Raw genomic sequence first — 72,089 nt, 5'->3', positions numbered from 1 at the left:
ACAAACTTATGGTTCACCAATGGAAAGGTGTGAGGATTGGTTTCATTACGATATCGGGGTTAACAGACATATACAAACACAGGTGACATATATAATCACCAAAGACCTACAGAATACCAAGAGAGGACTACTCAACATTCTGTCATAACGTACATGGGAAAAGAATCCCAGGAAGAACAGTCATCTGTATATGTGTAAAAGAACCACATCTTCCACACCTACAACAAGCCAAACATTGTAATCAAACTTGCTGTAATAAAAAATAAAAAATTAAATTAAAAACACGAACAAGAAGTAGTGAGACAAACGTGAGCGGCTTTCTCCTGGCACATTCCATTCTGAACTCCAATCTAGAACACCACTTCCACTGAGGCTCTCTTGCCCTAGTAACGAGATTTGGTAAGGGTGAACTGCTGCCACCTTGTGGCCGTTTCACACAACAGCAGCTTTAATCCCAACGCTAATGGTCAGTTGATATTCAAAATCATTGCATGCCTGTAAATGACACCTGCCCTGAAAACAAATCCTGGGGTCACATATCGACCAAAAAATTCAAAGGACGTCCATATTTCAAAACGACCGTTTCAAAAGGCATATTTTACGCACATTAGTGTTCTGCTTCTTTTCCTTTCTTTCCTTTTTTGTTAAAAAACACGGGAATGGAAAAAGGCATCCCTCAGAATGGGCGAAAATCATTGCAGACGAATCAATGGACAGAGGTTTAATCTCCAATATATATAAACAGCTCATGCAGCTTAATATTAAAAAAACAAACAACCCAAAAAAAATGGGCAGAAGATCTAAAGAGACGTTTCTTCAAAGGAGACACAGAGATGGCCAAGACGCACAGAAAAGCTGCTCAACAGCACTAATTATTAGAGAAATGCAAATCAAAACTACAATGAGGTATCACCTCACACCTTTTAGAATCGGCATCATCAGAAAATCTACAAACAACCAATTCTGGGGAGGGTGTGGACAAAAGGAGCCCTCTTCCACTATTGGTGGGAATGTAAATTGATACAGTCACTATGGAGAACAGTATGGAGTTTCCTTAAAAAAATTAGAAATAGAATTACCATCTGATCCAGCAATCCCACTTCTGGGCATATACCCAGAGAAAACCGTATTTCAAAAAGGCACATTCAGCACAATGTTCGTTGCAGCACTATTTACAATAGCCAGGTAATGGAAGCAACCTAAATGCCCACAGACAGATGAGTGGATAAAGATGTGGTACATATATAAAATGGAATATTACTCGGCTATAAAAAGGAATGAAACTGGGTCATTTGTAGAGACATCGATGGATCGAGAGACTGTCATACAGAATGAAGTAAGTCAGAAAGAGGAAAACAAATATTGTATATTAATGCATATATGTGGAGCCTAAAAATGGTACAGATGAACTGGTTTGCAGGGAAGAAATAGAGACACAGACGTAGAGAACAAACGTATGGACACCAAGTGTGGGAAGCCATGGGGTGGTGGTGGTGGGATGAGTTGGGAGATTGGGATTGACCTGTATACATGTATATGCATAAAATACATAACTAATAATAACCTGCTGTATAAAAACATAAATAAAATTAAATTTCAAAATTTTAAAAAATAAAATTTAAAAATAATACAGAAAAAAGTTCTTCCCGTCACACAGATGTATTTATAGGAATGAATGATTTCCATGCTTATATCTATAAATACATAAAAGAGGAATAAAATCTAACTTGAACCATAAAAGAAAAAAAAAAATCCTGAACCCACGAGTTATACAGGGGAAAACCCTATCAGGGCACTTGCTCCAGTGGTAAACAATTCTGAAATTGGTCAGAGGTGGGGAAGCATCTCCCATAGAGCCAGCAACCCACCCCCCATGCAAGGAGCGTCCTCATTGCAAAGCTGAGGGACCGTGCCGAGGCATCTGTGAGTAAACGTGAGCTGAGCCCCAGGCCAGCTGCTGCTGAACTGTTCCCACCCTTTCCAGGTAAAACACCTGAATATGTACAAGGGCTTGAAAGCCTAGAGGAAGGACCGTGGAGCCACACCAGTGACAGCACGCAGGACAACTTGGTGCCTGCAGGCCAGCCAGGTTGGTCCTGGCCCCGGGCGCTCTTCCAGAAGCTTTCCATTGCCCTGCCTGAGATACCCCTCCTGTCCCGGCACCCACTGCTTTTTTCCTTCCTCACCTCTGTCCGGAGAGAAATTCCAGCAGAATGTATGGGTGACACATCCTCTTCTTTACAGGCGGCAGCATGGCAACTCCTGCAGAAAGGCCAGCAGAACCCCACTCACACCGGGCCACCCACAAAGCTGTGGCCCCTCACTCCCTCCCACCAGCACAGCCCCGAGACTGCTGACGGGGCAGAGAATATGGAGTCAGGCACAGCTTCAGGGGCTATTGCTGCCTGGAGCTCTGTTTATATTGACCTCAACGAGGCACACCTGGGGAGGGCGGGCCGGCAGGGTAAGGCTGCCCAGGTCAGCTAATCCACAACCCTCAGGGAATCACATTGTTGAAAATGGACCCCGCTAAGGCAGAAGAGAAGCCAAGGGAAAAAAGGACACAATGCCATTTGCAGCACCGTAGATGAGTCTAGAAGTAATCACGTGACTTGTAGTAAGTCAGAAAGTGAAAGACACATATCATATCATATCACCTATAGGTGTTACCTAAAAGTGGATACCAGGGCAGATATTTCCACGGAGAAGGGCAATCACAGATTCATTAAACAAACTTATGGTTCACCAATGGAAAGGTGTGAGGATTGGTTTCATTACGATATCGGGGTTAACAGACATATACAAACACAGGTGACATACATAATCACCAAAGACCTACAGAATACCAAGAGAGGACTACTCAACATTCTGTCATAACGTACATGGGAAAAGGATCCCAGGAATAACAGTCATCTGTATATGTGTAAAAGAACCACATCTTCCACACCTACAACAAGCCAAACATTGTAATCAAACTTGCTGTAATAAAAAATAAAAAATTAAATTAAAAACACGAACAAGAAGTAGTGAGACAAACGTGAGCGGCTTTCTCCTGGTACATTCCATTCTAAATTCCAATCTAGAACACCACTTCCACTGAGGCTCTCTTGCCCTAGTACCCAGATTTGGTAAGGGTGAACTGCTGCCACCTTGTGGCCGTATCACACAACAGCAGCTTTAATCCCAACGCTAATCGTCAGTTGATATTCAAAATCATTGCAGGCCTGTAAATGACACCTGCCCTGAAAACAAATCCTGGGGTCACATATCGACCAAAAAATTCAAAGGACGTCCATATTTCAAAACGACCGTTTCAAAAGGCATATTTTACGCACATTAGTGTTCTGCTTCTTTTCCTTTCTTTCCTTTTTTGTTAAAAAACACGGGAATGGAAAAAGGCATCCCTCAGAATGGGCGAAAATCATTGCAGACGAATCAATGGACAGAGGTTTAATCTCCAATATATATAAACAGCTCATGCAGCTTAATATTAAAAAAACAAACAACCCCCAAAAAATGGGCAGAAGATCTAAAGAGACGTTTCTTCAAAGGAGACACAGAGATGGCCAAGACGCACAGAAAAGCTGCTCAACAGCACTAATTATTAGAGAAATGCAAATCAAAACTACAATGAGGTATCACCTCACACCTTTTAGAATCGGCATCATCAGAAAATATACAAACAACCAATTCTGGGGAGGGTGTGGACAAAAGGAGCCCTCTTCCACTATTGGTGGGAATGTAAATTGATACAGTCACTATGGAGAACAGTATGGAGTTTCCTTAAAAAAATTAGAAATAGAATTACCATCTGATCCAGCAATCCCACTTCTGTGCATATACCCAGAGAAAACCGTATTTCAAAAAGGCACATTCAGCACAATGTTCGTTGCAGCACTATTTACAATAGCCAGGTAATGGAAGCAACCTAAATGCCCACAGACAGATGAGTGGATAAAGATGTGGTACATATATAAAATGGAATATTACTCGGCCATAAAAAGGAATGAAACTGGGTCATTTGTAGAGACATCAATGGATCGAGAGACTGTCATACAGAATGAAGTAAGTCAGAAAGAGGAAAACAAATATTGTATATTAATGCATATATGTGGAGCCTAAAAATGGTACAGATGAACTGGTTTGCAGGGAAGAAATAGAGACACAGACGTAGAGAACAAACGTATGGACACCAAGTGTGGGAAGCCATGGGGTGGTGGTGGTGGGATGAGTTGGGAGATTGGGATTGACCTGTATACATGTATATGCATAAAATACATAACTAATAATAACCTGCTGTATAAAAACATAAATAAAATTAAATTTCAAAATTTTAAAAAATAAAATTTAAAAATAAAACAGAAAAAATTTCTTCCCGTCACACAGATGTATTTATAGGAATGAATGATTTCCACGCTTATATCTATAAATACATAAAAGAGGAATAAAATCTAACTTGAACCAAAAAAGAAAAAAAAAATCCTGAATCCACGAGTTATACAGGGGAAAACCCTATCAGGGCACTTGCTCCAGTGGTAAACAATTCTGAAATTGGTCAGAGGTGGGGAATCATCTCCCATACAGCCAGCAACCCACCCCCCACGCAAGGAGCGTCCTCATTGCAAAGCTGGGGGACCGTGCCGAGGCATCTGTGAGTAAACGTGAGCTGAGCCCCAGGCCAGCTGCTGCTGAACTGTTCCCACCCTTTCCAGGTAAAACACCTGAATATGTACAAGGGCTTGAAAGCCTAGAGGAAGGACAGTGGAGCCACACCAGCGACAGCACGCAGGCCATCTTGGTGCCTGCAGGCCAGCCAGGTTGGTCCTGGCCCCGGGCACTCTTCCAGAAGCTTTCCATTGCCCTGCCTGAGATACCCCTCCTGTCCCGGCCCCCACTGCTTTTTTCCTTCCTCTCCTCTGTCCGGAGAGAAATTCCCGCGGAAGGTATGGGTGACACATCCTCTTCTTTACAGGCGGCAGCCTGGCAACTCCTGCAGAAATGCCAGCAGAACCCCACTCACACCGGGCCACCCACAAAGCTGTGGCCCCTCACTCCCTCCCACCAGCACAGCCCCGAGACTGCTGACGGGGCAGAGAATATGGAGTCAGGCACAGCTTCAGGGGCTATTGCTGCCTGGAGCTCTGTTTATATTGACCTCAACGAGGCACACCTGGGGAGGGCGGGCCGGCAGGGTAAGGCTGCCCAGGTCAGCTAATCCACAACCCTCAGGGAATCACATTGTTGAAAATGTACCCCGCTAAGGCAGAAGAGAAGCCAAGGGAAAAAAGGACACAATGCCATTTGCAGCACCGTAGATGAGTCTAGAAGTAATCACGTGACTTGTAGTAATTCAGAAAGTGAAAGACACATATCATATCATATCACCTATAGGTGTTACCTAAAAGTGGATACCAGGGCAGATATTTCCACGGAGAAGGGCAATCACAGATTCATTAAACAAACTTATGGTTCACCAATGGAAAGGTGTGAGGATTGGTTTCATTACGATATCGGGGTAAACAGACATATACAAACACAGGTGACATATATAATCACCAAAGACCTACAGAATACCAAGAGAGGACTACTCAACATTCTGTCATAACGTACATGGGAAAAGAATCCCAGGAAGAACAGTCATCTGTATATGTGTAAAAGAACCACATCTTCCACACCTACAACAAGCCAAACATTGTAATCAAACTTGCTGTAATAAAAAATAAAAAATTAAATTAAAAACACGAACAAGAAGTAGTGAGACAAACGTGAGCGGCTTTCTCCTGGTACATTCCATTCTAAACTCCAATCTAGAACACCACTTCCACTGAGGCTCTCTTGCCCTAGTAACCAGATTTGGTAAGGGTGAACTGCTGCCACCTTGTGGCCGTTTCACACAACAGCAGCTTTAATCCCAACGCTAATGGTCAGTTGATATTCAAAATCATTGCATGCCTGTAAATGACACCTGCCCTGAAAACAAATCCTGGGGTCACATATCGACCAAAAAATTCAAAGGACGTCCATATTTCAAAACGACCGTTTCAAAAGGCATATTTTACGCACATTAGTGTTCTGCTTCTTTTCCTTTCTTTCCTTTTTTGTTAAAAAAAACGGGAATGGAAAAAGGCATCCCTCAGGATGGGTGAAAATCGTTGCAAATGAATCAATGGACACAGGTTTAATCTCCAATATATATAAACAGCTCATGCAGCTTAATATTAAAAAAACAAACAACCCAAAAAAAATGGGCAGAAGATCTAAAGAGACGTTTCTTCAAAGGAGACACAGAGATGGCCAAGACGCACATGAAAAGCTGCTCAACAGCACTAATTATTAGAGAAATGCAAATCAAAACTACAATGAGGTATCACCTCACACCTGTTAGAATCGGCATCATCAGAAAATATACAAACAACCAATTCTGGGGAGGGTGTGGACAAAAGGAGCACTCTTCCACTATTGGTGGGAATGTAAATTGATACAGTCACTATGGAGAACAGTATGGAGTTTCCTTTAAAAAATTAGAAATAGAATTACCATCTGATCCAGCAATCCCACTTCTGGGCATATACCCAGAGAAAACCATATTTCAAAAAGGCACATTCAGCACAATGTTCGTTGCAGCACTATTTACTATAGCCAGGTAATGGAAGCAACCTAAATGCCCACAGACAGATGAGTGGATAAAGATGTGGTACATATATAAAATGGAATATTACTCGGCCATAAAAAGGAATGAAACTGGGTCATTTGTAGAGACATCGATGGATCGAGAGACTGTCATACAGAATGAAGTAAGTCAGAAAGAGGAAAACAAATATTGTATATTAATGCATATATGTGGAGCCTAAAAATGGTACAGATGAACTGGTTTGCAGGGAAGAAATAGAGACACAGACGTAGAGAACAAACGTATGGACACCAAGTGTGGGAAGCCATGGGGTGGTGGTGGTGGGATGAGTTGGGAGATTGGGATTGACCTGTATACATGTATATGCATAAAATACATAACTAATAATAACCTGCTGTATAAAAACATAAATAAAATTAAATTTCAAAATTTTAAAAAATAAAATTTAAAAATAAAACAGAAAAAAGTTCTTCCCGTCACACAGATGTATTTATAGGAATGAATGATTTCCATGCTTATATCTATAAATACATAAAAGAGGAATAAAATCTAACTTGATCCATAAAAGAAAAAAAAAATCCTGAACCCACGAGTTATACAGGGGAAAACCCTATCAGGGCACTTGCTCCAGTGGTAAACAATTCTGAAATTGGTCAGAGGTGGGGAAGCATCTCCCATACAGCCAGCAACCCACCCCCCACGCAAGGAGCGTCCTCATTGCAAAGCTGAGGGACCGTGCCGAGGCATCTGTGAGTAAACGTGAGCTGAGCCCCAGGCCAGCTGCTGCTGAACTGTTCCCACCCTTTCCAGGTAAAACACCTGAATATGTACAAGGGCTTGAAAGCCTAGAGGAAGGACCGTGGAGCCACACCAGTGACAGCACGCAGGACAACTTGGTGCCTGCAGGCCAGCCAGGTTGGTCCTGGCCCCGGGCGCTCTTCCAGAAGCTTTCCATTGCCCTGCCTGAGATACCCCTCCTGTCCCGGCCCCCACTGCTTTTTTCCTTCCTCACCTCTGTCCGGAGAGAAATTCCAGCAGAATGTATGGGTGACACATCCTCTTCTTTACAGGCGGCAGCATGGCAACTCCTGCAGAAAGGCCAGCAGAACCCCACTCACACCGGGCCACCCACAAAGCTGTGGCCCCTCACTCCCTCCCACCAGCACAGCCCCGAGACTGCTGACGGGGCAGAGAATATGGAGTCAGGCACAGCTTCAGGGGCTATTGCTGCCTGGAGCTCTGTTTATATTGACCTCAACGAGGCACACCTGGGGAGGGCGGGCCGGCAGGGTAAGGCTGCCCAGGTCAGCTAATCCACAACCCTCAGGGAATCACATTGTTGAAAATGGACCCCGCTAAGGCAGAAGAGAAGCCAAGGGAAAAAAGGACACAATGCCATTTGCAGCACCGTAGATGAGTCTAGAAGTAATCACGTGACTTGTAGTAAGTCAGAAAGTGAAAGACACATATCATATCATATCACTTATAGGTGTTACCTAAAAGTGGATACCAGGGCAGATATTTCCACGGAGAAGGGCAATCACAGATTCATTAAACAAACTTATGGTTCACCAATGGAAAGGTGTGAGGATTGGTTTCATTACGATATCGGGGTTAACAGACATATACAAACACAGGTGACATACATAATCACCAAAGACCTACAGAATACCAAGAGAGGACTACTCAACATTCTGTCATAACGTACATGGGAAAAGGATCCCAGGAATAACAGTCATCTGTATATGTGTAAAAGAACCACATCTTCCACACCTACAACAAGCCAAACATTGTAATCAAACTTGCTGTAATAAAAAATAAAAAATTAAATTAAAAACACGAACATGAAGTAGTGAGACAAACGTGAGCGGCTTTCTCCTGGTACATTCCATTCTAAATTCCAATCTAGAACACCACTTCCACTGAGGCTCTCTTGCCCTAGTAACCAGATTTGGTAAGGGTGAACTGCTGCCACCTTGTGGCCGTATCACACAACAGCAGCTTTAATCCCAACGCTAATCGTCAGTTGATATTCAAAATCATTGCAGGCCTGTAAATGACACCTGCCCTGAAAACAAATCCTGGGGTCACATATCGACCAAAAAATTCAAAGGACGTCCATATTTCAAAACGACCGTTTCAAAAGGCATATTTTACGCACATTAGTGTTCTGCTTCTTTTCCATTCTTTCCTTTTTTGTTAAAAAAAACGGGAATGGAAAAAGGCATCCCTCAGGATGGGTGAAAATCGTTGCAAATGAATCAATGGACACAGGTTTAATCTCCAATATATATAAACAGCTCATGCAGCTTAATATTAAAAAAACAAACAACCCCAAAAAATGGGCAGAAGATCTAAAGAGACGTTTCTTCAAAGGAGACACAGAGATGGCCAAGACGCACATGAAAAGCTGCTCAACAGCACTAATTATTAGAGAAATGCAAATCAAAACTACAATGAGGTATCACCTCACAGCTGTTAGAATCGGCATCATCAGAAAATATACAAACAACCAATTCTGGGGAGGGTGTGGACAAAAGGAGCCCTCTTCCACTATTGGTGGGAATGTAAATTGATACAGTCACTATGGAGAACAGTATGGAGTTTCCTTAAAAAAATTAGAAATAGAATTACCATCTGATCCAGCAATCCCACTTCTGTGCATATACCCAGAGAAAACCGTATTTCAAAAAGGCACATTCAGCACAATGTTCGTTGCAGCACTATTTACAATAGCCAGGTAATGGAAGCAACCTAAATGCCCACAGACAGATGAGTGGATAATGATGTGGTACATATATAAAATGGAATATTACTCGGCCATAAAAAGGAATGAAACTGGGTCATTTGTAGAGACATCGATGGATTGAGAGACTGTCATACAGAATGAAGTAAGTCAGAAAGAGGAAAACAAATATTGTATATTAATGCATATATGTGGAGCCTAAAAATGGTACAGATGAACTGGTTTGCAGGGAAGAAATAGAGACACAGACGTAGAGAACAAACGTATGGACACCAAGGGTGGGAAGCCATGGGGTGGTGGTGGTGGGATGAGTTGGGAGATTGGGATTGACCTGTATACATGTATATGCATAAAATACATAACTAATAATAACCTGCTGTATAAAAACATAAATGAAATTAAATTTCAAAATTTTAAAAAATAAAATTTAAAAATAAAACAGAAAAAAGTTCTTCCCGTCACACAGATGTATTTATAGTAATGAATTATTTCCATGCTTATATTTATAAATACATAAAAGAGGAATAAAATCTAACTTGAACCATAAAAGAAAAAAAAAATTGAACCCACGAGTTATACAGAGGAAAACCCTATCACGACACTTGCTCCAGTGGTAAACAATTCTGAAATTGGTCAGAGGTGGGGAACCATCTCCCATACAGCCAGCCACCCACCCCCCACGCAAGGAGCGTCCTCATTGCAAAGCTGGGGGACCGTGCCGAGGCATCTGTGAGTAAATGTGAGCTGAGCCCCAGGCCAGCTGCTGCTGAACTGTTCCCACCCTTTCCAGGTAAAACACCTGAATATGTACAAGGGCTTGAAAGCCTAGAGGAAGGACCGTGGAGCCACACCAGCGACAGCACGCAGGCCATCTTGGTGCCTGCAGGCCAGCCAGGTTGGTCCTGGCCCCGGGCACTCTTCCAGAAGCTTTCCATTGCCCTGCCTGAGATACCCCTCCTGTCCCGGCCCCCACTGCTTTTTTCCTTCCTCACCTCTGTCCGGAGAGAAATTCCAGCGGAAGTTATGGGTGACACATCCTCTTCTTTACAGGCGGCAGCCTGGCAACTCCTGCAGAAAGGCCAGCAGAACCCCACTCACACCGGGCCACCCACAAAGCTGTGGCCCCTCACTCCCTCCCACCAGCACAGCCCCGAGACTGCTGACGGGGCAGAGAATATGGAGTCAGGCACAGCTTCAGGGGCTATTGCTGCCTGGAGCTCTGTTTATATTGACCTCAACGAGGCACACCTGGGGAGGGCGGGCCGGCAGGGTAAGGCTGCCCAGGTCAGCTAATCCACAACCCTCAGGGAATCACATTGTTGAAAATGGACCCCGCTAAGGCAGAAGAGAAGCCAAGGGAAAAAAGGACACAATGCCATTTGCAGCACCGTAGATGAGTCTAGAAGTAATCACGTGACTTGTAGTAAGTCAGAAAGTGAAAGACACATATCCTATCATATCACTTATAGGTGTTACCTAAAAATGGATACCAGGGCAGATATTTCCACGGAGAAGGGCAATCACAGATTCATGAAACAAACTTATGGTTCACCAATGGAAAGGTGTGAGGATTGGTTTCATTACGATATCGGGGTTAACAGACATATACAAACACAGGTGACATATATAATCACCAAAGACCTACAGAATACCAAGAGAGGACTACTCAACATTCTGTCATAACGTACATGGGAAAAGAATCCCAGGAAGAACAGTCATCTGTATATGTGTAAAAGAACCACATCTTCCACACCTACAACAAGCCAAACATTGTAATCAAACTTGCTGTAATAAAAAATAAAAAATTAAATTAAAAACACGAACAAGAAGTAGTGAGACAAACGTGAGCGGCTTTCTCCTGGTACATTCCATTCTAAACTCCAATCTAGAACACCACTTCCACTGAGGCTCTCTTGCCCTAGTAACCAGATTTGGTAAGGGTGAACTGCTGCCACCTTGTGGCCGTTTCACACAACAGCAGCTTTAATCCCAACGCTAATGGTCAGTTGATATTCAAAATCATTGCATGCCTGTAAATGACACCTGCCCTGAAAACAAATCCTGGGGTCACATATCGACCAAAAAATTCAAAGGACGTCCATATTTCAAAACGACCGTTTCAAAAGGCATATTTTACGCACATTAGTGTTCTGCTTCTTTTCCTTTCTTTCCTTTTTTGTTAAAAAAAACGGGAATGGAAAAAGGCATCCCTCAGGATGGGTGAAAATCGTTGCAAATGAATCAATGGACACAGGTTTAATCTCCAATATATATAAACAGCTCATGCAGCTTAATATTAAAAAAACAAACAACCCAAAAAAAATGGGCAGAAGATCTAAAGAGACGTTTCTTCAAAGGAGACACAGAGATGGCCAAGACGCACATGAAAAGCTGCTCAACAGCACTAATTATTAGAGAAATGCAAATCAAAACTACAATGAGGTATCACCTCACACCTGTTAGAATCGGCATCATCAGAAAATATACAAACAACCAATTCTGGGGAGGGTGTGGACAAAAGGAGCACTCTTCCACTATTGGTGGGAATGTAAATTGATACAGTCACTATGGAGAACAGTATGGAGTTTCCTTTAAAAAATTAGAAATAGAATTACCATCTGATCCAGCAATCCCACTTCTGGGCATATACCCAGAGAAAACCATATTTCAAAAAGGCACATTCAGCACAATGTTCGTTGCAGCACTATTTACTATAGCCAGGTAATGGAAGCAACCTAAATGCCCACAGACAGATGAGTGGATAAAGATGTGGTACATATATAAAATGGAATATTACTCGGCCATAAAAAGGAATGAAACTGGGTCATTTGTAGAGACATCGATGGATCGAGAGACTGTCATACAGAATGAAGTAAGTCAGAAAGAGGAAAACAAATATTGTATATTAATGCATATATGTGGAGCCTAAAAATGGTACAGATGAACTGGTTTGCAGGGAAGAAATAGAGACACAGACGTAGAGAACAAACGTATGGACACCAAGTGTGGGAAGCCATGGGGTGGTGGTGGTGGGATGAGTTGGGAGATTGGGATTGACCTGTATACATGTATATGCATAAAATACATAACTAATAATAACCTGCTGTATAAAAACATAAATAAAATTAAATTTCAAAATTTTAAAAAATAAAATTTAAAAATAAAACAGAAAAAAGTTCTTCCCGTCACACAGATGTATTTATAGGAATGAATGATTTCCATGCTTATATCTATAAATACATAAAAGAGGAATAAAATCTAACTTGATCCATAAAAGAAAAAAAAAATCCTGAACCCACGAGTTATACAGGGGAAAACCCTATCAGGGCACTTGCTCCAGTGGTAAACAATTCTGAAATTGGTCAGAGGTGGGGAAGCATCTCCCATACAGCCAGCAACCCACCCCCCACGCAAGGAGCGTCCTCATTGCAAAGCTGAGGGACCGTGCCGAGGCATCTGTGAGTAAACGTGAGCTGAGCCCCAGGCCAGCTGCTGCTGAACTGTTCCCACCCTTTCCAGGTAAAACACCTGAATATGTACAAGGGCTTGAAAGCCTAGAGGAAGGACCGTGGAGCCACACCAGTGACAGCACGCAGGACAACTTGGTGCCTGCAGGCCAGCCAGGTTGGTCCTGGCCCCGGGCGCTCTTCCAGAAGCTTTCCATTGCCCTGCCTGAGATACCCCTCCTGTCCCGGCCCCCACTGCTTTTTTCCTTCCTCACCTCTGTCCGGAGAGAAATTCCAGCAGAATGTATGGGTGACACATCCTCTTCTTTACAGGCGGCAGCATGGCAACTCCTGCAGAAAGGCCAGCAGAACCCCACTCACACCGGGCCACCCACAAAGCTGTGGCCCCTCACTCCCTCCCACCAGCACAGCCCCGAGACTGCTGACGGGGCAGAGAATATGGAGTCAGGCACAGCTTCAGGGGCTATTGCTGCCTGGAGCTCTGTTTATATTGACCTCAACGAGGCACACCTGGGGAGGGCGGGCCGGCAGGGTAAGGCTGCCCAGGTCAGCTAATCCACAACCCTCAGGGAATCACATTGTTGAAAATGGACCCCGCTAAGGCAGAAGAGAAGCCAAGGGAAAAAAGGACACAATGCCATTTTCAGCACCGTAGATGAGTCTAGAAGTAATCACGTGACTTGTAGTAAGTCAGAAAGTGAAAGACACATATCATATCATATCACTTATAGGTGTTACCTAAAAGTGGATACCAGGGCAGATATTTCCACGGAGAAGGGCAATCACAGATTCATTAAACAAACTTATGGTTCACCAATGGAAAGGTGTGAGGATTGGTTTCATTACGATATCGGGGTTAACAGACATATACAAACACAGGTGACATACATAATCACCAAAGACCTACAGAATACCAAGAGAGGACTACTCAACATTCTGTCATAACGTACATGGGAAAAGGATCCCAGGAATAACAGTCATCTGTATATGTGTAAAAGAACCACATCTTCCACACCTACAACAAGCCAAACATTGTAATCAAACTTGCTGTAATAAAAAATAAAAAATTAAATTAAAAACACGAACATGAAGTAGTGAGACAAACGTGAGCGGCTTTCTCCTGGTACATTCCATTCTAAATTCCAATCTAGAACACCACTTCCACTGAGGCTCTCTTGCCCTAGTAACCAGATTTGGTAAGGGTGAACTGCTGCCACCTTGTGGCCGTATCACACAACAGCAGCTTTAATCCCAACGCTAATCGTCAGTTGATATTCAAAATCATTGCAGGCCTGTAAATGACACCTGCCCTGAAAACAAATCCTGGGGTCACATATCGACCAAAAAATTCAAAGGACGTCCATATTTCAAAACGACCGTTTCAAAAGGCATATTTTACGCACATTAGTGTTCTGCTTCTTTTCCATTCTTTCCTTTTTTGTTAAAAAAAACGGGAATGGAAAAAGGCATCCCTCAGGATGGGTGAAAATCGTTGCAAATGAATCAATGGACACAGGTTTAATCTCCAATATATATAAACAGCTCATGCAGCTTAATATTAAAAAAACAAACAACCCCAAAAAATGGGCAGAAGATCTAAAGAGACGTTTCTTCAAAGGAGACACAGAGATGGCCAAGACGCACATGAAAAGCTGCTCAACAGCACTAATTATTAGAGAAATGCAAATCAAAACTACAATGAGGTATCACCTCACAGCTGTTAGAATCGGCATCATCAGAAAATATACAAACAACCAATTCTGGGGAGGGTGTGGACAAAAGGAGCCCTCTTCCACTATTGGTGGGAATGTAAATTGATACAGTCACTATGGAGAACAGTATGGAGTTTCCTTAAAAAAATTAGAAATAGAATTACCATCTGATCCAGCAATCCCACTTCTGTGCATATACCCAGAGAAAACCGTATTTCAAAAAGGCACATTCAGCACAATGTTCGTTGCAGCACTATTTACAATAGCCAGGTAATGGAAGCAACCTAAATGCCCACAGACAGATGAGTGGATAATGATGTGGTACATATATAAAATGGAATATTACTCGGCCATAAAAAGGAATGAAACTGGGTCATTTGTAGAGACATCGATGGATTGAGAGACTGTCATACAGAATGAAGTAAGTCAGAAAGAGGAAAACAAATATTGTATATTAATGCATATATGTGGAGCCTAAAAATGGTACAGATGAACTGGTTTGCAGGGAAGAAATAGAGACACAGACGTAGAGAACAAACGTATGGACACCAAGGGTGGGAAGCCATGGGGTGGTGGTGGTGGGATGAGTTGGGAGATTGGGATTGACCTGTATACATGTATATGCATAAAATACATAACTAATAATAACCTGCTGTATAAAAACATAAATGAAATTAAATTTCAAAATTTTAAAAAATAAAATTTAAAAATAAAACAGAAAAAAGTTCTTCCCGTCACACAGATGTATTTATAGTAATGAATTATTTCCATGCTTATATTTATAAATACATAAAAGAGGAATAAAATCTAACTTGAACCATAAAAGAAAAAAAAAATTGAACCCACGAGTTATACAGAGGAAAACCCTATCACGACACTTGCTCCAGCGGTAAACAATTCTGAAATTGGTCAGAGGTGGGGAACCATCTCCCATACAGCCAGCCACCCACCCCCCACGCAAGGAGCGTCCTCATTGCAAAGCTGGGGGACCGTGCCGAGGCATCTGTGAGTAAATGTGAGCTGAGCCCCAGGCCAGCTGCTGCTGAACTGTTCCCACCCTTTCCAGGTAAAACACCTGAATATGTACAAGGGCTTGAAAGCCTAGAGGAAGGACCGTGGAGCCACACCAGCGACAGCACGCAGGCCATCTTGGTGCCTGCAGGCCAGCCAGGTTGGTCCTGGCCCCGGGCACTCTTCCAGAAGCTTTCCATTGCCCTGCCTGAGATACCCCTCCTGTCCCGGCCCCCACTGCTTTTTTCCTTCCTCACCTCTGTCCGGAGAGAAATTCCAGCGGAAGTTATGGGTGACACATCCTCTTCTTTACAGGCGGCAGCCTGGCAACTCCTGCAGAAAGGCCAGCAGAACCCCACTCACACCGGGCCACCCACAAAGCTGTGGCCCCTCACTCCCTCCCACCAGCACAGCCCCGAGACTGCTGACGGGGCAGAGAATATGGAGTCAGGCACAGCTTCAGGGGCTATTGCTGCCTGGAGCTCTGTTTATATTGACCTCAACGAGGCACACCTGGGGAGGGCGGGCCGGCAGGGTAAGGCTGCCCAGGTCAGCTAATCCACAACCCTCAGGGAATCACATTGTTGAAAATGGACCCCGCTAAGGCAGAAGAGAAGCCAAGGGAAAAAAGGACACAATGCCATTTGCAGCACCGTAGATGAGTCTAGAAGTAATCACGTGACTTGTAGTAAGTCAGAAAGTGAAAGACACATATCCTATCATATCACTTATAGGTGTTACCTAAAAATGGATACCAGGGCAGATATTTCCACGGAGAAGGGCAATCACAGATTCATGAAACAAACTTATGGTTCACCAATGGAAAGGTGTGAGGATTGGTTTCATTACGATATCGGGGTTAACAGACATATACAAACACAGGTGACATATATAATCACCAAAGACCTACAGAATACCAAGAGAGGACTACTCAACATTCTGTCATAACGTACATGGGAAAAGAATCCCAGGAAGAACAGTCATCTGTATATGTGTAAAAGAACCACATCTTCCACACCTACAACAAGCCAAACATTGTAATCAAACTTGCTGTAATAAAAAATAAAAAATTAAGTTAAAAACACGAACAAGAAGTAGTGAGACAAACGTGAGCGGCTTTCTCCTGGCACATTCCATTCTAAACTCCAATCTAGAACACCACTTCCACTGAGGCTCTCTTGCCCTAGTAACCAGATTTGGTAAGGGTGAACTGCTGCCACCTTGTGGCCGTTTCACACAACAGCAGCTTTAATCCCAACGCTAATGGTCAGTTGATATTCAAAATCATTGCATGCCTGTAAATGACACCTGCCCTGAAAACAAATCCTGGGGTCACATATCGACCAAAAAATTCAAAGGACGTCCATATTTCAAAACGACCGTTTCAAAAGGCATATTTTACGCACATTAGTGTTCTGCTTCTTTTCCTTTCTTTCCTTTTTTGTTAAAAAACACGGGAATGGAAAAAGGCATCCCTCAGAATGGGCGAAAATCATTGCAGACGAATCAATGGACAGAGGTTTAATCTCCAATATATATAAACAGCTCATGCAGCTTAATATTAAAAAAACAAACAACCCAAAAAAAATGGGCAGAAGATCTAAAGAGACGTTTCTTCAAAGGAGACACAGAGATGGCCAAGACGCACAGAAAAGCTGCTCAACAGCACTAATTATTAGAGAAATGCAAATCAAAACTACAATGAGGTATCACCTCACACCTTTTAGAATCGGCATCATCAGAAAATCTACAAACAACCAATTCTGGGGAGGGTGTGGACAAAAGGAGCCCTCTTCCACTATTGGTGGGAATGTAAATTGATACAGTCACTATGGAGAACAGTATGGAGTTTCCTTAAAAAAATTAGAAATAGAATTACCATCTGATCCAGCAATCCCACTTCTGGGCATATACCCAGAGAAAACCGTATTTCAAAAAGGCACATTCAGCACAATGTTCGTTGCAGCACTATTTACAAAAGCCAGGTAATGGAAGCAACCTAAATGCCCACAGACAGATGAGTGGATAAAGATGTGGTACATATATAAAATGGAATATTACTCGGCTATAAAAAGGAATGAAACTGGGTCATTTGTAGAGACATCGATGGATCGAGAGACTGTCATACAGAATGAAGTAAGTCAGAAAGAGGAAAACAAATATTGTATATTAATGCATATATGTGGAGCCTAAAAATGGTACAGATGAACTGGTTTGCAGGGAAGAAATAGAGACACAGACGTAGAGAACAAACGTATGGACACCAAGTGTGGGAAGCCATGGGGTGGTGGTGGTGGGATGAGTTGGGAGATTGGGATTGACCTGTATACATGTATATGCATAAAATACATAACTAATAATAACCTGCTGTATAAAAACATAAATAAAATTAAATTTCAAAATTTTAAAAAATAAAATTTAAAAATAAAACAGAAAAAAGTTCTTCCCGTCACACAGATGTATTTATAGGAATGAATGATTTCCATGCTTATATCTATAAATACATAAAAGAGGAATAAAATCTAACTTGAACCATAAAAGAAAAAAAAAATCCTGAACCCACGAGTTATACAGGGGAAAACCCTATCAGGGCACTTGCTCCAGTGGTAAACAATTCTGAAATTGGTCAGAGGTGGGGAAGCATCTCCCATACAGCCAGCAACCCACCCCCCACGCAAGGAGCGTCCTCATTGCAAAGCTGGGGGACCGTGCCGAGGCATCTGTGAGTAAACGTGAGCTGAGCCCCAGGCCAGCTGCTGCTGAACTGTTCCCACCCTTTCCAGGTAAAACACCTGAATATGTACAAGGGCTTGAAAGCCTAGAGGAAGGACCGTGGAGCCACACCAGCGACAGCACGCAGGACAACTTGGTGCCTGCAGGCCAGCCAGCCCACTGGTCCTGGCACCGGGCGCTCTTCCAGAAGCTTTCCATTGCCCTGCCTGAGATACCCCTCCTGTCCCGGCCCCCACTGCTTTTTTCCTTCCTCACCTCTGTCCGGAGAGAAATTCCAGCGGAATGTATGGGTGACACATCCTCTTCTTTACAGGCGGCAGCATGGCAACTCCTGCAGAAAGGCCAGCAGAACCCCACTCACACCGGGCCACCCACAAAGCTGTGGCCCCTCACTCCCTCCCACCAGCACAGCCCCGAGACTGCTGACGGGGCAGAGAATATGGAGTCAGGCACAGCTTCAGGGGCTATTGCTGCCTGGAGCTCTGTTTATATTGACCTCAACGAGGCACACCTGGGGAGGGCGGGCTGGCAGGGTAAGGCTGCCCAGGTCAGCTAATCCACAACCCTCAGGGAATCACATTGTTGAAAATGGACCCCGCTAAGGCAGAAGAGAAGCCAAGGGAAAAAAGGACACAATGCCATTTGCAGCACCGTAGATGAGTCTAGAAGTAATCACGTGATTTGTAGTAAGTCAGAAAGTGAAAGACACATATCATATCATATCACCTATAGGTGTTACCTAAAAGTGGATACGAGGGCAGATATTTCCACGGAGAAGGGCAATCACAGATTCATTAAACAAACTTATGTTTCACCAATGGAAAGGTGTGAGGATTGGTTTCATTACGATATCGGGGTTAACAGACATATACAAACACAGGTGACATATATAATCACCAAAGACCTACAGAATACCAAGAGAGGACTACTCAACATTCTGTCATAACGTACATGGGAAAAGAATCCCAGGAAGAACAGTCATCTGTATATGTGTAAAAGAACCACATCTTCCACACCTACAACAAGCCAAACATTGTAATCAAACTTGCTGTAATAAAAAATAAAAAATTAAATTAAAAACACGAACAAGAAGTAGTGAGACAAACGTGAGCGGCTTTCTCCTGGTACATTCCATTCTAAACTCCAATCTAGAACACCACTTCCACTGAGGCTCTCTTGCCCTAGTAACCAGATTTGGTAAGGGTGAACTGCTGCCACCTTGTGGCCGTTTCACACAACAGCAGCTTTAATCCCAACGCTAATCGTCAGTTGATATTCAAAATCATTGCAGGCCTGTAAATGACACCTGCCCTGAAAACAAATCCTGGGGTCACATATCGACCAAAAAATTCAAAGGACGTCCATATTTCAAAACGACCGTTTCAAAAGGCATATTTTACGCACATTAGTGTTCTGCTTCTTTTCCTTTCTTTCCTTTTTTGTTAAAAAAAACGGGAATGGAAAACGGCATCCCTCAGGATGGGTGAAAATCGTTGCAAATGAATCAATGGACACAGGTTTAATCTCCAATATATATAAACAGCTCATGCAGCTTAATATTAAAAAAACAAACAACCCAAAAAAAATGGGCAGAAGATCTAAAGAGACGTTTCTTCAAAGGAGACACAGAGATGGCCAAGACGCACATGAAAAGCTGCTCAACAGCACTAATTATTAGAGAAATGCAAATCAAAACTACAATGAGGTATCACCTCACAGCTGTTAGAATCGGCATCATCAGAAAATATACAAACAACCAATTCTGGGGAGGGTGTGGACAAAAGGAGCCCTCTTCCACTATTGGTGGGAATGTAAATTGATACAGTCACTATGGAGAACAGTATGGAGTTTCCTTAAAAAAATTAGAAATAGAATTACCATCTGATCCAGCAATCCCACTTCTGGGCATATACCCAGAGAAAACCGTATTTCAAAAAGGCACATTCAGCACAATGTTCGTTGCAGAACTATTTACAATAGCCAGGTAATGGAAGCAACCTAAATGCCCACAGACAGATGAGTGGATAAAGATGTGGTACATATATAAAATGGAATATTACTCGGCCATAAAAAGGAATGAAACTGGGTCATTTGTAGAGACATCAATGGATTGAGAGACTGTCATACAGAATGAAGTAAGTCAGAAAGAGGAAAACAAATATTGTATATTAATGCATATATGTGGAGCCTAAAAATGGTACAGATGAACTGGTTTGCAGGGAAGAAATAGAGACACAGACGTAGAGAACAAACATATGGACACCAAGGGTGGGAAGCCATGGGGTGGTGGTGGTGGGATGAGTTGGGAGATTGGGATTGACCTGTATACATGTATATGCATAAAATACATAACTAATAATAACCTGCTGTATAAAAACATAAATAAAATTAAATTTCAAAATTTTAAAAAATAAAATTTAAAAATAAAACAGAAAAAAGTTCTTCCCGTCACACAGATGTATTTATAGGAATGAATGATTTCCATGCTTATATCTATAAATACATAAAAGAGGAATAAAATCTAACTTGAACCATAAAAGAAAAAAAAAATCCTGAACCCACGAGTTATACAGGGGAAAACCCTATCAGGGCACTTGCTCCAGTGGTAAACAATTCTGAAATTGGTCAGAGGTGGGGAAGCATCTCCCATACAGCCAGCAACCCACCCCCCACGCAAGGAGCGTCCTCATTGCAAAGCTGGGGGACCGTGCCGAGGCATCTGTGAGTAAACGTGAGCTGAGCCCCAGGCCAGCTGCTGCTGAACTGTTCCCACCCTTTCCAGGTAAAACACCTGAATATGTACAAGGGCTTGAAAGCCTAGAGGAAGGACCGTGGAGCCACACCAGCGACAGCACGCAGGACAACTTGGTGCCTGCAGGCCAGCCAGCCCACTGGTCCTGGCACCGGGCGCTCTTCCAGAAGCTTTCCATTGCCCTGCCTGAGATACCCCTCCTGTCCCGGCCCCCACTGCTTTTTTCCTTCCTCACCTCTGTCCGGAGAGAAATTCCAGCGGAATGTATGGGTGACACATCCTCTTCTTTACAGGCGGCAGCATGGCAACTCCTGCAGAAAGGCCAGCAGAACCCCACTCACACCGGGCCACCCACAAAGCTGTGGCCCCTCACTCCCTCCCACCAGCACAGCCCCGAGACTGCTGACGGGGCAGAGAATATGGAGTCAGGCACAGCTTCAGGGGCTATTGCTGCCTGGAGCTCTGTTTATATTGACCTCAACGAGGCACACCTGGGGAGGGCGGGCTGGCAGGGTAAGGCTGCCCAGGTCAGCTAATCCACAACCCTCAGGGAATCACATTGTTGAAAATGGACCCCGCTAAGGCAGAAGAGAAGCCAAGGGAAAAAAGGACACAATGCCATTTGCAGCACCGTAGATGAGTCTAGAAGTAATCACGTGATTTGTAGTAAGTCAGAAAGTGAAAGACACATATCATATCATATCACCTATAGGTGTTACCTAAAAGTGGATACCAGGGCAGATATTTCCACGGAGAAGGGCAATCACAGATTCATTAAACAAACTTATGTTTCACCAATGGAAAGGTGTGAGGATTGGTTTCATTACGATATCGGGGTTAACAGACATATACAAACACAGGTGACATATATAATCACCAAAGACCTACAGAATACCAAGAGAGGACTACTCAACATTCTGTCATAACGTACATGGGAAAAGAATCCCAGGAAGAACAGTCATCTGTATATGTGTAAAAGAACCACATCTTCCACACCTACAACAAGCCAAACATTGTAATCAAACTTGCTGTAATAAAAAATAAAAAATTAAATTAAAAACACGAACAAGAAGTAGTGAGACAAACGTGAGCGGCTTTCTCCTGGTACATTCCATTCTAAACTCCAATCTAGAACACCACTTCCACTGAGGCTCTCTTGCCCTAGTAACCAGATTTGGTAAGGGTGAACTGCTGCCACCTTGTGGCCGTTTCACACAACAGCAGCTTTAATCCCAACGCTAATCGTCAGTTGATATTCAAAATCATTGCAGGCCTGTAAATGACACCTGCCCTGAAAACAAATCCTGGGGTCACATATCGACCAAAAAATTCAAAGGACGTCCATATTTCAAAACGACCGTTTCAAAAGGCATATTTTACGCACATTAGTGTTCTGCTTCTTTTCCTTTCTTTCCTTTTTTGTTAAAAAAAACGGGAATGGAAAACGGCATCCCTCAGGATGGGTGAAAATCGTTGCAAATGAATCAATGGACACAGGTTTAATCTCCAATATATATAAACAGCTCATGCAGCTTAATATTAAAAAAACAAACAACCCAAAAAAAATGGGCAGAAGATCTAAAGAGACGTTTCTTCAAAGGAGACACAGAGATGGCCAAGACGCACATGAAAAGCTGCTCAACAGCACTAATTATTAGAGAAATGCAAATCAAAACTACAATGAGGTATCACCTCACAGCTGTTAGAATCGGCATCATCAGAAAATATACAAACAACCAATTCTGGGGAGGGTGTGGACAAAAGGAGCCCTCTTCCACTATTGGTGGGAATGTAAATTGATACAGTCACTATGGAGAACAGTATGGAGTTTCCTTAAAAAAATTAGAAATAGAATTACCATCTGATCCAGCAATCCCACTTCTGGGCATATACCCAGAGAAAACCGTATTTCAAAAAGGCACATTCAGCACAATGTTCGTTGCAGAACTATTTACAATAGCCAGGTAATGGAAGCAACCTAAATGCCCACAGACAGATGAGTGGATAAAGATGTGGTACATATATAAAATGGAATATTACTCGGCCATAAAAAGGAATGAAACTGGGTCATTTGTAGAGACATCAATGGATTGAGAGACTGTCATACAGAATGAAGTAAGTCAGAAAGAGGAAAACAAATATTGTATATTAATGCATATATGTGGAGCCTAAAAATGGTACAGATGAACTGGTTTGCAGGGAAGAAATAGAGACACAGACGTAGAGAACAAACGTATGGACACCAAGGGTGGGAAGCCATGGGGTGGTGGTGGTGGGATGAGTTGGGAGATTGGGATTGACCTGTATACATGTATATGCATAAAATACATAACTAATAATAACCTGCTGTATAAAAACATAAATAAAATTAAATTTCAAAATTTTAAAAAATAAAATTTAAAAATAAAACAGAAAAAAGTTCTTCCCGTCACACAGATGTATTTATAGGAATGAATTATTTCCATGCTTATATTTATAAATACATAAAAGAGGAATAAAATCTAACTTGAACCATAAAAGAAAAAAAATTTGAACCCACGAGTTATACAGAGGAAAACCCTATCACGACACTTGCTCCAGCGGTAAACAATTCTGAAATTGGTCAGAGGTGGGGAACCATCTCCCATACAGCCAGCCACCCACCCCCCATGCAAGGAGCGTCCTCATTGCAAAGCTGGGGGACCGTGCCGAGGCATCTGTGAGTAAACGTGAGCTGAGCCCCAGGCCAGCTGCTGCTGAACTGTTCCCAACCTTTCCAGGTAAAACACCTGAATATGTACAAGGGCTTGAAAGCCTAGAGGAAGGACCGTGGAGCCACACCAGCAACAGCACGCAGGCCAACTTGGTGCCTGCAGGCCAGCCAGCCCACTGGTCCTGGACCCTGGCGCTCTTCCAGAAGCTTTCCATTGCCCTGCCTGAGATACCCCTCCTGTCCCGGCCCCCACTGCTTTTTTCCTTCCTCACCTCTGTCCGGAGAGAAATTCCAGCGGAAGGTATGGGTGACACATCCTCTTCTTTACAGGCGGCAGCCTGGCAACTCCTGCAGAAAGGCCAGCAGAACCCCACTCACACCGGGCCACCCACAAAGCTGTGGCCCCTCACTCCCTCCCACCAGCACAGCCCCGAGACTGCTGACGGGGCAGAGAATATGGAGTCAGGCACAGCTTCAGGGGCTATTGCTGCCTGGAGCTCTGTTTATATTGACCTCAACGAGGCACACCTGGGGAGGGCGGGCCGGCAGGGTAAGGCTGCCCAGGTCAGCTAATCCACAACCCTCAGGGAATCACATTGTTGAAAATGGACCCCGCTAAGGCAGAAGAGAAGCCAAGGGAAAAAAGGACACAATGCCATTTGCAGCACCGTAGATGAGTCTAGAAGTAATCACGTGACTTGTAGTAAGTCAGAAAGTGAAAGACACATATCCTATCATATCTCTTATAGGTGTTACCTAAAAATGGATACCAGGGCAGATATTACCACGGAGAAGGGCAATCACAGATTCATGAAACAAACTTATGGTTCACCAATGGAAAGGTGTGAGGATTGGTTTCATTACGATATCAGGGTTAACAGACATATACAAACACAGGTGACATACATAATCACCAAAGACCTACAGAATACCAAGAGAGGACTACTCAACATTCTGTCATAACGTACATGGGAAAAGGATCCCAGGAAGAACAGTCATCTGTATATGTGTAAAAGAACCATATCTTCCACACCTACAACAAGCCAAACATTGTAATCAAACTTGCTGTAATAAAAAATAAAAAATTAAATTAAAAACACGAACAAGAAGTAGTGAGACAAACGTGAGCGGCTTTCTCCTGGCACATTCCATTCTAAACTCCAAACTAGAACACCACTTCCACTGAGGCTCTCTTGCCCTAGTAACCAGATTGGGTAAGGGTGAACTGCTGCCACCTTGTGGCCGTTTCACACAACAGCAGCTTTAATCCCAACGCTAATGGTCAGTTGATATTCAAAATCATTGCAGGCCTGTAAATGACACCTGCCCTGAAAACAAATCCTGGGGTCACATATCGACCAAAAAATTCAAAGGACGTCCATATTTCAAAACGACCGTTTCAAAAGGCATATTTTACGCACATTAGTGTTCTGCTTCTTTTCCTTTCTTTCCTTTTTTGTTAAAAAACACGGGAATGGAAAAAGGCATCCCTCAGAATGGGCGAAAATCATTGCAGACGAATCAATGGACAGAGGTTTAATCTCCAATATATATAAACAGCTCATGCAGCTTAATATTAAAAAAACAAACAACCCCAAAAAAATGGGCAGAAGATCTAAAGAGACGTTTCTTCAAAGGAGACACAGAGATGGCCAAGACGCACAGAAAAGCTGCTCAACAGCACTAATTATTAGAGAAATGCAAATCAAAACTACAATGAGGTATCACCTCACACCTTTTAGAATCGGCATCATCAGAAAATCTACAAACAACCAATTCTGGGGAGGGTGTGGACAAAAGGAGCCCTCTTCCACTATTGGTGGGAATGTAAATTGATACAGTCACTATGGAGAACAGTATGGAGTTTCCTTAAAAAAATTAGAAATAGAATTACCATCTGATCCAGCAATCCCACTTCTGGGCATATACCCAGAGAAAACCGTATTTCAAAAAGGCACATTCAGCACAATGTTCGTTGCAGCACTATTTACAATAGCCAGGTAATGGAAGCAACCTAAATGCCCACAGACAGATGAGTGGATAAAGATGTGGTACATATATAAAATGGAATATTACTCGGCCATAAAAAGGAATGAAACTGGGTCATTTGTAGAGACATCGATGGATCGAGAGACTGTCATACAGAATGAAGTAAGTCAGAAAGAGGAAAACAAATATTGTATATTAATGCATATATGTGGAGCCTAAAAATGGTACAGATGAACTGGTTTGCAGGGAAGAAATAGAGACACAGACGTAGAGAACAAACGTATGGACACCAAGTGTGGGAAGCCATGGGGTGGTGGTGGTGGGATGAGTTGGGAGATTGGGATTGACCTGTATACATGTATATGCATAAAATACATAACTAATAATAACCTGCTGTATAAAAACATAAATAAAATTAAATTTCAAAATTTTAAAAAATAAAATTTAAAAATAAAACAGAAAAAATTTCTTCCCGTCACACAGATGTATTTATAGGAATGAATGATTTCCATGCTTATATCTATAAATACATAAAAGAGGAATAAAATCTAACTTGAAACATAAAAGAAAATAAAATCCTGAATCCACGAGTTATACAGGGGAAAACCCTATCAGGGCACTTGCTCCAGTGGTAAACAATTCTGAAATTGGTCAGAGGTGGGGAATCATCTCCCATACAGCCAGCAACCCACCCCCCACGCAAGGAGCGTCCTCATTGCAAAGCTGGGGGACCGTGCCGAGGCATCTGTGAGTAAATGTGAGCTGAGCCCCGGGCCAGCTGCTGCTGAACTGTTCCCACCCTTTCCAGGTAAAACACCTGAATATGTACAAGGGCTTGAAAGCCTAGAGGAAGGACCGTGGAGCCACACCAGCGACAGCACGCAGGCCATCTTGGTGCCTGCAGGCCAGCCAGGTTTGTCCTGGACCCGGACACTCTTCCAGAAGCTTTCCATTGCCCTGCCTGAGATACCCCTCCTGTCCCGGCCCCCACTGCTTTTTTCCTTCCTCACCTCTGTCCGGAGAAAAATTCCAGCGGAATGTATGGGTGACACATCCTCTTCTTTACAGGCGGCAGCCTGGCAACTCCTGCAGAAAGGCCAGCAGAATCCCACTCACACCGGGCCACCCACAAAGCTGTGGCCCCTCACTCCCTCCCACAAGCACAGCCCCGAGACTGCTGACGGGGCAGAGAATATGGAGTCAGGCACAGCTTCAAGGGCTATTGCTGCCTGGAGCTCTGTTTATATTGACCTCAACGAGGCACACCTGGGGAGGGCGGGCCGGCAGGGTAAGGCTGCCCAGGTCAGCTAATCCACAACCCTCAGGGAATCACATTGTTGAAAATGGACCCCGCTAAGGCAGAAGAGAAGCCAAGGGAAAAAAGGACACAATGCCATTTGCAGCACCGTAGATGAGTCTAGAAGTAATCACGTGACTTGTAGTAAGTCAGAAAGTGAAAGACACATATCCTATCATATCACTTATAGGTGTTACCTAAAAATGGATACCAGGGCAGATATTTCCACGGAGAAGGGCAATCACAGATTCATGAAACAAACTTATGGTTCACCAATGGAAAGGTGTGAGGATTGGTTTCATTACGATATCGGGGTTAACAGACATATACAAACACAGGTGACATATATAATCACCAAAGACCTACAGAATACCAAGAGAGGACTGCTCAACATTCTGTCATAACGTACATGGGAAAAGAATCCCAGGAAGAACAGTCATCTGTATATGTGTAAAAGAACCACATCTTCCACACCTACAACAAGCCAAACTTGTAATCAAACTTGCTGTAATAAAAAATAAAAAATTAAATTAAAAACACGAACAAGAAGTAGTGAGACAAACGTGAGCGGCTTTCTCCTGGCACATTCCATTCTAAACTCCAATCTAGAACACCACTTCCACTGAGGCTCTCTTGCCCTAGTAAACAGATTGGGTAAGGGTGAACTGCTGCCACCTTGTGGCCATTTCACACAACAGCAGCTTTAATCCCAACGCTAATGGTCAGTTGATATTCAAAATCATTGCATGCCTGTAAATGACACCTGCCCTGAAAACAAATCCTGGGGTCACATATCGACCAAAAAATTCAAAGGACGTCCATATTTCAAAACGACCATTTCAAAAGGCATATTTTACGCACATTAGTGTTCTGCTTCTTTTCCTTTCTTTCCTTTTTTGTTAAAAAACACGGGAATGGAAAAAGGCATCCCTCAGAATGGGCGAAAATCATTGCAGACGAATCAATGGACAGAGGTTTAATCTCCAATATATATAAACAGCTCATGCAGCTTAATATTAAAAAAACAAACAACCCCAAAAAAATGGGCAGAAGATCTAAAGAGACGTTTCTTCAAAGGAGACACAGAGATGGCCAAGACGCACAGAAAAGCTGCTCAACAGCACTAATTATTAGAGAAATGCAAATCAAAACTACAATGAGGTATCACCTCACACCTTTTAGAATCGGCATCATCAGAAAATCTACAAACAACCAATTCTGGGGAGGGTGTGGACAAAAGGAGCCCTCTTCCACTATTGGTGGGAATGTAAATTGATACAGTCACTATGGAGAACAGTATGGAGTTTCCTTAAAAAAATTAGAAATAGAATTACCATCTGATCCAGCAATCCCACTTCTGGGCATATACCCAGAGAAAACCGTATTTCAAAAAGGCACATTCAGCACAATGTTCGTTGCAGCACTATTTACAATAGCCAGGTAATGGAAGCAACCTAAATGCCCACAGACAGATGAGTGGATAAAGATGTGGTACTTATATAAAATGGAATATTACTCGGCTATAAAAAGGAATGAAACTGGGTCATTTGTAGAGACATCAATGGATCGAGAGACTGTCATACAGAATGAAGTAAGTCAGAAAGAGGAAAACAAATATTGTATATTAATGCATATATGTGGAGCCTAAAAATGGTACAGATGAACTGGTTTGCAGGGAAGAAATAGAGACACAGACGTAGAGAACAAACGTATGGACACCAAGTGTGGGAAGCCATGGGGTGGTGGTGGTGGGATGAGTTGGGAGATTGGGATTGACCTGTATACATGTATATGCATAAAATACATAACTAAAAATAACCTGCTGTATAAAAACATAAATAAAATTAAATTTCAAAATTTTAAAATATAAAATTTAAAAATAAAACAGAAAAAAGTTCTTCCCGTCACACAGATGTATTTATAGGAATGAATGATTTCCATGCTTATATCTATAAATACATAAAAGAGGAATAAAATCTAACTTGAACCATAAAAGAAAAAAAAAATCCTGAACCCACGAGTTATACAGGGGAAAACCCTATCAGGGCACTTGCTCCAGTGGTAAACAATTCTGAAATTGGTCAGAGGTGGGGAAGCATCTCCCATACAGCCAGCAACCCACCCCCCACACAAGGAGCGTCCTCATTGCAAAGCTGAGGGACCGTGCCGAGGCATCTGTGAGTAAACGTGAGCTGAGCCCCAGGCCAGCTGCTGCTGAACTGTTCCCACCCTTTCCAGGTAAAACACCTGAATATGTACAAGGGCTTGAAAGCCTAGAGGAAGGACCGTGGAGCCACACCAGTGACAGCACGCAGGACAACTTGGTGCCTGCAGGCCTGCCAGGTTGGTCCTGGCCCCGGGCGCTCTTCCAGAAGCTTTCCATTGCCCTGCCTGAGATACCCCTCCTGTCCCGGCCCCCACTGCTTTTTTCCTTCCTCACCTCTGTCCGGAGAGAAATTCCAGCAGAATGTATGGGTGACACATCCTCTTCTTTACAGGCGGCAGCATGGCAACTCCTGCAGAAAGGCCAGCAGAACCCCACTCACACCGGGCCACCCACAAAGCTGTGGCCCCTCACTCCCTCCCACCAGCACAGCCCCGAGACTGCTGACGGGGCAGAGAATATGGAGTCAGGCACAGCTTCAGGGGCTATTGCTGCCTGGAGCTCTGTTTATATTGACCTCAACGAGGCACACCTGGGGAGGGCGGGCCGGCAGGGTAAGGCTGCCCAGGTCAGCTAATCCACAACCCACAGGGAATCACATTGTTGAAAATGGACCCCGCTAAGGCAGAAGAGAAGCCAAGGGAAAAAAGGACACAATGCCATTTGCAGCACCGTAGATGAGTCTAGAAGTAATCACGTGACATGTAGTAAGTCAGAAAGTGAAAGACACATAGCATATCATATCACCTATAGGTGTTACCTAAAAGTGGATACCAGGGCAGATATTTCCACGGAGAAGGGCAATCACAGATTCATTAAACAAACTTATGGTTCACCAATGGAAAGGTGTGAGGATTGGTTTCATTACGATATCGGGGTTAACAGACATATACAAACACAGGTGACATACATAATCACCAAAGACCTACAGAATACCAAGAGAGGACTACTCAACATTCTGTCATAACGTACATGGGAAAAGGATCCCAGGAATAACAGTCATCTGTATATGTGTAAAAGAACCACATCTTCCACACCTACAACAAGCCAAACATTGTAATCAAACTTGCTGTAATAAAAAATAAAAAATTAAATTAAAAACACGAACAAGAAGTAGTGAGACAAACGTGAGCGGCTTTCTCCTGGTACATTCCATTCTAAATTCCAATCTAGAACACCACTTCCACTGAGGCTCTCTTGCCCTAGTAACCAGATTTGGTAAGGGTGAACTGCTGCCACCTTGTGGCCGTATCACACAACAGCAGCTTTAATCCCAACGCTAATCGTCAGTTGATATTCAAAATCATTGCAGGCCTGTAAATGACACCTGCCCTGAAAACAAATCCTGGGGTCACATATCGACCAAAATATTCAAAGGACGTCCATATTTCAAAACGACCGTTTCAAAAGGCATATTTTACGCACATTAGTGTTCTGCTTCTTTTCCATTCTTTCCTTTTTTGTTAAAAAAAACGGGAATGGAAAAAGGCATCCCTCAGGATGGTTGAAAATCGTTGCAAATGAATCAATGGACACAGGTTTAATCTCCAATATATATAAACAGCTCATGCAGCTTAATATTAAAAAAACAAACAACCCCAAAAAATGGGCAGAAGATCTAAAGAGACGTTTCTTCAAAGGAGACACAGAGATGGCCAAGATGCACATGAAAAGCTGCTCAACAGCACTAATTATTAGAGAAATGCAAATCAAAACTACAATGAGGTATCACCTCACAGCTGTTAGAATCGGCATCATCAGAAAATATACAAACAACCAATTCTGGGGAGGGTGTGGACAAAAGGAGCCCTCTTCCACTATTGGTGGGAATGTAAATTGATACAGTCACTATGGAGAACAGTATGGAGTTTCCTTAAAAAATTAGAAATAGAATTACCATCTGATCCAGCAATCCCACTTCTGGGCATATACCCAGAGAAAACCGTATTTCAAAAAGGCACATTCAGCACAATGTTCGTTGCAGCACTATTTACAATAGCCAGGTAATGGAAGCAACCTAAATGCCCACAGACAGATGAGTGGATAAAGATGTGGTACATATATAAAATGGAATATTACTTGGCCATAAAAAGGAATGAAACTGGGTCATTTGTAGAGACATCGATGGATCGAGAGACTGTCATACAGAATGAAGTAAGTCAGAAAGAGGAAAACAAATATTGTATATTAATGCATATATGTGGAGCCTAAAAATGGTACAGATGAACTGGTTTGCAGGGAAGAAATAGAGACACAGACGTAGAGAACAAACGTATGGACACCAAGTGTGGGAAGCCATGGGGTGGTGGTGGTGGGATGAGTTGGGAGATTGGGATTGACCTGTATACATGTATATGCATAAAATACATAACTAATAATAACCTGCTGTATAAAAACATAAATAAAATTAAATTTCAAAATTTTAAAAAATAAAATTTAAAAATAAAACAGAAAAAAGTTCTTCCAGTCACACAGATGTATTTATAGGAATGAATGATTTCCATGCTTATATCTATAAATACATAAAAGAGGAATAAAATCTAACTTGAACCATAAAAGAAAAAAAAATCCTGAACCCACGAGTTATACAGGGGAAAACCCTATCAGAGCACTTGCTCCAGTGTTAAACAATTCTGAAATTGGTCAGAGGTGGGGAACCATCTCCCATACAGCCAGCAACCCACCCCCCACGCAAGGAGCGTCCTCATTGCAAAGCTGAGGGACCGTGCCGAGGCATCTGTGAGTAAACGTGAGCTGAGCCCCAGGCCAGCTGCTGCTGAACTGTTCCCACCCTTTCCAGGTAAAACACCTGAATATGTACAAGGGCTTGAAAGCCTAGAGGAAGGACCGTGGAGACACACCAGTGACAGCACGCAGGACAACTTGGTGCCTGCAGGCCAGCCAGCGTGGTCCTGGACCCTGGCGCTCTTCCAGAAGCTTTCCATTGCCCTGCCTGAGATACCCCTCCTGTCCCGGCACCCACTGCATTTTTCCTTCCTCACCTCTGTCCGGAGAGAAATTCCAGCAGAATATATGGGTGACACATCCTCTTCTTTACAGGCGGCAGCATGGCAACTCCTGCAGAAAGGCCAGCAGAACTCCACTCACACCGGGCCACCCACAAAGCTGTGGCCCCTCACTCCCTCCCACCAGCACAGCCCCGAGACTGCTGACGGGGCAGAGAATATGGAGTCAGGCACAGCTTCAGGGGCTATTGCTGCCTGGAGCTCTGTTTATATTGACCTCAACGAGGCACACCTGGGGAGGGCGGGCCGGCAGGGTAAGGCTGCCCAGGTCAGCTAATCCACAACCCTCAGGGAATCACATTGTTGAAAATGGACCCCGCTAAGGCAGAAGAGAAGCCAAGGGAAAAAAGGACACAATGCCATTTGCAGCACCGTAGATGAGTCTAGAAGTAATCACGTGACTTGTAGTAAGTCAGAAAGTGAAAGACACATATCCTATCATATCACTTATAGGTGTTACCTAAAAGTGGATACCAGGGCAGATATTTCCACGGAGAAGGGCAATCACAGATTCATTAAACAAACTTATGGTTCACCAATGGAAAGGTGTGAGGATTGGTTTCATTACGATATCGGGGTTAACAGACATATACAAACACAGGTGACATACATAATCACCAAAGACCTACAGAATACAAAGAGAGGACTACTCAACATTCTGTCATAACGTACATGGGAAAAGGATCCCAGGAATAACAGTCATCTGTATATGTGTAAAAGAACCACATCTTCCACACCTACAACAAGCCAAACATTGTAATCAAACTTGCTGTAATAAAAAATAAAAAATTAAATTAAAAACACGAACAAGAAGTAGTGAGACAAACGTGAGCGGCTTTCTCCTGGTACATTCCATTCTAAATTCCAATCTAGAACACCACTTCCACTGAGGCTCTCTTGCCCTAGTACCCAGATTTGGTAAGGGTGAACTGCTGCCACCTTGTGGCCGTATCACACAACAGCAGCTTTAATCCCAACGCTAATCGTCAGTTGATATTCAAAATCATTGCAGGCCTGTAAATGACACCTGCCCTGAAAACAAATCCTGGGGTCACATATCGACCAAAAAATTCAAAGGACGTCCATATTTCAAAACGACCATTTCAAAAGGCATATTTTACGCACATTAGTGTTCTGCTTCTTTTCCTTTCTTTCCTTTTTTGTTAAAAAAAACGGGAATGGAAAAAGGCATCCCTCAGGATGGGTGAAAATCGTTGCAAATGAATCAATGGACACAGGTTTAATCTCCAATATATATAAACAGCTCATGCAGCTTAATATTAAAAAAACAAACAACCCAAAAAAAAATGGGCAGAAGATCTAAAGAGACGTTTCTTCAAAGGAGACACAGAGATGGCCAAGACGCCCATGAAAAGCTGCTCAACAGCACTAATTATTAGAGAAATGCAAATCAAAACTACAATGAGGTATCACCTCACAGCTGTTAGAATCGGCATCATCAGAAAATATACAAACAACCAATTCTGGGGAGGGTGTGGACAAAAGGAGCCCTCTTCCACTATTGGTGGGAATGTAAATTGATACAGTCACTATGGAGAACAGTACGGAGTTTCCTTAAAAAAATTAGAAATAGAATTACCATCTGATCCAGCAATCCCACTTCTGGGCATATACCCAGAGAAAACCGTATTTCAAAAAGGCACATTCAGCACAATGTTCGTTGCAGCACTATTTACAATAGCCAGGTAATGGAAGCAACCTAAATGCCCACAGACAGATGAGTGGATAAAGATGTGGTACATATATAAAATGGAATATTACTCGGCCATAAAAAGGAATGAAACTGGGTCATTTGTAGAGACATCAATGGATTGAGAGACTGTCATACAGAATGAAGTAAGTCAGAAAGAGGAAAACAAATATTGTATATTAATGCATATATGTGGAGCCTAAAAATGGTACAGATGAACTGGTTTGCAGGGAAGAAATAGAGACACAGACGTAGAGAACAAACGTATGGACACCAAGGGTGGGAAGCCATGGGGTGGTGGTGGTGGGATGAGTTGGGAGATTGGGATTGACCTGTATACATGTATATGCATAAAATACATAACTAATAATAACCTGCTGTATAAAAACATAAATGAAATTAAATTTCAAAATTTTAAAAAATAAAATTTAAAAATAAAACAGAAAAAAGTTCTTCCCGTCACACAGATGTATTTATAGGAATGAATTATTTCCATGCTTATATTTATAAATACATAAAAGAGGAATAAAATCTAACTTGAACCATAAAAGAAAAAAAAAATTGAACCCACGAGTTATACAGAGGAAAACCCTATCACGACACTTGCTCCAGCGGTAAACAATTCTGAAATTGGTCAGAGGTGGGGAACCATCTCCCATACAGCCAGCCACCCACCCCCCACGCAAGGAGCGTCCTCATTGCAAAGCTGGGGGACCGTGCCGAGGCATCTGTGAGTAAACGTGAGCTGAGCCCCAGGCCAGCTGCTGCTGAACTGTTCCCACCCTTTCCAGGTAAAACTCCTGAATATGTACAAGGGCTTGAAAGCCTAGAGGAAGGACCGTGGAGCCACACCAGCGACAGCACGCAGGCCAACTTGGTGCCTGCAGGCCAGCCAGCCCACTGGTCCTGGACCCTGGCGCTCTTCCAGAAGCTTTCCATTGCCCTGCCTGAGATACCCCTCCTGCCCGGCCCCCACTGCTTTTTTCCTTCCTCACCTCTGTCCGGAGAGAAATTCCAGCGGAAGGTATGGGTGACACATCCTCTTCTTTACAGGCGGCAGCCTGGCAACTCCTGCAGAAAGGCCAGCAGAACCCCACTCACACCGGGCCACCCACAAAGCTGTGGCCCCTCACTCCCTCCCACCAGCACAGCCCCGAGACTGCTGACGGGGCAGAGAATATGGAGTCAGGCACAGCTTCAGGGGCTATTGCTGCCTGGAGCTCTGTTTATATTGACCTCAACGAGGCACACCTGGGGAGGGCGGGCCGGCAGGGTAAGGCTGCCCAGGTCAGCTAATCCACAACCCTCAGGGAATCACATTGTTGAAAATGGACCCCGCTAAGGCAGAAGAGAAGCCAAGGGAAAAAAGGACACAATGCCATTTGCAGCACCGTAGATGAGTCTAGAAGTAATCACGTGACTTGTAGTAAGTCAGAAAGTGAAAGACACATATCCTATCATATCTCTTATAGGTGTTACCTAAAAATGGATACCAGGGCAGATATTACCACGGAGAAGGGCAATCACAGATTCATGAAACAAACTTATGGTTCACCAATGGAAAGGTGTGAGGATTGGTTTCATTACGATATCGGGGTTAACAGACATATACAAACACAGGTGACATACATAATCACCAAAGACCTACAGAATACCAAGAGAGGACTACTCAACATTCTGTCATAACGTACATGGGAAAAGGATCCCAGGAAGAACAGTCATCTGTATATGTGTAAAAGAACCACATCTTCCACACCTACAACAAGCCAAACATTGTAATCAAACTTGCTGTAATAAAAAATAAAAAATTAAATTAAAAACACGAACAAGAAGTAGTGAGACAAACGTGAGCGGCTTTCTCCTGGTACATTCCATTCTAAACTCCAATCTAGAACACCACTTCCACTGAGGCTCTCTTGCTCTAGTAACCAGATTGGGTAAGGGTGAACTGCTGCCACCTTGTGGCCGTTTCACACAACAGCAGCTTTAATCCCAACGCTAATGGTCAGTTGATATTCAAAATCATTGCATGCCTGTAAATGACACCTGCCCTGAAAACAAATCCTGGGGTCACATATCGACCAAAAAATTCAAAGGACGTCCATATTTCAAAACGACCGTTTCAAAAGGCATATTTTACGCACATTAGTGTTCTGCTTCTTTTCCTTTCTTTCCTTTTTTGTTAAAAAACACGGGAATGGAAAAAGGCATCCCTCAGAATGGGCGAAAATCATTGCAGACGAATCAATGGACAGAGGTTTAATCTCCAATATATATAAACAGCTCATGCAGCTTAATATTAAAAAAACAAACAACCCAAAAAAATGGGCAGAAGATCTAAAGAGACGTTTCTTCAAAGGAGACACAGAGATGGCCAAGACGCACAGAAAAGCTGCTCAACAGCACTAATTATTAGAGAAATGCAAATCAAAACTACAATGAGGTATCACCTCACACCTTTTAGAATCGGCATCATCAGAAAATCTACAAACAACCAATTCTGGGAAGGGTGTGGACAAAAGGAGCCCTCTTCCACTATTGGTGGGAATGTAAATTGATACAGTCACTATGGAGAACAGTATGGAGTTTCCTTAAAAAAATTAGAAATAGAATTACCATCTGATCCAGCAATCCCACTTCTGGGCATATACCCAGAGAAAACCGTATTTCAAAAAGGCACATTCAGCACAATGTTCGTTGCAGCACTATTTACAATAGCCAGGTAATGGAAGCAACCTAAATGCCCACAGACAGATGAGTGGATAAAGATGTGGTACATATATAAAATGGAATATTACTCGGCCATAAAAAGGAATGAAACTGGGTCATTTGTAGAGACATCGATGGATCGAGAGACTGTCATACAGAATGAAGTAAGTCAGAAAGAGGAAAACAAATATTGTATATTAATGCATATATGTGGAGCCTAAAAATGGTACAGATGAACTGGTTTGCAGGGAAGAAATAGAGACACAGACGTAGAGAACAAACGTATGGACACCAAGTGTGGGAAGCCATGGGGTGGTGGTGGTGGGATGAGTTGGGAGATTGGGATTGACCTGTATACATGTATATGCATAAAATACATAACTAATAATAACCTGCTGTATAAAAACATAAATAAAATTAAATTTCAAAATTTTAAAAAACAAAATTTAAAAATAAAACAGAAAAAATTTCTTCCCGTCACACAGATGTATTTATAGGAATGAATGATTTCCATGCTTATATCTATAAATACATAAAAGAGGAATAAAATCTAACTTGAACCATAAAAGAAAATAAAATCCTGAATCCACGAGTTATACAGGGGAAAACCCTATCAGGGCACTTGCTCCAGTGGTAAACAATTCTGAAATTGGTCAGAGGTGGGGAAGCATCTCCCATACAGCCAGCAACCCACCCCCCACGCAAGGAGCGTCCTCATTGCAAAGCTGGTGGACCGTGCCGATGCATCTGTGAGTAAATGTGAGCTGAGCCCCGGGCCAGCTGCTGCTGAACTGTTCCCACCCTTTCCAGGTAAAACACCTGAATATGTACAAGGGCTTGAAAGCCTAGAGGAAGGACCGTGGAGCCACACCAGCGACAGCACGCAGGCCATCTTGGTGCCTGCAGGCCAGCCAGGTTGGTCCTGGACCCGGACACTCTTCCAGAAGTTTTCCATTGCCCTGCCTGAGATACCCCTCCTGTCCCGGCCCCCACTGCTTTTTTCCTTCCTCACCTCTGTCCGGAGAAAAATTCCAGCGGAATGTATGGGTGACACATCCTCTTCTTTACAGGCGGCAGCCTGGCAACTCCTGCAGAAAGGCCAGCAGAATCCCACTCACACCGGGCCACCCACAAAGCTGTGGCCCCTCACTCCCTCCCACCAGCACAGCCCCGAGACTGCTGACGGGGCAGAGAATATGGAGTCAGGCACAGCTTCAAGGGCTATTGCTGCCTGGAGCTCTGTTTATATTGACCTCAACGAGGCACACCTGGGGAGGGCGGGCCGGCAGGGTAAGGCTGCCCAGGTCAGCTAATCCACAACCCTCAGGGAATCACATTGTTGAAAATGGACCCCGCTAAGGCAGAAGAGAAGCCAAGGGAAAAAAGGACACAATGCCATTTGCAGCACCGTAGATGAGTCTAGAAGTAATCACGTGACTTGTAGTAAGTCAGAAAGTGAAAGACACATATCCTATCATATCACTTATAGGTGTTACCTAAAAATGGATACCAGGGCAGATATTTCCACGGAGAAGGGCAATCACAGATTCATGAAACAAACTTATGGTTCACCAATGGAAAGTTGTGAGGATTGGTTTCATTACGATATCGGGGTTAACAGACATATACAAACACAGGTGACATATATAATCACCAAAGACCTACAGAATACCAAGAGAGGACTACTCAACATTCTGTCATAACGTACATGGGAAAAGAATCCCAGGAAGAACAGTCATCTGTATATGTGTAAAAGAACCACATCTTCCACACCTACAACAAGCCAAACATTGTAATCAAACTTGCTGTAATAAAAAATAAAAAATTAAATTAAAAACACGAACAAGAAGTAGTGAGACAAACGTGAGCGGCTTTCTCCTGGCACATTCCATTCTAAACTCCAATCTAGAACACCACTTCCACTGAGGCTCTCTTGCCCTAGTAACCAGATTTGGTAAGGGTGAACTGCTGCCACCTTGTGGCCGTTTCACACAACAGCAGCTTTAATCCCAACGCTAATGGTCAGTTGATATTCAAAATCATTGCATGCCTGTAAATGACACCTGCCCTAAAAACAAATCCTGGGGTCACATATCGACCAAAAAATTCAAAGGACGTCCATATTTCAAAACGACCGTTTCAAAAGGCATATTTTACGCACATTAGTGTTCTGCTTCTTTTCCTTTCTTTCCTTTTTTGTTAAAAAACACGGGAATGGAAAAAGGCATCCCTCAGAATGGGCGAAAATCATTGCAGACGAATCAATGGACAGAGGTTTAATCTCCAATATATATAAACAGCTCATGCAGCTTAATATTAAAAAAACAAACAACCCAAAAAAAATGGGCAGAAGATCTAAAGAGACGTTTCTTCAAAGGAGACACAGAGATGGCCAAGACGCACAGAAAAGCTGCTCAACAGCACTAATTATTAGAGAAATGCAAATCAAAACTACAATGAGGTATCACCTCACACCTTTTAGAATCGGCATCATCAGAAAATCTACAAACAACCAATTCTGGGGAGGATGTGGACAAAAGGAGCCCTCTTCCACTATTGGTGGGAATGTAAATTGATACAGTCACTATGGAGAACAGTATGGAGTTTCCTTAAAATAATTAGAAATAGAATTACCATCTGATCCAGCAATCCCACTTCTGGGCATATACCCAGAGAAAACCGTATTTCAAAAAGGCACATTCAGCACAATGTTCGTTGCAGCACTATTTAAAATAGCCAGGTAATGGAAGCAACCTAAATGCCCACAGACAGATGAGTGGATAAAGATGTGGTACATATATAAAATGGAATATTACTCGGCTATAAAAAGGAATGAAACTGGGTCATTTGTAGAGACATCGATGGATCGAGAGACTGTCATACAGAATGAAGTAAGTCAGAAAGAGGAAAACAAATATTGTATATTAATGCATATATGTGGAGCCTAAAAATGGTACAGATGAACTGGTTTGCAGGGAAGAAATAGAGACACAGACGTAGAGAACAAACGTATGGACACCAAGTGTGGGAAGCCATGGGGTGGTGGTGGTGGGATGAGTTGGGAGATTGGGATTGACCTGTATACATGTATATGCATAAAATACATAACTAATAATAACCTGCTGTATAAAAACATAAATAAAATTAAATTTCAAAATTTTAAAAAATAAAATTTAAAAATAAAACAGAAAAAAGTTCTTCCCGTCACACAGATGTATTTATAGGAATGAATGATTTCCATGCTTATATCTATAAATACATAAAAGAGGAATAAAATCTAACTTGAACCATAAAAGAAAAAAAAAATCCTGAACCCACGAGTTATACAGGGGAAAACCCTATCAGGGCACTTGCTCCAGTGGTAAACAATTCTGAAATTGGTCAGAGGTGGGGAAGCATCTCCCATACAGCCAGCAACCCACCCCCCACGCAAGGAGCGTCCTCATTGCAAAGCTGAGGGACCGTGCCGAGGCATCTGTGAGTAAACGTGAGCTGAGCCCCAGGCCAGCTGCTGCTGAACTGTTCCCACCCTTTCCAGGTAAAACACCTGAATATGTACAAGGGCTTGAAAGCCTAGAGGAAGGACCGTGGAGCCACACCAGTGACAGCACGCAGGACAACTTGGTGCCTGCAGGCCAGCCAGGTTGGTCCTGGCCCCGGGCGCTCTTCCAGAAGCTTTCCATTGCCCTGCCTGAGATACCCCTCCTGTCCCGGCCCCCACTGCTTTTTTCCTTCCTCACCTCTGTCCGGAGAGAAATTCCAGCAGAATGTATGGGTGACACATCCTCTTCTTTACAGGCGGCAGCATGGCAACTCCTGCAGAAAGGCCAGCAGAACCCCACTCACACCGGGCCACCCACAAAGCTGTGGCCCCTCACTCCCTCCCACCAGCACAGCCCCGAGACTGCTGACGGGGCAGAGAATATGGAGTCAGGCACAGCTTCAGGGGCTATTGCTGCCTGGAGCTCTGTTTATATTGACCTCAACGAGGCACACCTGGGGAGGGCGGGCCGGCAGGGTAAGGCTGCCCAGGTCAGCTAATCCACAACCCTCAGGGAATCACATTGTTGAAAATGGACCCCGCTAAGGCAGAAGAGAAGCCAAGGGAAAAAAGGACACAATGCCATTTGCAGCACCGTAGATGAGTCTAGAAGTAATCACGTGACTTGTAGTAAGTCAGAAAGTGAAAGACACATATCATATCATATCACCTATAGGTGTTACCTAAAAGTGGATACCAGGGCAGATATTTCCACGGAGAAGGGCAATCACAGATTCATTAAACAAACTTATGGTTCACCAATGGAAAGGTGTGAGGATTGGTTTCATTACGATATCGGGGTTAACAGACATATACAAACACAGGTGACATACATAATCACCAAAGACCTACAGAATACCAAGAGAGGACTACTCAACATTCTGTCATAACGTACATGGGAAAAGGATCCCAGGAAGAACAGTCATCTGTATATGTGTAAAAGAACCACATCTTCCACACCTACAACAAGCCAAACATTGTAATCAAACTTGCTGTAATAAAAAATAAAAACTTAAATTAAAAACACGAACAAGAAGTAGTGAGACAAACGTGAGCGGCTTTCTCCTGGTACATTCCATTCTAAATTCCAATCTAGAACACCACTTCCACTGAGGCTCTCTTGCCCTAGTAACCAGATTTGGTAAGGGTGAACTGCTGCCACCTTGTGGCCGTATCACACAACAGCAGCTTTAATCCCAACGCTAATCGTCAGTTGATATTCAAAATCATTGCAGGCCTGTAAATGACACCTGCCCTGAAAACAAATCCTGGGGTCACATATCGACCAAAAAATTCAAAGGACGTCCATATTTCAAAACGACCGTTTCAAAAGGCATATTTTACGCACATTAGTGTTCTGCTTCTTTTCCTTTCTTTCCTTTTTTGTTAAAAAAAACGGGAATGGAAAAAGGCATCCCTCAGAATGGGCGAAAATCATTGCAGACGAATCAATGGACAGAGGTTTAATCTCCAATATATATAAACAGCTCATGCAGCTTAATATTAAAAAAACAAACAACCCCAAAAAAATGGGCAGAAGATCTAAAGAGACGTTTCTTCAAAGGAGACACAGAGATGGCCAAGACGCACAGAAAAGCTGCTCAACAGCACTAATTATTAGAGAAATGCAAATCAAAACTACAATGAGGTATCACCTCACACCTTTTAGAATCGGCATCATCAGAAAATATACAAACAACCAATTCTGGGGAGGGTGTGGACAAAAGGAGCCCTCTTCCACTATTGGTGGGAATGTAAATTGATACAGTCACTATGGAGAACAGTATGGAGTTTCCTTAAAAAAATTAGAAATAGAATTACCATCTGATCCAGCAATCCCACTTCTGGGCATATACCCAGAGAAAACCGTATTTCAAAAAGGCACATTCAGCACAATGTTCGTTGCAGCACTATTTACAATAGCCAGGTAATGGAAGCAACCTAAATGCCCACAGACAGATGAGTGGATAAAGATGTGGTACATATATAAAATGGAATATTACTCGGCCATAAAAAGGAATGAAACTGGGTCATTTGTAGAGACATCGATGGATCGAGAGACTGTCATACAGAATGAAGTAAGTCAGAAAGAGGAAAACAAATATTGTATATTAATGCATATATGTGGAGCCTAAAAATGGTACAGATGAACTGGTTTGCAGGGAAGAAATAGAGACACAGACGTAGAGAACAAACGTATGGACACCAAGTGTGGGAAGCCATGGGGTGGTGGTGGTGGGATGAGTTGGGAGATTGGGATTGACCTGTATACATGTATATGCATAAAATACATAACTAATAATAACCTGCTGTATAAAAACATAAATAAAATTAAATTTCAAAATTTTAAAAAATAAAATTTAAAAATAAAACAGAAAAAATTTCTTCCCGTCACACAGATGTATTTATAGGAATGAATGATTTCCACGCTTATATCTATAAATACATAAAAGAGGAATAAAATCTAACTTGAACCAAAAAAGAAAAAAAAATCCTGAATCCACGAGTTATACAGGGGAAAACCCTATCAGGGCACTTGCTCCAGTGGTAAACAATTCTGAAATTGGTCAGAGGTGGGGAAGCATCTCCCATACAGCCAGCAACCCACCCCCCACGCAAGGAGCGTCCTCATTGCAAAGCTGGGGGACCGTGCCGAGGCATCTGTGAGTAAACGTGAGCTGAGCCCCAGGCCAGCTGCTGCTGAACTGTTCCCACCCTTTCCAGGTAAAACACCTGAATATGTACAAGGGCTTGAAAGCCTAGAGGAAGGACCGTGGAGCCACACCAGTGACAGCACGCAGGACAACTTGGTGCCTGCAGGCCAGCCAGGTTGGTCCTGGCCCCGGGCGCTCTTCCAGAAGCTTTCCATTGCCCTGCCTGAGATACCCCTCCTGTCCCGGCCCCCACTGCTTTTTTCCTTCCTCACCTCTGTCCGGAGAGAAATTCCAGCAGAATGTATGGGTGACACATCCTCTTCTTTACAGGCGGCAGCATGGCAACTCCTGCAGAAAGGCCAGCAGAACCCCACTCACACCGGGCCACCCACAAAGCTGTGGCCCCTCACTCCCTCCCACCAGCACAGCCCCGAGACTGCTGACGGGGCAGAGAATATGGAGTCAGGCACAGCTTCAGGGGCTATTGCTGCCTGGAGCTCTGTTTATATTGACCTCAACGAGGCACACCTGGGGAGGGCGGGCCGGCAGGGTAAGGCTGCCCAGGTCAGCTAATCCACAACCCTCAGGGAATCACATTGTTGAAAATGGACCCCGCTAAGGCAGAAGAGAAGCCAAGGGAAAAAAGGACACAATGCCATTTGCAGCACCGTAGATGAGTCTAGAAGTAATCACGTGACTTGTAGTAAGTCAGAAAGTGAAAGACACATATCATATCATATCACCTATAGGTGTTACCTAAAAGTGGATACCAGGGCAGATATTTCCACGGAGAAGGGCAATCACAGATTCATTAAACAAACTTATGGTTCACCAATGGAAAGGTGTGAGGATTGGTTTCATTACGATATCGGGGTTAACAGACATATACAAACACAGGTGACATACATAATCACCAAAGACCTACAGAATACCAAGAGAGGACTACTCAACATTCTGTCATAACGTACATGGGAAAAGGATCCCAGGAATAACAGTCATCTGTATATGTGTAAAAGAACCACATCTTCCACACCTACAACAAGCCAAACATTGTAATCAAACTTGCTGTAATAAAAAATAAAAACTTAAATTAAAAACACGAACAAGAAGTAGTGAGACAAACGTGAGCGGCTTTCTCCTGGTACATTCCATTCTAAATTCCAATCTAGAACACCACTTCCACTGAGGCTCTCTTGCCCTAGTAACCAGATTTGGTAAGGGTGAACTGCTGCCACCTTGTGGCCGTATCACACAACAGCAGCTTTAATCCCAACGCTAATCGTCAGTTGATATTCAAAATCATTGCAGGCCTGTAAATGACACCTGCCCTGAAAACAAATCCTGGGGTCACATATCGACCAAAAAATTCAAAGGACGTCCATATTTCAAAACGACCGTTTCAAAAGGCATATTTTACGCACATTAGTGTTCTGCTTCTTTTCCTTTCTTTCCTTTTTTGTTAAAAAAAACGGGAATGGAAAAAGGCATCCCTCAGAATGGGCGAAAATCATTGCAGACGAATCAATGGACAGAGGTTTAATCTCCAATATATATAAACAGCTCATGCAGCTTAATATTAAAAAAACAAACAACCCCAAAAAAATGGGCAGAAGATCTAAAGAGACGTTTCTTCAAAGGAGACACAGAGATGGCCAAGACGCACAGAAAAGCTGCTCAACAGCACTAATTATTAGAGAAATGCAAATCAAAACTACAATGAGGTATCACCTCACACCTTTTAGAATCGGCATCATCAGAAAATATACAAACAACCAATTCTGGGGAGGGTGTGGACAAAAGGAGCCCTCTTCCACTATTGGTGGGAATGTAAATTGATACAGTCACTATGGAGAACAGTATGGAGTTTCCTTAAAAAAATTAGAAATAGAATTACCATCTGATCCAGCAATCCCACTTCTGGGCATATACCCAGAGAAAACCGTATTTCAAAAAGGCACATTCAGCACAATGTTCGTTGCAGCACTATTTACAATAGCCAGGTAATGGAAGCAACCTAAATGCCCACAGACAGATGAGTGGATAAAGATGTGGTACATATATAAAATGGAATATTACTCGGCCATAAAAAGGAATGAAACTGGGTCATTTGTAGAGACATCGATGGATCGAGAGACTGTCATACAGAATGAAGTAAGTCAGAAAGAGGAAAACAAATATTGTATATTAATGCATATATGTGGAGCCTAAAAATGGTACAGATGAACTGGTTTGCAGGGAAGAAATAGAGACACAGACGTAGAGAACAAACGTATGGACACCAAGTGTGGGAAGCCATGGGGTGGTGGTGGTGGGATGAGTTGGGAGATTGGGATTGACCTGTATACATGTATATGCATAAAATACATAACTAATAATAACCTGCTGTATAAAAACATAAATAAAATTAAATTTCAAAATTTTAAAAAATAAAATTTAAAAATAAAACAGAAAAAATTTCTTCCCGTCACACAGATGTATTTATAGGAATGAATGATTTCCACGCTTATATCTATAAATACATAAAAGAGGAATAAAATCTAACTTGAACCAAAAAAGAAAAAAAAATCCTGAATCCACGAGTTATACAGGGGAAAACCCTATCAGGGCACTTGCTCCAGTGGTAAACAATTCTGAAATTGGTCAGAGGTGGGGAATCATCTCCCATACAGCCAGCAACCCACCCCCCACGCAAGGAGCGTCCTCATTGCAAAGCTGGGGGACCGTGCCGAGGCATCTGTGAGTAAACGTGAGCTGAGCCCCAGGCCAGCTGCTGCTGAACTGTTCCCACCCTTTCCAGGTAAAACACCTGAATATGTACAAGGGCTTGAAAGCCTAGAGGAAGGACAGTGGAGCCACACCAGCGACAGCACGCAGGCCATCTTGGTGCCTGCAGGCCAGCCAGGTTGGTCCTGGCCCCGGGCACTCTTCCAGAAGCTTTCCATTGCCCTGCCTGAGATACCCCTCCTGTCCCGGCCCCCACTGCTTTTTTCCTTCCTCTCCTCTGTCCGGAGAGAAATTCCCGCGGAAGGTATGGGTGACACATCCTCTTCTTTACAGGCGGCAGCCTGGCAACTCCTGCAGAAATGCCAGCAGAACCCCACTCACACCGGGCCACCCACAAAGCTGTGGCCCCTCACTCCCTCCCACCAGCACAGCCCCGAGACTGCTGACGGGGCAGAGAATATGGAGTCAGGCACAGCTTCAGGGGCTATTGCTGCCTGGAGCTCTGTTTATATTGACCTCAACGAGGCACACCTGGGGAGGGCGGGCCGGCAGGGTAAGGCTGCCCAGGTCAGCTAATCCACAACCCTCAGGGAATCACATTGTTGAAAATGGACCCCGCTAAGGCAGAAGAGAAGCCAAGGGAAAAAAGGACACAATGCCATTTGCAGCACCGTAGATGAGTCTAGAAGTAATCACGTGACTTGTAGTAATTCAGAAAGTGAAAGACACATATCATATCATATCACCTATAGGTGTTACCTAAAAGTGGATACCAGGGCAGATATTTCCACGGAGAAGGGCAATCACAGATTCATTAAACAAACTTATGGTTCACCAATGGAAAGGTGTGAGGATTGGTTTCATTACGATATCGGGGTAAACAGACATATACAAACACAGGTGACATATATAATCACCAAAGACCTACAGAATACCAAGAGAGGACTACTCAACATTCTGTCATAACGTACATGGGAAAAGAATCCCAGGAAGAACAGTCATCTGTATATGTGTAAAAGAACCACATCTTCCACACCTACAACAAGCCAAACATTGTAATCAAACTTGCTGTAATAAAAAATAAAAAATTAAATTAAAAACACGAACAAGAAGTAGTGAGACAAACATGAGCGGCTTTCTCCTGGTACATTCCATTCTAAACTCCAATCTAGAACACCACTTCCACTGAGGCTCTCTTGCCCTAGTAACCAGATTTGGTAAGGGTGAACTGCTGCCACCTTGTGGCCGTTTCACACAACAGCAGCTTTAATCCCAACGCTAATGGTCAGTTGATATTCAAAATCATTGCATGCCTGTAAATGACACCTGCCCTGAAAACAAATCCTGGGGTCACATATCCACCAAAAAATTCAAAGGACGTCCATATTTCAAAACGACCGTTTCAAAAGGCATATTTTACGCACATTAGTGTTCTGCTTCTTTTCCTTTCTTTCCTTTTTTGTTAAAAAAAAAGGGAATGGAAAAAGGCATCCCTCAGGATGGGTGAAAATCGTTGCAAATGAATCAATGGACACAGGTTTAATCTCCAATATATATAAACAGCTCATGCAGCTTAATATTAAAAAAACAAACAACCCAAAAAAATGGGCAGAAGATCTAAAGAGACGTTTCTTCAAAGGAGACACAGAGATGGCCAAGACGCACATGAAAAGCTGCTCAACAGCACTAATTATTAGAGAAATGCAAATCAAAACTACAATGAGGTATCACCTCACACCTGTTAGAATCGGCATCATCAGAAAATATACAAACAACCAATTCTGGGGAGGGTGTGGACAAAAGGAGCACTCTTCCACTATTGGTGGGAATGTAAATTGATACAGTCACTATGGAGAACAGTATGGAGTTTCCTTTAAAAAATTAGAAATAGAATTACCATCTGATCCAGCAATCCCACTTCTGGGCATATACCCAGAGAAAACCGTATTTCAAAAAGGCACATTCAGCACAATGTTCGTTGCAGCACTATTTACTATAGCCAGGTAATGGAAGCAACCTAAATGCCCACAGACAGATGAGTGGATAAAGATGTGGTACATATATAAAATGGAATATTACTCGGCCATAAAAAGGAATGAAACTGGGTCATTTGTAGAGACATCGATGGATCGAGAGACTGTCATACAGAATGAAGTAAGTCAGAAAGAGGAAAACAAATATTGTATATTAATGCATATATGTGGAGCCTAAAAATGGTACAGATGAACTGGTTTGCAGGGAAGAAATAGAGACACAGACGTAGAGAACAAACGTTTGGACACCAAGTGTGGGAACCCATGGGGTGGTGGTGGTGGGATGAGTTGGGAGATTGGGATTGACCTGTATACATGTATATGCATAAAATACATAACTAATAATAACCTGCTGTATAAAAACATAAATAAAATTAAATTTCAAAATTTTAAAAAATAAAATTTAAAAATAAAACAGAAAAAAGTTCTTCCCGTCACACAGATGTATTTATAGGAATGAATGATTTCCATGCTTATATCTATAAATACATAAAAGAGGAATAAAATCTAACTTGAACCATAAAAGAAAAAAAAATCCTGAACCCACGAGTTATACAGGGGAAAACCCTATCAGGGCACTTGCTCCAGTGGTAAACAATTCTGAAATTGGTCAGAGGTGGGGAAGCATCTCCCATACAGCCAGCAACCCACCCCCCACGCAAGGAGCGTCCTCATTGCAAAGCTGAGGGACCGTGCCGAGGCATCTGTGAGTAAACGTGAGCTGAGCCCCAGGCCAGCTGCTGCTGAACTGTTCCCACCCTTTCCAGGTAAAACACCTGAATATGTACAAGGGCTTGAAAGCCTAGAGGAAGGACCGTGGAGCCACACCAGTGACAGCACGCAGGACAACTTGGTGCCTGCAGGCCAGCCAGGTTGGTCCTGGCCCCGGGCGCTCTTCCAGAAGCTTTCCATTGCCCTGCCTGAGATACCCCTCCTGTCCCGGCCCCCACTGCTTTTTTCCTTCCTCACCTCTGTCCGGAGAGAAATTCCAGCAGAATGTATGGGTGACACATCCTCTTCTTTACAGGCGGCAGCATGGCAACTCCTGCAGAAAGGCCAGCAGAACCCCACTCACACCGGGCCACCCACAAAGCTGTGGCCCCTCACTCCCTCCCACCAGCACAGCCCCGAGACTGCTGACGGGGCAGAGAATATGGAGTCAGGCACAGCTTCAGGGGCTATTGCTGCCTGGAGCTCTGTTTATATTGACCTGAACGAGGCACACCTGGGGAGGGCGGGCCGGCAGGGTAAGGCTGCCCAGGTCAGCTAATCCACAACCCTCAGGGAATCACATTGTTGAAAATGGACCCCGCTAAGGCAGAAGAGAAGCCAAGGGAAAAAAGGACACAATGCCATTTGCAGCACCGTAGATGAGTCTAGAAGTAATCACGTGACTTGTAGTAAGTCAGAAAGTGAAAGACACATATCATATCATATCACCTATAGGTGTTACCTAAAAGTGGATACCAGGGCAGATATTTCCACGGAGAAGGGCAATCACAGATTCATTAAACAAACTTATGGTTCACCAATGGAAAGGTGTGAGGATTGGTTTCATTACGATATCGGGGTTAACAGACATATACAAACACAGGTGACATACATAATCACCAAAGACCTACAGAATACCAAGAGAGGACTACTCAACATTCTGTCATAACGTACATGGGAAAAGGATCCCAGGAATAACAGTCATCTGTATATGTGTAAAAGAACCACATCTTCCACACCTACAACAAGGCAAACATTGTAATCAAACTTGCTGTAATAAAAAATAAAAAATTAAATTAAAAACACGAACATGAAGTAGTGAGACAAACGTGAGCGGCTTTCTCCTGGTACATTCCATTCTAAATTCCAATCTAGAACACCACTTCCACTGAGGCTCTCTTGCCCTAGTAACCAGATTTGGTAAGGGTGAACTGCTGCCACCTTGTGGCCGTATCACACAACAGCAGCTTTAATCCCAACGCTAATCGTCAGTTGATATTCAAAATCATTGCAGGCCTGTAAATGACACCTGCCCTGAAAACAAATCCTGGGGTCACATATCGACCAAAAAATTCAAAGGACGTCCATATTTCAAAACGACCGTTTCAAAAGGCATATTTTACGCACATTAGTGTTCTGCTTCTTTTCCATTCTTTCCTTTTTTGTTAAAAAAAACGGGAATGGAAAAAGGCATCCCTCAGGATGGGTGAAAATCGTTGCAAATGAATCAATGGACACAGGTTTAATCTCCAATATATATAAACAGCTCATGCAGCTTAATATTAAAAAAACAAACAACCCCAAAATATGGGCAGAAGATCTAAAGAGACGTTTCTTCAAAGGAGACACAGAGATGGCCAAGACGCACATGAAAAGCTGCTCAACAGCACTAATTATTAGAGAAATGCAAATCAAAACTACAATGAGGTATCACCTCACAGCTGTTAGAATCGGCATCATCAGAAAATATACAAACAACCAATTCTGGGGAGGGTGTGGACAAAAGGAGCCCTCTTCCACTATTGGTGGGAATGTAAATTGATACAGTCACTATGGAGAACAGTATGGAGTTTCCTTAAAAAAATTAGAAATAGAATTACCATCTGATCCAGCAATCCCACTTCTGTGCATATACCCAGAGAAAACCGTATTTCAAAAAGGCACATTCAGCACAATGTTCGTTGCAGCACTATTTACAATAGCCAGGTAATGGAAGCAACCTAAATGCCCACAGACAGATGAGTGGATAATGATGTGGTACATATATAAAATGGAATATTACTCGGCCATAAAAAGGAATGAAACTGGGTCATTTGTAGAGACATCGATGGATTGAGAGACTGTCATACAGAATGAAGTAAGTCAGAAAGAGGAAAACAAATATTGTATATTAATGCATATATGTGGAGCCTATAAATGGTACAGATGAACTGGTTTGCAGGGAAGAAATAGAGACACAGACGTAGAGAACAAACGTATGGACACCAAGGGTGGGAAGCCATGGGGTGGTGGTGGTGGGATGAGTTGGGAGATTGGGATTGACCTGTATACATGTATATGCATAAAATACATAACTAATAATAACCTGCTGTATAAAAACATAAATGAAATTAAATTTCAAAATTTTAAAAAATAAAATTTAAAAATAAAACAGAAAAAAGTTCTTCCCGTCACACAGATGTATTTATAGGAATGAATTATTTCCATGCTTATATTTATAAATACATAAAAGAGGAATAAAATCTAACTTGAACCATAAAAGAAAAAAAAAATTGAACCCACGAGTTATACAGAGGAAAACCCTATCACGACACTTGCTCCAGCGGTAAACAATTCTGAAATTGGTCAGAGGTGGGGAACCATCTCCCATACAGCCAGCCACCCACCCCCCACGCAAGGAGCGTCCTCATTGCAAAGCTGGGGGACCGTGCCGAGGCATCTGTGAGTAAACGTGAGCTGAGCCCCAGGCCAGCTGCTGCTGAACTGTTCCCACCCTTTCCAGGTAAAACACCTGAATATGTACAAGGGCTTGAAAGCCTAGAGGAAGGACCGTGGAGCCACACCAGCGACAGCACGCAGGCCAACTTGGTGCCTGCAGGCCAGCCAGCCTACTGGTCCTGTACCCTGGCGCTCTTCCAGAAGCTTTCCATTGCCCTGCCTGAGATACCCCTCCTGTCCCGGCCCCCACTGCTTTTTTCCTTCCTCACCTCTGTCCGGAGAGAAATTCCAGCGGAAGTTATGGGTGACACATCCTCTTCTTTACAGGCGGCAGCCTGGCAACTCCTGCAGAAAGGCCAGCAGAACCCCACTCACACCGGGCCACCCACAAAGCTGTGGCCCCTCACTCCCTCCCACCAGCACAGCCCCGAGACTGCTGACGGGGCAGAGAATATGGAGTCAGGCACAGCTTCAGGGGCTATTGCTGCCTGGAGCTCTGTTTATATTGACCTCAACGAGGCACACCTGGGGAGGGCGGGCCGGCAGGGTAAGGCTGCCCAGGTCAGCTAATCCACAACCCTCAGGGAATCACATTGTTGAAAATGGACCCCGCTAAGGCAGAAGAGAAGCCAAGGGAAAAAAGGACACAATGCCATTTGCAGCACCGTAGATGAGTCTAGAAGTAATCACGTGACTTGTAGTAAGTCAGAAAGTGAAAGACACATATCCTATCATATCACTTATAGGTGTTACCTAAAAATGGATACCAGGGCAGATATTTCCACGGAGAAGGGCAATCACAGATTCATGAAACAAACTTATGGTTCACCAATGGAAAGGTGTGAGGATTGGTTTCATTACGATATCGGGGTTAACAGACATATACAAACACAGGTGACATACATAATCACCAAAGACCTACAGAATACCAAGAGAGGACTACTCAACATTCTGTCATAACGTACATGGGAAAAGGATCCCAGGAAGAACAGTCATCTGTATATGTGTAAAAGAACCACATCTTCCACACCTACAACAAGCCAAACATTGTAATCAAACTTGCTGTAATAAAAAATAAAAAATTAAATTAAAAACACGAACAAGAAGTAGTGAGACAAACGTGAGCGGCTTTCTCCTGGTACATTCCATTCTAAACTCCAATCTAGAACACCACTTCCACTGAGGCTCTCTTGCCCTAGTAACCAGATTGGGTAAGGGTGAACTGCTGCCACCTTGTGGCCGTTTCACACAACAGCAGCTTTAATCCCAACGCTAATGGTCAGTTGATATTCAAAATCATTGCATGCCTGTAAATGACACCTGCCCTGAAAACAAATCCTGGGGTCACATATCGACCAAAAACTTCAAAGGACGTCCATATTTCAAAACGACCGTTTCAAAAGGCATATTTTACGCACATTAGTGTTCTGCTTCTTTTCCTTTCTTTCCTTTTTTGTTAAAAAACACGGGAATGGAAAAAGGCATCCCTCAGAATGGGCGAAAATCATTGCAGACGAATCAATGGACAGAGGTTTAATCTCCAATATATATAAACAGCTCATGCAGCTTAATATTAAAAAAACAAACAACCCAAAAAAAATGGGCAGAAGATCTAAAGAGACGTTTCTTCAAAGGAGACACAGAGATGGCCAAGACGCACAGAAAAGCTGCTCAACAGCACTAATTATTAGAGAAATGCAAATCAAAACTACAATGAGGTATCACCTCACACCTTTTAGAATCGGCATCATCAGAAAATCTACAAACAACCAATTCTGGGGAGGGTGTGGACAAAAGGAGCCCTCTTCCACTATTGTTGGGAATGTAAATTGATACAGTCACTATGGAGAACAGTATGGAGTTTCCTTAAAAAAATTAGAAATAGAATTACCATCTGATCCAGCAATCCCACTTCTGGGCATATACCCAGAGAAAACCGTATTTCAAAAAGGCACATTCAGCACAATGTTCGTTGCAGCACTATTTACAATAGCCAGGTAATGGAAGCAACCTAAATGCCCACAGACAGATGAGTGGATAAAGATGTGGTACATATATAAAATGGAATATTACTCGGCCATAAAAAGGAATGAAACTGGGTCATTTGTAGAGACATCGATGGAACGAGAGACTGTCATACAGAATGAAGTAAGTCAGAAAGAGGAAAACAAATACTGTATATTAATGCATATATGTGGAGCCTAAAAATGGTACAGATGAACTGGTTTGCAGGGAAGAAATAGAGACACAGACGTAGAGAACAAATGTATGGACACCAAGTGTGGGAAGCCATGGGGTGGTGGTGGTGGGATGAGTTGGGAGATTGGGATTGACCTGTAAACATGTATATGCATAAAATACATAACTAATAATAACCTGCTGTATAAAAACATAAATAAAATTAAATTTCAAAATTTTAAAAAATAAAATTTAAAAATAAAACAGAAAAAAGTTCTTCCCGTCACACAGATGTATTTATAGGAATGAATGATTTCCATGCTTATATCTATAAATACATAAAAGAGGAATAAAATCTAACTTGAACCATAAAAGAAAAAAAAATCCTGAACCCACGAGTTATACAGGGGAAAACCCTATCAGGGCACTTGTTCCAGTGGTAAACAATTCTGAAATTGGTCAGAGGTGGGGAATCATCTCCCATACAGCCAGCAACCCACCCCCCACGCAAGGAGCGTCCTCATTGCAAAGCTGGGGGACCGTGCCGAGGCATCTGTGAGTAAATGTGAGCTGAGCCCCAGGCCAGCTGCTGCTGAACTGTTCCCACCCTTTCCAGGTAAAACACCTGAATATGTACAAGGGCTTGAAAGCCTAGAGGAAGGACCGTGGAGCCACACCAGCGACAGCACGCAGGCCAACTTGGTGCTTGCAGGCCAGCCAGCACACTGGTCCTGGACCCTGGCGCTCTTCCAGAAGCTTTCCATTGCCCTGCCTGAGATACCCCTCCTGTCCCGGCCCCCACTGCTTTTTTCCTTCCTCACCTCTGTCCGGAGAGAAATTCCAGCGGAAGTTATGGGTGACACATCCTCTTCTTTACAGGCGGCAGCCTGGCAACTCCTGCAGAAAGGCCAGCAGAACCCCACTCACACCGGGCCACCCACAAAGCTGTGGCCCCTCACTCCCTCCCACCAGCACAGCCCCGAGACTGCTGACGGGGCAGAGAATATGGAGTCAGGCACAGCTTCAGGGGCTATTGCTGCCTGGAGCTCTGTTTATATTGACCTGAACGAGGCACACCTGGGGAGGGCGGGCCGGCAGGGTAAGGCTGCCCAGGTCAGCTAATCCACAACCCTCAGGGAATCACATTGTTGAAAATGGACCCCGCTAAGGCAGAAGAGAAGCCAAGGGAAAAAAGGACACAATGCCATTTGCAGCACCGTAGATGAGTCTAGAAGTAATCACGTGACTTGTAGTAAGTCAGAAAGTGAAAGACACATATCATATCATATCACCTATAGGTGTTACCTAAAAATGGATACCAGGGCAGATATTTTCACGGAGAAGGGCAATCACAGATTCATGAAACAAACTTATGGTTCACCAATGGAAAGGTGTGAGGATTGGTTTCATTACGATATCGGGGTAAACAGACATATACAAACACAGGTGACATATATAATCACCAAAGACCTACAGAATACCAAGAGAGGACTACTCAACATTCTGTCATAACGTACATGGGAAAAGAATCCCAGGAAGAACAGTCATCTGTATATGTGTAAAAGAACCACATCTTCCACACCTACAACAAGCCAAACATTGTAATCAAACTTGCTGTAAGAAAAAATAAAAAATTAAATTAAAAACACGAACAAGAAGTAGTGAGACAAACGTGAGCGGCTTTCTCCTGGTACATTCCAATCTAAACTCCAATCTAGAACACCACTTCCACTGAGGCTCTCTTGCCCTTGTAACCAGATTTGGTAAGGGTGAACTGCTGCCACCTTGTGGCCGTTTCACACAACAGCAGCTTTAATCCCAACGCTAATGGTCAGTTGATATTCAAAATCATTGCATGCCTGTAAATGACACCTGCCCTGAAAACAAATCCTGGGGTCACATATCGACCAAAAAATTGAAAGGACGTCCATATTTCAAAACGACCGTTCCAAAAGGCATATTTTACGCACATTAGTGTTCTGCTTCTTTTCCTTTCTTTCCTTTTTTGTTAAAAACACGGGAATGGAAAAAGGCATCCCTCAGGATGGGTGAAAATCGTTGCAAATGAATCAATGGACACAGGTTTAATCTCCAATATATATAAACAGCTCATGCAGCTTAATATTGAAAAAACAAACAACCCAAAAAAAATGGGCAGAAGATCTAAAGAGACGTTTCTTCAAAGGAGACACAGAGATGGCCAAGACGCACATGAAAAGCTGCACAACAGCACTAATTATTAGAGAAATGCAAATCAAAACTACAATGAGGTATCACCTCACACCTGTTAGAATCGGCATCATCAGAAAATCTACAAACAACCAATTCTGGGGAGGGTGTGGACAAAAGGAGCACTCTTCCACTATTGGTGGGAATGTAAATTGATACAGTCACTATGGAGAACAGTATGGAGTTTCCTTTAAAAAATTAGAAATAGAATTACCATCTGATCCAGCAATCCCACTTCTGGGCATATACCCAGAGAAAACCGTATTTCAAAAAGGCACATTCAGCACAATGTTCGTTGCAGCACTATTTACAATAGCCACGTAATGGAAGCAACCTAAATACCCACAGACAGATGAGTGGATAAAGATGTGGTACATATATAAAATGGAATATTACTCGGCCATAAAAAGGAATGAAACTGGGTCATTTGTAGAGACATCGATGGATCGAGAGACTGTCATACAGAATGAAGTAAGTCAGAAAGAGGAAAACTAATATTGTATATTAATGCATATATGTGGAGCCTAAAAATGGTACAGATGAACTGGTTTGCAGGGAAGAAATAGAGACACAGACGTAGAGAACAAACGTATGGACACCAAGTGTGGGAAGCCACGGGGTGGTGGTGGTGGGATGAGTTGGGAGATTGGGATTGACCTGTATACATGTATATGCATAAAATACATAACTAATAATAACCTGCTGTATAAAAACATAAATGAAATTAAATTTCAAAATTTTAAAAAATAAAATTTAAAAATAAAACAGAAAAAAGTTCTTCCCGTCACACAGATGTATTTATAGGAATGAATTATTTCCATGCTTATATTTATAAATACATAAAAGAGGAATAAAATCTAACTTGAACCATAAAAGAAAAAAAAATTGAACCCACGAGTTATACAGAGGAAAACCCTATCATGGCACTTGCTCCAGCGGTAAACAATTCTGAAATTGGTCAGAGGTGGGGAACCATCTCCCAAACAGCCATCCACCCACCCCCCACGCAAGGAGCGTCCTCATTGCAAAGCTGGGGGACCGTGCCGAGGCATCTGTGAGTAAAGGTGAGCTGAGCCCCAGGCCAGCTGCTGCTGAACTGTTCCCACCCTTTCCAGGTAAAACACCTGAATATGTACAAGGGCTTGAAAGCCTAGAGGAAGGACCGTGGAGCCACACCAGCGACAGCACGCAGGCCAACTTGGTGCCTGCAGGCCAGCCAGCCCACTGGTCCTGGCCCCGGGCGCTCTTCCAGAAGCTTTCCATTGCCCTGCCTGAGATACCCCTCCTGTCCCGGCCCCCACTGCTTTTTTCCTTCCTCACCTCTGTCCGGAGAGAAATTCCAGCGGAATGTATGGGTGACACATCCTCTTCTTTACAGGCGGCAGCATGGCAACTCCTGCAGAAAGGCCAGCAGAACCCCACTCACACCGGGCCACCCACAAAGCTGTGGCCCCTCACTCCCTCCCACCAGCACAGCCCCGAGACTGCTGACGGGGCAGAGAATATGGAGTCAGGCACAGCTTCAGGGGCTATTGCTGCCTGGAGCTCTGTTTATATTGACCTCAACGAGGCACACCTGGGGAGGGCGGGCCGGCAGGGTAAGGCTGCCCAGGTCAGCTAATCCACAACCCTCAGGGAATCACATTGTTGAAAATGGACCCCGCTAAGGCAGAAGAGAAGCCAAGGGAAAAAAGGACACAATGCCATTTGCAGCACCGTAGATGAGTCTAGAAGTAATCACGTGACTTGTAGTAAGTCAGAAAGTGAAAGACACATATCATATCATATCACCTATAGGTGTTACCTAAAAGTGGATACCAGGGCAGATATTTCCACGGAGAAGGGCAATCACAGATTCATGAAACAAACTTATGGTTCACCAATGGAAAGGTGTGAGGATTGGTTTCATTACGATATCGGGGTTAACAGACATATACAAACACAGGTGACATATATAATCACCAAAGACCTACAGAATACCAAGAGAGGACTACTCAACATTCTGTCATAACGTACATGGGAAAAGAATCCCAGGAAGAACAGTCATCTGTATATGTGTAAAAGAACCACATCTTCCACACCTACAACAAGCCAAACATTGTAATCAAACTTGCTGTAAGAAAAAATAAAAAATTAAATTAAAAACACGAACAAGAAGTAGTGAGACAAACGTGAGCGGCTTTCTCCTGGTACATTCCATTCTAAACTCCAATCTAGAACACCACTTCCACTGAGGCTCTCTTGCCCTAGTAACCAGATTTGGTAAGGGTGAACTGCTGCCACCTTGTGGCCGTTTCACACAACAGCAGCTTTAATCCCAACGCTAATGGTCAGTTGATATTCAAAATCATTGCATGCCTGTAAATGACACCTGCCCTGAAAACAAATCCTGGGGTCACATATCGACCAAAAAATTGAAAGGACGTCCATATTTCAAAACGACCGTTCCAAAAGGCATATTTTACGCACATTAGTGTTCTGCTTCTTTTCCTTTCTTTCCTTTTTTGTTAAAAACACGGGAATGGAAAAAGGCATCCCTCAGGATGGGTGAAAATCGTTGCAAATGAATCAATGGACACAGGTTTAATCTCCAATATATATAAACAGCTCATGCAGCTTAATATTAAAAAAACAAACAACCCAAAAAAAATGGGCAGAAGATCTAAAGAGACGTTTCTTCAAAGGAGACACAGAGATGGCCAAGACGCACATGAAAAGCTGCACAACAGCACTAATTATTAGAGAAATGCAAATCAAAACTACAATGAGGTATCACCTCACACCTGTTAGAATCGGCATCATCAGAAAATCTACAAACAACCAATTCTGGGGAGGGTGTGGACAAAAGGAGCACTCTTCCACTATTGGTGGGAATGTAAATTGATACAGTCACTATGGAGAACAGTATGGAGTTTCCTTTAAAAAATTAGAAATAGAATTACCATCTGATCCAGCAATCCCACTTCTGGGCATATACCCAGAGAAAACCGTATTTCAAAAAGGCACATTCAGCACAATGTTCGTTGCAGCACTATTTACAATAGCCACGTAATGGAAGCAACCTAAATACCCACAGACAGATGAGTGGATAAAGATGTGGTACATATATAAAATGGAATATTACTCGGCCATAAAAAGGAATGAAACTGGGTCATTTGTAGAGACATCGATGGATCGAGAGACTGTCATACAGAATGAAGTAAGTCAGAAAGAGGAAAACTAATATTGTATATTAATGCATATATGTGGAGCCTAAAAATGGTACAGATGAACTGGTTTGCAGGGAAGAAATAGAGACACAGACGTAGAGAACAAACGTATGGACACCAAGTGTGGGAAGCCACGGGGTGGTGGTGGTGGGATGAGTTGGGAGATTGGGATTGACCTGTATACATGTATATGCATAAAATACATAACTAATAATAACCTGCTGTATAAAAACATAAATGAAATTAAATTTCAAAATTTTAAAAAATAAAATTTAAAAATAAAACAGAAAAAAGTTCTTCCCGTCACACAGATGTATTTATAGGAATGAATTATTTCCATGCTTATATTTATAAATACATAAAAGAGGAATAAAATCTAACTTGAACCATAAAAGAAAAAAAAATTGAACCCACGAGTTATACAGAGGAAAACCCTATCATGGCACTTGCTCCAGCGGTAAACAATTCTGAAATTGGTCAGAGGTGGGGAACCATCTCCCAAACAGCCATCCACCCACCCCCCACGCAAGGAGCGTCCTCATTGCAAAGCTGGGGGACCGTGCCGAGGCATCTGTGAGTAAAGGTGAGCTGAGCCCCAGGCCAGCTGCTGCTGAACTGTTCCCACCCTTTCCAGGTAAAACACCTGAATATGTACAAGGGCTTGAAAGCCTAGAGGAAGGACCGTGGAGCCACACCAGCGACAGCACGCAGGCCAACTTGGTGCCTGCAGGCCAGCCAGCCCACTGGTCCTGGCCCCGGGCGCTCTTCCAGAAGCTTTCCATTGCCCTGCCTGAGATACCCCTCCTGTCCCGGCCCCCACTGCTTTTTTCCTTCCTCACCTCTGTCCGGAGAGAAATTCCAGCGGAATGTATGGGTGACACATCCTCTTCTTTACAGGCGGCAGCATGGCAACTCCTGCAGAAAGGCCAGCAGAACCCCACTCACACCGGGCCACCCACAAAGCTGTGGCCCCTCACTCCCTCCCACCAGCACAGCCCCGAGACTGCTGACGGGGCAGAGAATATGGAGTCAGGCACAGCTTCAGGGGCTATTGCTGCCTGGAGCTCTGTTTATATTGACCTCAACGAGGCACACCTGGGGAGGGCGGGCCGGCAGGGTAAGGCTGCCCAGGTCAGCTAATCCACAACCCTCAGGGAATCACATTGTTGAAAATGGACCCCGCTAAGGCAGAAGAGAAGCCAAGGGAAAAAAGGACACAATGCCATTTGCAGCACCGTAGATGAGTCTAGAAGTAATCACGTGACTTGTAGTAAGTCAGAAAGTGAAAGACACATATCATATCATATCACCTATAGGTGTTACCTAAAAGTGGATACCAGGGCAGATATTTCCACGGAGAAGGGCAATCACAGATTCATGAAACAAACTTATGGTTCACCAATGGAAAGGTGTGAGGATTGGTTTCATTACGATATCGGGGTTAACAGACATATACAAACACAGGTGACATATATAATCACCAAAGACCTACAGAATACCAAGAGAGGACTACTCAACATTCTGTCATAACGTACATGGGAAAAGAATCCCAGGAAGAACAGTCATCTGTATATGTGTAAAAGAACCACATCTTCCACACCTACAACAAGCCAAACATTGTAATCAAACTTGCTGTAAGAAAAAATAAAAAATTAAATTAAAAACACGAACAAGAAGTAGTGAGACAAACGTGAGCGGCTTTCTCCTGGTACATTCCATTCTAAACTCCAATCTAGAACACCACTTCCACTGAGGCTCTCTTGCCCTAGTAACCAGATTTGGTAAGGGTGAACTGCTGCCACCTTGTGGCCGTTTCACACAACAGCAGCTTTAATCCCAACGCTAATGGTCAGTTGATATTCAAAATCATTGCATGCCTGTAAATGACACCTGCCCTGAAAACAAATCCTGGGGTCACATATCGACCAAAAAATTCAAAGGACGTCCATATTTCAAAACGACCGTTCCAAAAGGCATATTTTACGCACATTAGTGTTCTGCTTCTTTTCCTTTCTTTCCTTTTTTGTTAAAAACACGGGAATGGAAAAAGGCATCCCTCAGGATGGGTGAAAATCGTTGCAAATGAATCAATGGACACAGGTTTAATCTCCAATATATATAAACAGCTCATGCAGCTTAATATTAAAAAAACAAACAACCCAAAAAAAATGGGCAGAAGATCTAAAGAGACGTTTCTTCAAAGGAGACACAGAGATGGCCAAGACGCACATGAAAAGCTGCACAACAGCACTAATTATTAGAGAAATGCAAATCAAAACTACAATGAGGTATCACCTCACACCTGTTAGAATCGGCATCATCAGAAAATCTACAAACAACCAATTCTGGGGAGGGTGTGGACAAAAGGAGCACTCTTCCACTATTGGTGGGAATGTAAATTGATACAGTCACTATGGAGAACAGTATGGAGTTTCCTTTAAAAAATTAGAAATAGAATTACCATCTGATCCAGCAATCCCACTTCTGGGCATATACCCAGAGAAAACCGTATTTCAAAAAGGCACATTCAGCACAATGTTCGTTGCAGCACTATTTACAATAGCCAGGTAATGGAAGCAAACTAAATACCCACAGACAGATGAGTGGATAAAGATGTGGTACATATATAAAATGGAATATTACTCGGCCATAAAAAGGAATGAAACTGGGTCATTTGTAGAGACATCGATGGATCGAGAGACTGTCATACAGAATGAAGTAAGTCAGAAAGAGGAAAACAAATATTGTATATTAATGCATATATGTGGAGCCTAAAAATGGTACAGATGAACTGGTTTGCAGGGAAGAAATAGAGACACAGACGTAGAGAACAAACGTATGGACACCAAGTGTGGGAAGCCATGGGGTGGAGGTGGTGGGATGAGTTGGGAGATTGGGATTGACCTGTATACATGTATATGCATAAAATACATAACTAATAATAACCTGCTGTATAAAAACATAAATGAAATTAAATTTCAAAATTTTAAAAAATAAAATTTAAAAATAAAACAATAAAAATTCTTCCCGTCACACAGATGTATTTATAGGAATGAATTATTTCCATGCTTATATTTATAAATACATAAAAGAGGAATAAAATCTAACTTGAACCATAAAAGAAAAAAAAATTGAACCCACGAGTTATACAGAGGAAAACCCTATCATGGCACTTGCTCCAGCGGTAAACAATTCTGAAATTTGTCAGAGGTGGGGAACCATCTCCCAAACAGCCATCCACACACCCCCCACGCAAGGAGCATCCTCATTGCAAAGCTGGGGGACCGTGCCGAGGCATCTGTGAGTAAAGGTGAGCTGAGCCCCAGGCCAGCTGCTGCTGAACTGTTCCCACCCTTTCCAGGTAAAACACCTGAATATGTACAAGGGCTTGAAAGCCTAGAGGAAGGACCGTGGAGCCACACCAGCGACAGCACGCAGGCCAACTTGGTGCCTGCAGGCCAGCCAGCCCACTGGTCCTGGACCCTGGCGCTCTTCCAGAAGCTTTCCATTGCCCTGCCTGAGATACCCCTCCTGTCCCGGCCCCCACTGCTTTTTTCCTTCCTCACCTCTGTCCGGAGAGAAATTCCAGCGGAATGTATGGGTGACACATCCTCTTCTTTACAGGCGGCAGCATGGCAACTCCTGCAGAAAGGCCAGCAGAACCCCACTCACACCGGGCCACCCACAAAGCTGTGGCCCCTCACTCACTCCCACCAGCACAGCCCCGAGACTGCTGACGGGGCAGAGAATATGGAGTCAGGCACAGCTTCAGGGGCTATTGCTGCCTGGAGGTCTGTTTATATTGACCTCAACGAGGCACACCTGGGGAGGGCGGGCCGGCATGGTAAGGCTGCCCAGGTCAGCTAATCCACAACCCTCAGGGAATCACATTGTTGAAAATGGACCCCGCTAAGGCAGAAGAGAAGCCAAGGGAAAAAAGGACACAATGCCATTTGCAACACCGTAGATGAGTCTAGAAGTAATCACGTGACTTGTAGTAAGTCAGAAAGTGAAAGACACATATCATATCATATCACCTATAGGTGTTACCTAAAAATGGATACCAGGGCAGATATTTCCACGGAGAAGGGCAATCACAGATTCATGAAACAAACTTATGGTTCACCAATGGAAAGGTGTGAGGATTGGTTTCATTACGATATCGGGGTTAACAGACATATACAAACACAGGTGACATATATAATCACCAAAGACCTACAGAATACCAAGAGAGGACTACTCAACATTCTGCCATAACGTACATGGGAAAAGAATCCCAGGAAGAACAGTCATCTGTATATGTGTAAAAGAACCACATCTTCCACACCTACAACAAGCCAAACATTGTAATCAAACTTGCTGTAATAAAAAATAAAAAATTAAATGAAAAACACGAACAAGAAGTAGTGAGACAAACGTGAGCGGCTTTCTCCTGGTACATTCCATTCTAAACTCCAATCTAGAACACCACTTCCACTGAGGCTCTCTTGCCCTAGTAACCAGATTTGGTAAGGGTGAACTGCTGCCACCTTGTGGCCGTTTCACACAACAGCAGCTTTAATCCCAACGCTAATGGTCAGTTGATATTCAAAATCATTGCATGCCTGTAAATGACACCTGCCCTGAAAACAAATCCTGGGGTCACATATCGACCAAAAAATTCAAAGGACGTCCATATTTCAAAACGACCGTTTCCAAAGGCATATTTTACGCACATTAGTGTTCTGCTTCTTTTCCTTTCTTTCCTTTTTTGTTATAAAAAACGGGAATGGAAAAAGGCATCCCTCAGGATGGGTGAAAATCGTTGCAAATGAATCAATGGACACAGGTCTAATCTCCAATATATATAAACAGCTCATGCAGCTTAATATTAAAAAAACAAACAACCCAAAAAAATTGGCAGAAGATCTAAAGAGACGTTTCTTCAAAGGAGACAGAGAGATGGCCAAGACGCACATGAAAAGCTGCTCAACAGCACTAATTATTAGAGAAATGCAAATCAAAACTACAATGAGGTATCACCTCACACCTGTTAGAATCGGCATCATCAGAAAATATAGCAACAACCAATTCTGGGGAGGGTGTGGACAAAAGGAGCCCTCTTCCACTATTGGTGGGAATGTAAATTGATACAGTCACTATGAAGAACAGTATGGAGTTTCCTTTAAAAAAATAGAAATAGAATTACCATCTGATCCAGCAATCCCACTTCTGGGCATATACCCAGAGAAAACCGTATTTCAAAAAGGCACATTCAGCACAATGTTCGTTGCAGCACTATTTACAATAGCCAGGTAATGGAAGCAACCTAAATGCCCACAGACAGATGAGTGGATAAAGATGTGGTACATATATAAAATGGAATATTACTCGGCCATAAAAAGGAATGAAACTGGGTCATTTGTAGAGACATCGAAGGATCGAGAGACTGTCATACAGAATGAAGTAAGTCAGAAAGAGGAAAACTAATATTGTATATTAATGCATATATGTGGAGCCTAAAAATGGTACAGATGAACTGGTTTGCAGGGAAGAAATAGAGACACAGACGTAGAGAACAAACGTATGGACACCAAGTGTGGGAAGCCACGGGGTGGTGGTGGTGGGATGAGTTGGGAGATTGGGATTGACCTGTATACATGTATATGCATAAAATACATAACTAATAATAACCTGCTGTATAAAAACATAAATGAAATTAAATTTCAAAATTTTAAAAAATAAAATTTAAAAATAAAACAGAAAAAAGTTCTTCCAGTCACACAGATGTATTTATAGGAATGAATTATTTCCATGCTTATATTTATAAATACATAAAAGAGGAATAAAATCTAACTTGAACCATAAAAGAAAAAAAAATTGAACCCACGAGTTATACAGAGGAAAACCCTATCATGGCACTTGCTCCAGCGGTAAACAATTCTGAAATTTGTCAGAGGTGGGGAACCATCTCCCAAACAGCCATCCACCCACCCCCCACGCAAGGAGCGTCCTCATTGCAAAGCTGGGGGACCGTGCCGAGGCATCTGTGAGTAAAGGTGAGCTGAGCCCCAGGCCAGCTGCTGCTGAACTGTTCCCACCCTTTCCAGGTAAAACACCTGAATATGTACAAGGGCTTGAAAGCCTAGAGGAAGGACCGTGGAGCCACACCAGCGACAGCACGCAGGCCAACTTGGTGCCTGCAGGCCAGCCAGCCCACTGGTCCTGGCCCCGGGCGCTCTTCCAGAAGCTTTCCATTGCCCTGCCTGAGATACCCCTCCTGTCCCGGCCCCCACTGCTTTTTTCCTTCCTCACCTCTGTCCGGAGAGAAATTCCAGCGGAATGTATGGGTGACACATCCTCTTCTTTACAGGCGGCAGCATGGCAACTCCTGCAGAAAGGCCAGCAGAACCCCACTCACACCGGGCCACCCACAAAGCTGTGGCCCCTCACTCCCTCCCACCAGCACAGCCCCGAGACTGCTGACGGGGCAGAGAATATGGAGTCAGGCACAGCTTCAGGGGCTATTGCTGCCTGGAGCTCTGTTTATATTGACCTCAACGAGGCACACCTGGGGAGGGCGGGCCGGCAGGGTAAGGCTGCCCAGGTCAGCTAATCCACAACCCTCAGGGAATCACATTGTTGAAAATGGACCCCGCTAAGGCAGAAGAGAAGCCAAGGGAAAAAAGGACACAATGCCATTTGCAGCACCGTAGATGAGTCTAGAAGTAATCACGTGACTTGTAGTAAGTCAGAAAGTGAAAGACACATATCATATCATATCACCTATAGGTGTTACCTAAAAGTGGATACCAGGGCAGATATTTCCACGGAGAAGGGCAATCACAGATTCATGAAACAAACTTATGGTTCACCAATGGAAAGGTGTGAGGATTGGTTTCATTACGATATCGGGGTTAACAGACATATACAAACACAGGTGACATATATAATCACCAAAGACCTACAGAATACCAAGAGAGGACTACTCAACATTCTGTCATAACGTACATGGGAAAAGAATCCCAGGAAGAACAGTCATCTGTATATGTGTAAAAGAACCACATCTTCCACACCTACAACAAGCCAAACATTGTAATCAAACTTGCTGTAAGAAAAAATAAAAAATTAAATTAAAAACACGAACAAGAAGTAGTGAGACAAACGTGAGCGGCTTTCTCCTGGTACATTCCATTCTAAACTCCAATCTAGAACACCACTTCCACTGAGGCTCTCTTGCTCTAGTAACCAGATTTGGTAAGGGTGAACTGCTGCCACCTTGTGGCCGTTTCACACAACAGCAGCTTTAATCCCAACGCTAATGGTCAGTTGATATTCAAAATCATTGCAGGCCTGTAAATGACACCTGCCCTGAAAACAAATCCTGGGGTCACATATCGACCAAAAAATTCAAAGGACGTCAATATTTCAAAACGACCGTTTCAAAAGGCATATTTTACGCACATTAGTGTTCTGCTTCTTTTCCTTTCTTTCCTTTTTTGTTAAAAAACACGGGAATGGAAAAAGGCATCCCTCAGGATGGGTGAAAATCGTTGCAAATGAATCAATGGACACAGGTTTAATCTCCAATATATATAAACAGCTCATGCAGCTTAATATTAAAAAAACAAACAACCCCAAAAAATGGGCAGAAGATCTAAAGAGACGTTTCTTCAAAGGAGACACAGAGATGGCCAAGACGCCCATGAAAAGCTGCTCAACAGCACTAATTATTAGAGAAATGCAAATCAAAACTACAATGAGGTATCACCTCACACCTGTTAGAATCGGCATCATCAGAAAATATACAAACAACCAATTCTGGGGAGGGTGTGGACAAAAGGAGCCCTCTTCCACTATTGGTGGGAATGTAAATTGATACAGTCACTATGGAGAACAGTATGGAGTTTCCTTAAAAAAATTAGAAATAGAATTACCATCTGATCCAGCAATCCCACTTCTGGGCATATACCCAGAGAAAACCGTATTTCAAAAAGGCACATTCAGCACAATGTTCGTTGCAGCACTATTTACAATAACCAGGTAATGGAAGCAACCTAAATGCCCACAGACAGATGAGTGGATAAAGATGTGGTACATATATAAAATGGAATATTACTCGGCCATAAAAAGGAATGAAACTGGGTCATTTGTAGAGACATCGAAGGATCGAGAGACTGTCATACAGAATGAAGTAAGTCAGAAAGAGGAAAACTAATATTGTATATTAATGCATATATGTGGAGCCTAAAAATGGTACAGATGAACTGGTTTGCAGGGAAGAAATAGAGACACAGACGTAGAGAACAAACGTATGGACACCAAGGGTGGGAAGCCACGGGGTGGTGGTGGTGGGATGAGTTGGGAGATTGGGATTGACCTGTATACATGTATATGCATAAAATACATAACTAATAATAACCTGCTGTATAAAAACATAAATGAAATTAAATTTCAAAATTTTAAAAAATAAAATTTAAAAATAAAACAGAAAAAAGTTCTTCCAGTCACACAGATGTATTTATAGGAATGAATTATTTCCATGCTTATATTTATAAATACATAAAAGAGGAATAAAATCTAACTTGAACCATAAAAGAAAAAAAAATTGAACCCACGAGTTATACAGAGGAAAACCCTATCATGGCACTTGCTCCAGCGGTAAACAATTCTGAAATTTGTCAGAGGTGGGGAACCATCTCCCAAACAGCCATCCACCCACCCCCCACGCAAGGGGCGTCCTCATTGCAAAGCTGGGGGACCGTGCCGAGGCATCTGTGAGTAAAGGTGAGCTGAGCCCCAGGCCAGCTGCTGCTGAACTGTTCCCACCCTTTCCAGGTAAAACACCTGAATATGTACAAGGGCTTGAAAGCCTAGAGGAAGGACCGTGGAGCCACACCAGCGACAGCACGCAGGCCAACTTGGTGCCTGCAGGCCAGCCAGCCCACTGGTCCTGGCCCCGGGCGCTCTTCCAGAAGCTTTCCATTGCCCTGCCTGAGATACCCCTCCTGTCCCGGCCCCCACTGCTTTTTTCCTTCCTCACCTCTGTCCGGAGAGAAATTCCAGCGGAATGTATGGGTGACACATCCTCTTCTTTACAGGCGGCAGCATGGCAACTCCTGCAGAAAGGCCAGCAGAACCCCACTCACACCGGGCCACCCACAAAGCTGTGGCCCCTCACTCCCTCCCACCAGCACAGCCCCGAGACTGCTGACGGGGCAGAGAATATGGAGTCAGGCACAGCTTCAGGGGCTATTGCTGCCTGGAGCTCTGTTTATATTGACCTCAACGAGGCACACCTGGGGAGGGCGGGCCGGCAGGGTAAGGCTGCCCAGGTCAGCTAATCCACAACCCTCAGGGAATCACATTGTTGAAAATGGACCCCGCTAAGGCAGAAGAGAAGCCAAGGGAAAAAAGGACACAATGCCATTTGCAGCACCGTAGATGAGTCTAGAAGTAATCACGTGACTTGTAGTAAGTCAGAAAGTGAAAGACACATATCATATCATATCACCTATAGGTGTTACCTAAAAGTGGATACCAGGGCAGATATTTCCACGGAGAAGGGCAATCACAGATTCATGAAACAAACTTATGGTTCACCAATGGAAAGGTGTGAGGATTGGTTTCATTACGATATCGGGGTTAACAGACATATACAAACACAGGTGACATATATAATCACCAAAGACCTACAGAATACCAAGAGAGGACTACTCAACATTCTGTCATAACGTACATGGGAAAAGAATCCCAGGAAGAACAGTCATCTGTATATGTGTAAAAGAACCACATCTTCCACACCTACAACAAGCCAAACATTGTAATCAAACTTGCTGTAAGAAAAAATAAAAAATTAAATTAAAAACACGAACAAGAAGTAGTGAGACAAACGTGAGCGGCTTTCTCCTGGTACATTCCATTCTAAACTCCAATCTAGAACACCACTTCCACTGAGGCTCTCTTGCTCTAGTAACCAGATTTGGTAAGGGTGAACTGCTGCCACCTTGTGGCCGTTTCACACAACAGCAGCTTTAATCCCAACGCTAATGGTCAGTTGATATTCAAAATCATTGCAGGCCTGTAAATGACACCTGCCCTGAAAACAAATCCTGGGGTCACATATCGACCAAAAAATTCAAAGGACGTCAATATTTCAAAACGACCGTTTCAAAAGGCATATTTTACGCACATTAGTGTTCTGCTTCTTTTCCTTTCTTTCCTTTTTTGTTAAAAAACACGGGAATGGAAAAAGGCATCCCTCAGGATGGGTGAAAATCGTTGCAAATGAATCAATGGACACAGGTTTAATCTCCAATATATATAAACAGCTCATGCAGCTTAATATTAAAAAAACAAACAACCCCAAAAAATGGGCAGAAGATCTAAAGAGACGTTTCTTCAAAGGAGACACAGAGATGGCCAAGACGCCCATGAAAAGCTGCTCAACAGCACTAATTATTAGAGAAATGCAAATCAAAACTACAATGAGGTATCACCTCACACCTGTTAGAATCGGCATCATCAGAAAATATACAAACAACCAATTCTGGGGAGGGTGTGGACAAAAGGAGCCCTCTTCCACTATTGGTGGGAATGTAAATTGATACAGTCACTATGGAGAACAGTATGGAGTTTCCTTAAAAAAATTAGAAATAGAATTACCATCTGATCCAGCAATCCCACTTCTGGGCATATACCCAGAGAAAACCGTATTTCAAAAAGGCACATTCAGCACAATGTTCGTTGCAGCACTATTTACAATAACCAGGTAATGGAAGCAACCTAAATGCCCACAGACAGATGAGTGGATAAAGTTGTGGTACGTATATAAAATGGAATATTACTCGGCCATAAAAAGGAATGAAACTGGGTCATTTGTAGAGACATCGATGGATCGAGAGACTGTCATACAGAATGAAGTAAGTCAGAAAGAGGAAAACTAATATTGTATATTAATGCATATATGTGGAGCCTAAAAATGGTACAGATGAACTGGTTTGCAGGGAAGAAATAGAGACACAGACGTAGAGAACAAACGTATGGACACCAAGTGTGGGAAGCCATGGGGTGGTGGTGGTGGGATGAGTTGGGAGATTGGGATTGACCTGTATACATGTATATGCATAAAATACATAACTAATAATAACCTGCTGTATAAAAACATAAATGAAATTAAATTTCAAAATTTTAAAAAATAAAATTTAAAAATAAAACAGAAAAAAGTTCTTCCCGTCACACAGATGTATTTATAGGAATGAATTATTTCCATGCTTATATTTATAAATACATAAAAGAGGAATAAAATCTAACTTGAACCATAAAAGAAAAAAAAAATTGAACCCACGAGTTATACAGAGGAAAACCCTATCACGACACTTGCTCCAGCGGTAAACAATTCTGAAATTGGTCAGAGGTGGGGAACCATCTCCCATACAGCCAGCCACCCACCCCCCACGTAAGGAGCGTCCTCATTGCAAAGCTGGGGGACCGTGCCGAGGCATCTGTGAGTAAACGTGAGCTGAGCCCCAGGCCAGCTGCTGCTGAACTGTTCCCACCCTTTCCAGGTAAAACACCTGAATATGTACAAGGGCTTGAAAGCCTAGAGGAAGGACCGTGGAGCCACACCAGCGACAGCACGCAGGCCAACTTGGTGCCTGCAGGCCAGCCAGCCCACTGGTCCTGGACCCTGGCGCTCTTCCAGAAGCTTTCCATTGCCCGGCCTGTGATACCCCTCCTGTCCCGGCCCCCACTGCTTTTTTCCTTCCTCACCTCTGTCCAGAGAGAAATTCCAGCGGAAGGTATGGGTGACACATCCTCTTCTTTACAGGCGGCAGCCTGGCAACTCCTGCAGAAAGGCCAGCAGAACCCCACTCACACCGGGCCACCCACAAAGCTGTGGCCCCTCACTCCCTCCCACCAGCACAGCCCCGAGATTGCTGACGGGGCAGAGAATATTGAGTCAGGCACAGCGTCAGGGGCTATTGCTGCCTGGAGCTCTTTTTATATTGACCTCAACGTGGCACACCTGGGGAGGTCGGGCCGGCAGGGTAAGGCTGCCCAGGTCAGCTAATCCACAACCCTCAGGGAATCACATTGTTGAAAATGGACCCCGCTAAGGCAGAAGAGAAGCCAAGGGAAAAAAGGACACAATGCCATTTGCAGCACCGTAGATGAGTCTAGAAGTAATCACGTGACTTGTAGTAAGTCAGAAAGTGAAAGACACATATCATATCATATCACTTATAGGTGTTACCTAAAAATGGATACCAGGGCAGATATTTCCACGGAGAAGGGCAATCACAGATTCATTAAACAAACTTATGGTTCACCAATGGAAAGGTGTGAGGATTGGTTTCATTACGATATCGGGGTTAACAGACATATACAAACACAGGTGACATATATAATCACCAAAGACCTACAGAATACCAAGAGAGGACTACTCAACATTCTGCCATAACGTACATGGGAAAAGAATCCCAGGAAGAACAGTCATCTGTATATGTGTAAAAGAACCACATCTTCCACACCTACAACAAGCCAAACATTGTAATCAAACTTGCTGTAATAAAAAATAAAAAATTAAATGAAAAACACGAACAAGAAGTAGTGAGACAAACGTGAGCGGCTTTCTCCTGGTACATTCCATTCTAAACTCCAATCTAGAACACCACTTCCACTGAGGCTCTCTTGCCCTAGTAACCAGATTTGGTAAGGGTGAACTGCTGCCACCTTGTGGCCGTTTCACACAACAGCAGCTTTAATCCCAACGCTAATGGTCAGTTGATATTCAAAATCATTGCATGCCTGTAAATGACACCTGCCCTGAAAACAAATCCTGGGGTCACATATCGACCAAAAAATTCAAAGGACGTCCATATTTCAAAACGACCGTTTCAAAAGGCATATTTTACGCACATTAGTGTTCTGCTTCTTTTCCTTTCTTTCCTTTTTTGTTATAAAAAACGGGAATGGAAAAAGGCATCCCTCAGGATGGGTGAAAATCGTTGCAAATGAATCAATGGACACAGGTCTAATCTCCAATATATATAAACAGCTCATGCAGCTTAATATTAAAAAAACAAACAACCCAAAAAAATGGGCAGAAGATCTAAAGAGACGTTTCTTCAAAGGAGACAGAGAGATGGCCAAGACGCACATGAAAAGCTGCTCAACAGCACTAATTATTAGAGAAATGCAAATCAAAACTACAATGAGGTATCACCTCACACCTGTTAGAATCGGCATCATCAGAAAATATAGCAACAACCAATTCTGGGGAGGGTGTGGACAAAAGGAGCCCTCTTCCACTATTGGTGGGAATGTAAATTGATACAGTCACTATGAAGAACAGTATGGAGTTTCCTTTAAAAAAATAGAAATAGAATTACCATCTGATCCAGCAATCCCACTTCTGGGCATATACCCAGAGAAAACCGTATTTCAAAAAGGCACATTCAGCACAATGTT

The sequence above is a fragment of the Mesoplodon mirus genome (genome assembly GCF_964341445.2).
Source record: "Mesoplodon mirus genome assembly, chromosome: 8".
Taxonomy (NCBI): domain Eukaryota; kingdom Metazoa; phylum Chordata; class Mammalia; order Artiodactyla; family Ziphiidae; genus Mesoplodon; species Mesoplodon mirus.
Note: the sequence above shows the minus strand (reverse complement) of the source record.